This window comes from Chelonia mydas, chromosome 24, assembly GCF_015237465.2.
Source record: "Chelonia mydas isolate rCheMyd1 chromosome 24, rCheMyd1.pri.v2, whole genome shotgun sequence".
Lineage (NCBI taxonomy): Eukaryota > Metazoa > Chordata > Testudines > Cheloniidae > Chelonia > Chelonia mydas.
This window is the reverse complement of record NC_051264.2, coordinates 11,433,519-11,502,695: the sequence shown is the minus strand read 5'-3', so window position 1 is coordinate 11,502,695 and position 69,177 is coordinate 11,433,519. Positions and strand designations below refer to the sequence as shown.

The window sequence follows — 69,177 nt, the reverse complement described above, 5'->3', positions numbered from 1 at the left end:
TATTTTCTGTCTTATTATCTATCCCCTTCTTAATGATTCCCAATAGTCTGTTCACTTTTTGATTGCCGCTACACATTGAGTGGATGTTACTTTGCATTTATTAACACTGAATTTCATCAACCGAGAAGACTGCTGCTTGCCAGGAGCTAGGATTCACGATGTGACGGAGAGACTGCCAAGACTCATCAAGCCCTAGGATCGCTACACCTTCCTGCTTCTCCACGTGGGCACCAATGATACTGCCAAGAATGACCTTGAGCGGATCACTGCGGACTACGTGGCTTTGGGAAGAAGGATAAAGGAGTTTGAGGCGCAAGTGGTCTTCTCGTCCATCCTCCCCGTGGAAGGAAAAGGCCTGGGTAGAAACCGTCGAATTGTGGAAGTCAACGACTGGCTAAGCAGGTGGTGTCGGAGAGAAGGCTTTGGATTCTTCGACCATGGGATGGTGTTCCAAGAAGGAGTGCTAGGCAGAGACGGGCTCCATCTTACGAAGAGAGGGAAGAGCATCTTCGCAAGCAGGCTGGCTAACCTAGTGAGGAGGGCTTTAAACTAGGTTCACCGGGGGAAGAAGACCAAAGCCCTGAGGTAAGTGGGGAAGTGGGATACTGGGAGGAAGCACGAGCAGGAGCGCGTGAGAGGGCAGGGCTCCTGCCTCATACTGAGAAACAGGGATGATCAGCGAGTTATCTCAAGTGCCTATACACAAATGCAAGAAGCCTGGGAAACAAGCAGGGAGAATTGGAAGTCCTGGCACAGTCAAGGAATTATGATGTGACTGGAATAACAGAGACTTTGTGGGATAACTCACATGACTGGAGTACTGTCATGGATGGATATAAACTGTTCAGGAAGGACAGGCAGGGCAGAAGGTGGGGGAGTTGCATTCTATGTAAGAGAGCAGTATGACTGCTCAGAGCTCAAGTATGAAACTGCAGAAAAACCTGAGTGTCTCTGGATTAAGTTTAGAAGTGTGAGCAACAAGGGTGATGTCGTGGTGGGTGTGTGCTATAGACCACCAGACCAGGGGGATGACATGGACGAGGCTTTCTTCCGGCAACGAACGGAAGTTACTAGATCTCAGGCCCTGGTTCTCATGGGAGACTTCCATCACCCTGATATCTGCTGGGAGAGCAATACAGCGGTGCACAGACAATCCAGGAAGTTTTTGGGAAGTGTAGGGGACAATTTCCTGGTGCAAGTGCTGGAGGAACCAACTAGGGGCAGAGCTCTTCTTGACCTGCTGCTCACAAACCAGGAAGAATTAGTAGGGGAAGCAAAAGTGGATGGGAACCTGGGAGGCAGTAACCATGAGACGGTCGAGTTCAGGATCCTGACACAAGCAAGAAAAGAGAGCAGCAGAATACGGACCCTGGACTTCAGAAAAGCAGACTTTGACTCCCTCAGGGAACTGATCGGCAGAATCCCCTGGGAGAATAACATGAGGGGGAAAAGAGTCCAGGAGAGCAGGCTGTATTTTAAAGAATCCTTATTGAGATTACAGGGACAAACCATCCCGATGTGTAGAAAGAACAGTAAATATGGCAGGCGACCAGCTTGGTTTAACAGTGAAATCCTTGCTGATCTTAAACACAAAAAAGAAGCTTACAAGAAGTGGGAGGTTGGACAAATGACCAGGGAAGAGTATAAAAATATTGCTCGGGCATGCAGGAGTGAAATCAGGAAAGCCAAATCACACCTGGAGTTGCAGCTAGCAAGAGATGTTAAGAGTAACATGAAGGGTTTCTTCAGGTATGTTAGCAACAAGAAGAAAGTCAAGGAAAGTGTGGGCCCCTTACTGAATGAGGGAGGCAACCTAGTGACAGAGGATGTGGATAAAGCTAATGTACTCAATGCTTTTTTTGACTCTGTCTTCACGAACAAGGTCAGCTCCCAGACTGCTGCGCTGGGCAGCACAGCATGGGGAGGAGGTGACCAGCCCTCTGTGGAGAAAGAAGTGGTTCGGGACTATTTAGAAAAGCTGGACGAGCACAAGTCCATGGGGCTGGATGCGCTGCATCCGAGAGTGCTAAAGGAGTTGGCGGATGTGATTGCAGAGCCATTGGCCATTATCTTTGAAAATTCATGGCAATCGGGGGAGGTCCCGGACAACTGGAAAAAGGCTAATGTAGTGCCCACCTTTAAAAAAGGGAAGAAGGAGGATCCTGGGAACTACAGGCCAGTCAGCCTCACCTCAGTCCATGGAAAAATCATGGAGAATGTCCTCAAGGAATCAATTCTGAAGCACTTAGAGGAGAGGAAAGTGATCAGGAACAGTCAGCATGGATTCACCAAGGGCAAGTCATGCCTGACTAATCTAATTGCCTTCTATGATGAGATAACTGGCTCTGTGGATGAGGGGAAAGCGGTGGACGTGTTGTTCCTTGACTTTAGCAAAGCTTTTGACACGGTCTCCCACTGTATTCTTGCCAGCAAGTTAAAGAAGGATGAATGGACTGTAAGGAGGATGGAAAGTTGGCTAGATTGTCAGGCTCAACGGGTAGTGATCAATGGCTCCATGTCTAGTTGGCAGCCAGTATCAAGTGGAGTGCCCCAAGGGTCGGTCCTGGGGCCGGTTTTGTTCAATATCTTCATAAATATTCTGGAGGATGGTGTGGATTGCACCCTCAGCAAGTTTGCAGATGACACTAAACGGGGAGGAGAGGTAGATACGCTGGAGGGTAGAGATAGGATACAGAAGGCCCTAGACAAATTGGAGGATTGGGCCAAAAGAAATCTGATGAGGTTCAACAAGGACAAGTGCAGAGTCCTGCAATTAGGACGGAAGAATCCCATGCACCGCTACAGACTAGGGACCGAATGGCTCGGCAGCGGTTCTGCAGAAAAGGACCTAGGGGTTACAGTGGACGAGAAGCTGGATATGAGTCAACAGTGTGCCCTTGTTGCCAAGAAGGCCAATGGCATTTTGGGATGTATAAGTAGGGGCATTGCCAGCAGATCGAGGGACGTGATCGTTCCCCTCTATTCGACATTGGTGAGGCCTCATCTGGAGTACTGTGTCCCGTTTTGGGCCCCACACTACAAGAAGGATGTGGAAAAATTGGAAAGAGTCCAGCGGAGGGCAACAAAAATGATTAGGGGACTGGAACACATGACTTATGAGGAGCGGCTGAGGGAACTGGGATTGTTTAGTGTGCGGAAGAGAAGAATGAGGCGGGGATTTGATAGCTGCTTTCAACTACCTGAAAGGGGGTTCCAAAGAGGATGGTTCTAGACTGTTCTCAGTGGCAGCTGATGACAGAACGAGGAGTAATGGTCTCAAGTTGCCGTGGGGGAGGTTTAAGTTGGATATTAGGAAAAACTTTTTCACTAGGAGGGTGGTGCAACACTGGAATGCGTTACCTAGGGAAGTGGTGGAATCTCCTTCCTTAGAAGTTTTTAAGGTCAGGCTTGACAAAGCCCTGGCTGGGATGATTTAATTGGGGATTGGTCCTGCTTTGAGCAGGAGGTTGGACTAGATGACCTCCTGAGGTCCCTTCCAACCCTGATATTCTATGATTCTATGATCTGTCATTTTGTTGCCCAGTCACGGAGTTTTGTGAAATTCCTTTGTAACACTTCACAGTCTGCTTTGGACCTAATGATCTCGAGTAGTTTTGTAACATCTGCAAATTTTGCCCCTCACTGTTTATCCCTTTTTCCAGATCAGGGGTTCTCAGGACAAATTTTTTGGTGGCCTGAGAATGCAGCCACCAACTTTTGCTGGTGGCCGCTCTCATATTTTTTTCCTAAAATACTTGATTAGCTTTAGGAAAAACAAATAAATATGCACAGAAACATGTCTAAATTATTGTAATTTATTCATTGCTAGGTAGTAAATCTGTTGTGAAAAGTGATATTAACAAACGTATAAAGTTTCACTTTTCACAGCAGACTTACTCAGCCCTAGCAAGCCTGGGGACAAATTAAACCCTAAATGGGGGGCACTCAGCCCCAGAGACAGGAGGTACTCACAGCCCCAGGGAGGAGGTACTCACAGTCGGGGGGGGGCACTCCCATCCCTGGGGACAGTGGGGCACTCACAGCCCTAGGGACAGGGGCCATGGCAGGGTATCCCAGCCCCAGGTGCCTGGAGATCCGCAGGAGGCGATCCTGGCCCCAGGAGGAAGGCAGTTGATAAGGGTTCTGTGCTTTCCTGGTGCGCAGGACCAGGTGGGGTGTGAGTCTCAAGGGTCATCTGAGGCATACGGCCCTCCCAAGGCTGCAGTGGGGGAGCCTGCTCCTGCGGGCCTTACAAAGTACTCAGCAGAAATGGGCAGCACCTGTCTCTGGTCAGAAACCCCAAGCCCTCAACTGCCCAGGCTTGCTACCCCCCCCCCCCCCACCGCTGCTGCTCGGTACATCACAGGCTCAGACTGAAATTCTCAGGTAAGGGATGTGATCTTTGGGGATGGGAGAAAGCCAGCTGCCCCCTGCCTCCCATCTCTCCCCACAGCCCTGCATCTCCTGAGGTAAGCAGGGCAAAACCCACTCCAATGCACCAAAGGCAACCAGGGATGGCACCTGCTGCTGCAGCCCTTGGGAGGGCAATGGCCCTCTGCTGTACTCCCCACCCTGACAGAGGCAAGGGGAGGACTGACCTCTCTGCAGCATGCTGACTTGGGTATATCCAATGTGCCAGGCTTTGCGGTGTTCTGCACTGTCCCACTGGGGAGATTTGGTGCATGGAACTCACATCCCCTGAGCAGCTGCTTCTGAAAATTGAATCTACCCTCTGCTGCTTAGACAGGCTAGCAGTGCCAGGAAGGATGTTGCTCCCAAAGTCACCAGGCCACATTCATAGAATATCAGGGTTGGAAGGGACCTCAGGAGGTCATCTAGTCCAACCCCCTGCTCCAAGCATTGACACATTCTACCCGGGCCTGGCCTCACCTGGCCATTGCGTCCAACCGGCTGCAACTGTTCCAGAACCCCTAAAAGGCCCGGTCCTGCCAAGTGCATGGCATGTCACGTTCAACCTGACACTTCGCTGCTATCTCCCATCTCCGCTCCAGGCAGGAAAACGGGTCAAGGCTCTGCGGAGCACAGCACCTAGATCTACACTGGGAATAGCTGCTAGGAAGCTGACGTTGCTGGAGTGGTAAAGTGGCAACCCTGGCACCCTACCCTCAAGAGCAAAGATTCATGGATTCCGAGGTCACAGGGGATCAGTGTGATCATCTTCTAGTCCGACCCCTGTACAACACAGGCCAGGAAACTGCCCCAAATAATTCCTAAAGCAGAGCTGTTAGAAAAACATCCAATGCTGATTTAAAAATTGTCAGTGACAGAGAATCTACTACAACGCTCCCTAAATTGTTCCAATGGTTAAATACCCTCACAGTTAACAATTTACACCATATTTCAAGTCTGAATTTGTCTAGCTCCACTTTCAGCCACTGGATCAGGTTAGACTTTTCTCTGCTACTTGAAGAGCCCATTCGTAAATATTTGTTCCCCACGTAGGCACTTACAGACTGTAACCACGTCACTCTTTAACCTTCTTTTTGTTAAACTAAATAGATTGAGCTCCTTGTGTCTATCACTATCAGGCCTGTTTTCTAATCCTTTGATCATTCTCATGACTCTTCTCTGAACCCTCTCCAACTGATCAACATCTTCTTGAATTGTGAACACCAGAGCTGGACACAGGATTCCAGCAGTGGTCACACTAGTGCCAGTACAGAGGTAGAATAGTCTCTCTATTCCTACTTGAAATTCCCCTGTGTAGGCATCCCATGGTTGTATTAGCACTTTTAGCCACAGCGCTGGGTTCTCATGTTCTGCTGATTATCCACCTGTAGTGGTGCACAGGACCAGCTCTAGGCACCGGCAAAGCAAGCACGTGCCTGGGGCGGCACAATTCCGGGGGTGGCATTCCAGCCATCCTTTTTTTTTTTTTTTTTTGCTTGGGCAGTTGCGCTCTTGGAGCGGCAAAAAACCTAGAGCTGGCTCTGGTGGTGCAGGTGTCCCACTCCAGTAGGGGATGGGGCAGAACCGGTCAGGGAGGCTGTGGAAACCTGCAGCTAATTGGGAAAAGGCTTGTTAGGAGCCACACAGGAGGTAGCTGCTGGGGCAGCCCAGATCTAAGGTGCTGCCCAGCAGAGCAGAGAGTCTCTTCCTGACAAGCGGTGGGAGGGGGGGAGGACTGGCTCCTAGGGATAGCACCTGAGCTAGAAAAGTGCTTGGCATGTTCAGGGGAGCCCAGGGTGAGCTGTGGCCCATTACCTGATAGGCTGCAGGCTCCTGCCAGAAAGGGCCAAGAAGGTGCAAGGGCCAAGGGGAAGTAGCCCAGGGACGATAGGCAGACAAGGGGAGAGAAGGAGGGCAGAGAGGCTGCTGCTAGAGGGTCCCTGGGTCTGGACCCAGAGTAGCGGGTGGGCCTTGGTCCCCCCCTTGCACTGCACCTGGCCGCAGAGGGGCATGGCCAATACAGACTGCAACTTGCCAGTGAAGTGAAGGGCTAGACTTTGGGTTGTGGTTGGCCCCTGCGGTGGGTGCAAGCCAAAGGACTGCCGTGACCCCCGGAAGGGGGGTAAGAAAGAAGTAGTGGGCAGTGGCAGAGGGCAGTGTCCTGAAGAGGACACCAGCACGTGGGGGAGCAATGTGGGTCTGAAACAGCGGAGTAGAGCAGACAATGGGCAAGACACCACCCGCTGAGGGTGCTCTGGAACGGGACTGAGCTAATTCCTGGGGCAACCACCAGGAGGTGCAGCAGTGGTGAGTTTGTACCTGGTCACACCACCACAACCCCCAAATCTTTTTCAGAGTCACTGCTTCCCAGGGTAGAGTCCCCCATCTGTAAGCATGGTCTACATTCTGTGTTCTAGATGCATACATTTACATGTAACCATATTAAAATGCATATTGTTTCCATGTGCCTAGTTTACCAATTGATCCAGATCGCTCTGTGTCAGTCACCTGTTCTCTTCATTATTTATCACTCCCACAATTTTTGTGCCATCTGAAAACTTTATCAGTGATGATTTTAGATTTTCCTCCAGGTCATTGATTAAAAATGTTAAATAGTCTGGGGCCAAGACTCAATCCCTGCAGGACCCCACTGGAAACACACCCATTCAATGATGATTCCCTATTTACAGTTACATTTTGAGGCCTATCACTTACCAGCTTTTAATCCATTTCATGTGTATCATGTTAATTTTGTATCTGTGACCAGTTTGGTCAGAGAGACCCCCTTGGAACTGTCACCTGATGTGCTGAAGTTACCTCTGAGCCTGTTTTCCTGCCAGCTTGGGACTCCAGAACCCTGCCTTGTCGAGTCAGACATGCTAGCCTGCTGGAACATAGACCCAGGTCTGGTCCATGCCCCCAAAGCTGCAGACTTTAACCAAAAACTGCTCAGCAGGTCACCTATCTCCAGCACCCAGACACCCAGTTCCCCATGGGATCCAAACCCCAAATAAATTCCTTATACTCTGTTGTGATGATGTGATGCAGCAGGGAGAGGGGAGTGTTGACCTGGGAATGTGCCCTGGGGATGGGAGACCTGAGAGCCTGTAACCTGAGCCAAGAGGGGGAGGGGGAGGTGACACCTCTGCCCAGGAATATGATCAGAGGCTGCAGGAGGGAGCCTGCTGGGGGGGGTTAGGATGGCTTGCAGGTAAATAAACACAACCAACTGTCCTATTTAAGGGTAGCCATCAAAATTCTAAGCCACCATTAATGGCCCACACTTTGCATAATTACAATAGGACCTCGGAGTTATACTTCATATTTCTAGCTTCAGATACAAGAATGATACATTCATACAAATAGGAGGAATATATTCAGTAGGTTATAACCTTTGTTATAATATCTTATTGCATAAAGCATATTCCAGTTGCATCATATTCACACTCATAAGCATATTTCCATAAAACATATGGAGTGCAAGGTTACAATATCATTGAAGTTTTTTAATCGAAATGTTGAGTGGTACCAAGCCAAACACCTTACAGAACATCAGCACTTTGCCTTTCTCAACCAAACTTGTAATTTCATCCGAAAAAGTTATCCAGTTATATCCTCAGAATCTATTTTCCATAAATCCATGTTGCATGGCATTAATTATAGTACTCTCCTTTCATTCTTTATTAATCGAGTCCTGTATCAGCTGCTCCATTATCTTGTCCCGCTCCCAGGCAGCACATACCACTGGGGGGGCGGCTGCTTCACCCAGCCTGAGTTCAACTATCAGGGCAGTGAGTTGCCAGAGCGCAAAGCAGCCCCATAGGGATGGCTCCTGAGAGAAAAAGAGACAGACACAACCCCTAGGCACCCATTGTCTCCACTGCACCCCGAGCCCTTTCCATGTATGCAATCAACCAGGACAGCTCCAGGGAAACATGCATCACCCTGAATCCCAGGCATGGCCCAGTCCAGAGAAGATAGGCATCTCCTGGCATCAGTTCATACCATAGTGATTTCTCAGATATGGACCTCTGGAGAAGATCTATCACCAGACACCTTCATTCTCTCTCTCTCTCTCTCGCTCTCTCTCTCTCCAACCATCTGTCCCCTACACACCCATCTATCTATCCCTATACACCTCCTCTATCTGTATACCTATCTATCCCCACACCCTCGTTCTATTGGGTTGGTACTGGAGACCATCACCATGTGATCCGAGTGTCAGAGAATATCCACACAGTGGGCGTCTCTAGACGGGGCTGCAGTCATTCACCCTTATCTGTACATCATTGCTGCATCTGGCCTTAGAGTGAGTCCTGGGGGTTGGAAACTCAGGATGGGGAACACAAATAAATTTCACAAATTGGCACTACCTTCTGGGATGCTACCTGATGTACTGGGGTTTCACTGAGCCCCTCCTGCTCCACCCGCCTGGATTCCCTCTCCCTGGTTTGCTGAATTAGGCTCTCCGGCCTCTTGCAACACACACACACACACACCCCGGTAGGGCCACACCCAGCTGCAGACACAGATTGAAGTCAGCTCTGTGTGAGAGGATTTACCCAGCACTCACTTGCACACTCTCTTTGGGGAATAAACCCAAAATAATACTGTCTAATAATATTGTCTTGCGCTATATAGAAAGATCTGCACCGCGCAAGCTCATAAAAATTTGTCCTCTCCCTCAATGTGAAGAGAGATATGCACAACTTCTTGCCTCTCCCATTTAGAAATTGCACAAACTGGGTTTAAAAATAAACAAAACAAATTTATTAACTATAAAAGGCAGATTTTAAGAGATTATAAGGGATAGCAAACAGAACATAGCAATTACTGAGCAAATAAAACAAAACACGCACACTAAGCTTAAGATCTTAAAGAAACTGGTTTCAAGAAGAAATTTCTCACCCTAAATGTTATTTTAGGCAAGTTGCAGAGTTTCTGTAGTTTAGAGTTCCAGGTATTTCTTCTTAAAGACTGGACTCCTGTGTCAGTCTGGCTTCACCCCTGCCTTTCCTCTCAGGCTAGTTCCTTTATCCCTTCAGGTACTTTCAGCAGTCTTTCTTCTTGGGTAGGCAATGGAGGAGAAAGTCCTGTTTTCCTTATGCCCCAGTCTTTAATAAGATTTACATAAGGCGGGAATCTTTTGTTTCCCAGTCTTGATGTCCCCCTCCTTTTAGTGGAAAATTTTTAGAAGTCCAAGATAGTGTTTATCATAAAATATCAGTTGGAAGGGACCTCAGGAGGTCATCTAGTCCAACCCCCTGGACCAATCAAAGCAGGACCAATCCCCAACTAAATCATCCCAGCCAGGGCTTTGTCAAGCCTGACCTTGGTGACAGGACCACCTGACCTAGAGTGTCACAGCTAGGTCCCAGGACACCTCTCAGGAAGGAGAGAGATTAGTATTTTTAAAGTCTTATTGTTTCTTCCTAATGGCCCACCAAAACTGATGGCTTGTTGTCTGGCAGGTGTCTCCCAAATACATACACACACAGCTGTGATTATTACATAGTCAATATTCCTAACTTTAGATACATGCATACAAATTGGATAATCACATTCAGTAAATCACAACCTTTCCAATTGTATCTTACAGGAGCCATCTTGCATAAAGTATATCTTAATTATGCCGTATTCATATCATAACTATATTTCTGTAAAGAGTATGTAGCATAACTTAAGAACTATGACTGGCACAGGCCATGGAGGAGTGTGCCCACCCAGCATGACGGGATGAGTGTGTGCAGGCTTGTAGTTATATTGATCTCAGGATATGGAAGAGACAAGATGGGTGAGATAATATATGTTCCTGGACCAACTTCTAGTGATGGAAGAGACCGACACAAGTTTCCAAGCTACACAGACTTCAGGTCTGGACTGTGTGGCATCTGTGCAACAATGCAAGGTGCTAGGAGGCCTAGGGGGCATCAGCTTGGAGCAGGGGAGGAGAATTGGAGAACCAGAGTGAGCTGTCCTGGTGACAGGCAGGATGAGGGGAGACAGACTGGTCACTCCTAAGCTTCTGTGATCTCTGTGCCTAGGCCCCAAGCAGCCCTTGGCTTACCTTGGGGGCAGCTGGGTTAGAACATCCCAGGACCCAGGATGGCAAAGCCCAGCTGGCTCCCGCGGTCCCTCTTCCTAGCTAAGGCAAAGGCGAACTCGCTCCTAATCATCCGTGTCTGGTTCAGTCTAGTTTCCAACTCCCAAAGCAGTGAAGCAGGTGGATGGTCCTCCTGGCCAGTGAGTGATCTCTGTGCCGGGGGGCTGTTCAGGAGAGACCGCCCTGCACGGGGCTGGACGATCCGCTGGTAACTCCCCAGCAGACAACACAGCACTCTGCGGCTGGGCTAGGGGAGGCGGTGGGGTTTGACTGGGAACGCAACCCTGGGGTACCTAAGACCCCGCTGCCGGGCGCTAGCAGGAATGCCTTCAGCCGCACACGCTCACAGACAAGCTCCCTGCTACCGCTGGGGAAGTTGAGGCACGGAGAGAGGACGCACTTTGCCCCGAAGCCAGGAGCCCTGATTGTTCCCAGCACCGGGTCAACGGCTTCCCACGCTCAGCCAGGGGTTCCCAGCTGGCCGCGCTGCCATCACCCGGCTCAGACAGGAGCCAAGCGAACTTCACACGCCAGCTCCTGCGCTGCCCGGGGGGCGATGACCGAGACCCCGGCCCGGCCCGCCCCGCTGGCCCGTCGGGTCCCATGCGCGGCGCGCACCGCCCCCGCTGCTGTCTGCGCCCCCGGCCCCGCGCAGGGTAGACGTAGCCACCAGGCGGAGCCCGGGACCGTCGCACCCCGCCGGCTCCCGGAGCGGCAGGGCGGGCCCGGCGATTGGAGACGCGCAGGCAGCCCGGAGCTCTCGCAGGGCATTGGCTGTCCCCGTGGCAACGGGCGGCTTGGGGGGGAGCGGAGGCGCCGCCCCCTATTGTGTTGCTGGCGGGATCGGGGCCACGGGGGCTCTGGCTCGCTCCCTCCTGCCCGCCAGGCGCGTCCCAGCGAAGCGGCCGGCCCGGGCTGGGGATGAGCGCCGGGGCCCCGGGAGCTTGCGCGGCGCCGGCTCGCTGCCCGCCGGATGCGGGTGCCCGGGGAGGCCCTGCCGGTCCCGGAGCGTGTCCGGGCGCAGGCCGGGGGGGCTGGCGACGGGACCATGGCGCCGAGGCTGCGCTAGCGCTGCCCGCGGAGGAGCCTTGAGTGCCCATGGCGAGCGCGCGCGCAGGTATCCGGGGGCGCCGGCCTGGGGGAGGCGGTTGTGCTGGGGCCGGACTCCTGGGTTCTGGGGGCCGGGGGGTTCTCTAGGTACCTTAGCAGGGATGAGGGGCTCCTGGGTTCTGCTCCCACTGCACCCTCTGTGCCTCCGCTTCGCCGTCTGTAGTGACCCAGCCTGGATCCCGTGGGAAGGGTGAGCACAGGGAGGTGCGAGGGAAGAGGCTGCGGTGGGGGGCGAGCCTGGCCAATGGGGGCTGCCCGCCCCGGACGCCACCGTGTTTGTTTTTGAATGTTTTGCACCGGCGATGGCAGTGGGGCGGGGCGGGGGTGGCTGGGCGTGGGCAGGGGCTGGCCTTTGCCGTTGGCTGCAGGCACATTCGATCCCCACAGGAAAGTTGGTTTGTTTTCCGCATAAAAGCAGAGAAAGAAATCTCCTCTCGGGGCCCCGCATGGCAATCGGATCCGGGACCTAGAACAAAGGCAGCGGCCAGGTAGGAGCTCTGCTCAGCGCTGCTCCCCTTGCATGTGCCCAGGAGCACTGGGCCCTGGCAATGCCAGGGACAGGGAGTGGGGCTGGCAGAAAAATGGCCTGGTGGGAAAGGACAGGGAGAGCCTCCCCTGTCGGGTTCTGCCAGGCCGCATGCCCAGATCTCAGCACGAGAGCACTAGGGAAGGGAGGCAGGTCCAATGCTACACCAGGGCACTGAGCTGGAGAGGGTTCCTGCCGGGCATGTGCTTCTTATTAACGGAGTCATCAGCTGGGAAGAGCCCCAGCAAAGCAGAATGCAAAGGCTCCCAACCGCCAGAGGACTGGAGGAGCAGGGCTGTGCCCCCACCCCCATATCCAGGGGTCCCTGGGCTGTCGATAGGTAAGGTACCCAAAGGGGCTGGCTGGCTGAGGGCTCCATGCCTGTCCCCGAGGGGGCTCTTGCTGTACCTAGAAGGGCACAAACTCTGGGGGAACTAGGTGAGAGAGAAGTGATGAAAAGAGAAGAGCAAATGAAAGATGAAAGAAGGCACGGGAGGGGAGAGCTGTGATGGGAAGAAGAGAGGGGGCTGAAACAGCTGCAGGCAAGGATCTCCCTTTGATTGCCCCACTCTGCAAGACCTCCTTCTGCTCCTCCACAGACAGCTGGCTGATTGAGAGATGGGCTGAGGGACTCTCCTGAAGTAAGGCTAGCAACTCCCTGCATGCCATGTTGCTATTAACAGAGCAGGAAGAGAAAGGGGTGCAAATGGGAGGCAGATGCTTTCTGAGCGCTTGGCTATGCTGTGTCTAGCTGGGGCAGGGACATGCTGGCACTGCTCTGCTCGGACCAGCTAGGGAGCTGCTCCCTAAGGGCTTTGTACTGGTTTATTTCCTAGGTGTTTCTTCGAGCTCCCGATAGTCCACAGGAGACCAAAGGGCAGCTGGGAGGTGAGACAAGCTGGATCTTGCCTGGACTGCAGCGCCTGGTCTGTGCTAGCCAAGGGCTCTTGGTTTGAGGAGTGGCACTTTCCCATCAGGCCACCAGAGCACAGAACCTAGGAACAGTGCCAAGGAGTCTCCTGCGCTCCTGGCCCTAACGGGCCTCACCTAGGGGGACACCAGACCCTTCTGTCCCATCGCACAGCCATTCGGTCCTCCCACCCTCCTCCCCCACCCTGGGTCTGGTCTCTAATTGGGCAGTGCGGCGAGCCGGAGGACTTGGGACAGGGGGTGCAACGTAGCTGTAAAGGGAGCTGTGCTATGAATTGGTGTTTATGGATTGCCTACCTCAGCCTGTTCACCAACAACTTTGCTGAAGGTAAGTGGGTGAACATAGCACGCTGTATTGTGCAGCCCCACAGCTGTATGCACCAGGGGCCTGACCCGGAGCCACTGAACCCAATGGAGCCTTTCTGTGGGTTTGAATTGGATTTGATCAGGCCCCAGAGCTTGGGGTGTGCAGCGGGGAGGGTGCAGGAGCCACTGAGGTCATGATTAGAGCAGCAAAGAAGGCTAGTGCCCCTCTGGGGGACCATGTTTATGAAGAGCAGAGACAGTGATGCTGCTGAACTGCCAAAGAGGAGGGGGTGGGAGGGAATCCCAGACGTTCACCCCTTGCCAGGGAGGTGGTGCCCTGCCCAGATGCCCAGGCAGCAGGTTACATTCAGGGAGCTCTACTGGGGATGCTCAATCTCACTGACCATGACGACTGGATGCCTGAGGGCCCCTGGCACTGCCCCTGCCCTGGAGTTTCAGCAAGCAGCCTGCAGGGCTATTCGAGAGAGTTATTTCCTGCTGCAAAGGGTCTGGGGTGGGGGATGCAGTACCCCCCCACACACTTACTCCATTCCTTTCCCTTCGGCCCTGCATTCTGCAGTGATGTGGATGTGGGTATCCACGGACCATGTTTGTGGATCAGTTGTGGTTACAAACTTTGTATCCATGCAGAGCTCTAAGAAGGGGGGTGAAGACGGTGCTCTTCCTCTGTGAAGGGCGCTGGGATGTGGGGATGGAACACACTGTGTTGTTGTGGCACACACAGCAAAGCCAGGGCCCCAGGCAAAGCCGGGCAGGACGCAACCTTAGCTCTCACCTTCTTCTGCCTTTTTGGAGTGTGAGTTGCACCCCACGGGGCTCCCTCGTCATCAGCAGAGTAGTGCGAGGCACTCTCCAGGGGTCACTTATGGCCCCAGGAGCCGTTCCCTCTCAGGGTTTTGAATCCTGCTCCGAGAGCGCCATGCCCAGGGTGCTGGGTATAATGGGCCCTGCCTCGCTGCAGGGTATTGGGCGGGGCAGGGTACATGGGCTCTCCTTGCATAACCTGGATACCTATGGGAGCATCCCAACTTCGGGCTTGGCTGGCTGATGCGGTGCTGTGTCTGAGCTCCAGAACATAGCAGGGGCTCCACTGGAGATGGTGGGCTGCAGCTCATGGGATGTCCTCCCCATGAGTGTGAAATCTCCCTGTGCTGGCCCTACAGGTAACAGCCAGGTGAAGTCTCAGGCTGTGGTTGGGCGTGTCGGAGAGAGCGTGATCCTGGGCTGTGACCTCCTGAACGCAGAGGAGGCGCGCCCCCATCTCTATGTGATCGAGTGGGTCCGCTTCGGCTTCCTCCTCCCCATCTTTATCAAATTTGGGCTCTATTCCCCACGCATCGATCCGGAGTACGTAGGTGAGTGCATGCTGGAACAGCAGTGAAAAGGTGAACCTGTTGGGAGGACCTGGGGGCTGGGATGTAGCAGAGGGGATGCTGGTGTGTATCTGAGTAGGAGAAGTCTGGGGGGAGGAGGAAGGCTGGGACGTAGCAGAGGGGATGCTGGTGTATATGGAGGTAGGGTAAGTCGGGGGTAGGGCTGGGACATAGCAGAGGGGACGCTGGTATATATGGAGGTAGGGTAAGTCGGGGATAGGGCTGGGAGGTAGCAGAGGGGACGCTGGTGTATATGGAGGTAGGGGAAGTAGGGGGTGAGGCTGGGACGTAGCGGAGGGGATGCTGGTGTCTATTGGGGATGGAGAAGTCCTGCGGGGCTGGGAGGTAGCAGAGGGGACACTGGTGTATATGGGGTAGGAGAAGTCGGGGGTGGGGCTGGGAGGTAGCGGAGGGGACGCTGGTGTATATTGAGGTAGGGGAAGTTGGGGGTAGGGCTGGGACTTAGCAGAGGGGACGCTGGTGTATATCGAGGTAGACGTGGCAGGGTGGAATGTAGCAGAGGACATGCTGGCATGTCTCGGGGCTGGAGGCTCTCTAGGTGGGACACACCGATGGGGGAGCAGTAGGGCAGTGGCTGGTTCTGTGGCATGTGATCCAGTGTCTGAGGTGCAGTCCGTGGGCTGGCCTTACACAGCTGCATGGTGTTTGCCTTCCCTGAGGCGAGCCCATCCCACCCTGGGGCCCAGAGGAGTTTCCTGGCAGGAGCCCTGGGTTCCCTCCCGTGACTGCAGTATCTGGTGACTGGCCAGGCCCCAGGAGGGTGAGGCCATGGCATTCCCTGTGCTGGACTAGCTCTGGGTCTTCCTGTGTGTACAGCGCACTAGTGCTCTACCTGCCGCAGCTCCTCCCCGCCCCCCCGGCTGGGCCCCAGCCGAGGGCTGCTGCTGTCAGGCTGCATTAGTCACGCCCCATGGGCTGTGTAGTGCAGCAGGCAGGGCTCTCACCCTGCCCATGCCAGCTGGAGGAAGGGTTGGCCATGGGGCAAGGCAGGGAGGTGAAGGGATCCGTCCCTGCAGCTTGGACTGACTGGTCTGACCCTCTCCGCTGGTAGGGATGGGAGTGTGGAGGAAGTGGGGGGAGGGGTGCTGTGAGGGGCTGCAGGGGGGTTCCCTCCCCCACCCTCTTATGCCTAAGGCTCTGTGCTGAGGGGGGTGGGGGAGGCAAATCTGGCCTCAGCCACACGCAGCCCAGCTGAGTGTGGGGGAGGGGATGGGGCTGTGGACACATCAATGGGCACCTGCTGAGGCAGGAAACTCCCATAGTGTGACCCTCCCCTTATTGATGTGCTCGTGGCCTCCACTTGCAGGGAGACTCTCCTCCCTCCAGCCTGGGAACAGGCCTGTCTGGGGCTTTGTGAGACAGGTGCACTGCCAGGCTCTGAGCCCGCATCCATGCATGGCGTCACATGTCTGCACTTGAATGGGAGTGTTTCAGTGGCTCGGTGGTACATCTTTGCCTTGCATCAGAGTGTACTAGTCTCTGCTGGTCTGTGTCTTGCTGCCCAACGTGCAGGTGTCCTGCTCGGCGCAGGGCAAAGGGAAACTGGGGGGAAGCGGCACGCCACACGAGGTGCTGGACTCCCTGCAGCACAGAACCTTGCGGGGGCATCATGGGGTTGGGGCTGCTGAGAGAAGGCAGGCAGCAGATGAAGGTCCCGGCCTGAACAAGTCACTGGCCCCTTTGTGCTGTGCGCAGGAGCTGGGTGCCTTGGGCCTGGGCCACACAAAGGCTCTTTCTTGCCAGGGTCAGAGGTTAGATTGACGCTGCTCGTGGGATCTTTGTTACATTCTAATCCCATAATCCCAACTGGGGCTTGCTGCTGCCAGGGGAAATTCATGCCTGGGAGCCAACCACCACCTGGGCCTCCTGGCAGTTCCTGGGGCTCTGGGATGAGCTGGGATCCCGTGGGAAGAACTGCAGGGAGCCCTTGGCACAACCTTGAGCGTGGGCTTTTGTGTGACAATCACAGCCTCCTCCTTTCCCCAGTTGCACTGCCCTTGCATCACAGCCCCCAGACCCTGTGTTACCACTCACCCCCCATACTTCTCTTCACAGCCTCCTGGCTCCTGTTACAATCCCCGAGCTGCCCCATCCACAGTGCCATGTGTCACACCCACCTTCCAAGTCACAGCTCCCCCGCCCCCATCTACACCAACGTGCATCACAGCCCCCGGCTCCTGTTACTATCCCCACACCCCACCTGCACTTCTCTTCACAGCTCCTCCATCCCCCCACTCCTGTGTTACAGGCCCCCCGCTGCCCCATCCACACTGCCCCTGTGTCACAGACCCCTGCCCCATCCTCACTGCCCTGTGTTACAGACCCCCACTCCTGTGTTACAGCCCCCCCACTGCCCCATCCACACTGCCCCGTGTCACGGCCCCCCCGCCCCATCCACACTGCCCCTGTGTCACAGACCCCCGCCCCATCCTCACTGCCCTGTGTTACAGACCCCCACTCCTGTGTTACAGCCCCCCCACTGCCCCATTCACACTGCCCCGTGTCACAGCCCCCCCGCCCCATCCACACTGCCCCTGTGTCACAGACCCCCGCCCTATCCTCACTGCCCTGCGTTACAGACCCCCACTCCTGTGTTACAGCCCCCCCACTGCCCCATCCACACTGCCCCGTGTCACAGCCCGGTGTCACAGCCCCCCCATCCGATCCACACTGCCTTGTGTCACAGCCCCCCCACCCCATCCACACTGCCCTGTGTCACACCCCCCCACTTCTGTGTGACAGCCCCCACCACCGCCCCATCCACACTGCCCCTTTGTCACAGCCTGCTGTCACAGCCCTCCCGCCAAATCCACACTGCACCTGTGTCACAGCCCGGTGTCACAGCCCCGCAACCCCATCCTCACTGCCCTGTGTCACAGACCCCCCACTCCTCTGTTACAGCCCCCCCTTCCCCCACTGCCCCATCCAGCCTACCCCTGTGTCACAGCCCGATGCGCACTGTCTGTGTCATAGTCCCCTGACCCGTGTCCCACCCCTCCACCTCATCCATGCTGCCTCGTGTCACAGTGCTGCCCATCACCTACCCGGTATGTCCAATATTCCCTGCTCCCCACCCCACCCTTGTTGCCCTGAGTACCAGACAGCTCCCCCTACAGGAGAGGACTAAGTCCTACAACACCGTGGAACTGGGCACTGTCCTGCCTGTTCAGGCCCCAGCCAATCGCAGCTCCAAGAGTCGTTCAGTATTTGGGGACAAACAGAACTAAAATCTCCTTGGGAGACACAGAAGGACACACACATGCACACCACTCCCTCTCTCAAGCCAGCCCTGGGTTAGGATCTCTGTGTCTGAAGGGTCCTCTAGCCCCTCTGTCCCCGCCACACACACTGGGACTGAGCCAGCCTTTCGCCACACTTTTGTGGCTTGATCGCTGCTGGAGTCCTGGGGCTGTGTGCGCTGCCTGCTCAACCCTGCCTGGTGGGTCACTTGAAGGTTGAGCTTGGGGAGGGGATTTCGGCAAAGCTGCTAATTGGCAGTACTGGGTGGAGTGGGATTTGGAGCGAAGCTGCTGGAGAGGGGGCAGTGGCGTGGGAGGGGGATGTTCTCCTACTCAGAGGGTATTTAAAGTGGAACAGTGGCAGATTTTCGGGGCTCTTTGCAAACGCAGAGGCGTGAGCAACAGGATCTTCTCTTAGTGAAAGGGAATGCTGAAAGCTTTGGCTTGGGGCGGAGTGGGAGGGCCGGCTATGGGGCTGGGGACTGGCGGCCCTGCAGGCCAGGGCAGAGGCTGGGGGCACTAACACAAACCACATCCCAATAAAGGTCTGTTACAGCCAGACTCCGGGGGACAGGGTGGGATAGATCTGGGGCACCCAAACTTTGCCCAGGCAAGGCTGCATTGGCAAGCTATAGCAGGAGTATCCCTCCAGCGTGAGCAGGCCTGGCTGCAAAAATATTGATGGACTTTGTTTAAAAAGCAAAAATTTTAAAAAAAGTAAATCCCTCCTGTGCCCAAGCTGGCCAATGAGAGCTGGCATCTTGGACACCAAAATGCAGACCAAGAAAAGCCTGTGGCCAGCAGGGTGGCCCTGCACCCATGGAAATCGCAGCTTTCAACATGGGTTGTGTTGGGGAGGATTTAGGAGAAAAATGATCATTATATTTCAGCCAGCTGGCGTGGGAGAGACACTGTCGTGGAGGTGGGAGGAGTTGATATACACTATTTATCTGAAAAACTTGGCCCAGCTCTGCTGCTCAGCTGACAATTATGGAGTGCTGCCCCCAAGCTCTTGGGCGAGTCCCACTGGGCTCCCCCGCCCACTCTCAGATCACCAGCAGGAAAGACTCTGCCTTCAGAATGGAGCTAATTCCACCTGTCTGTCTCCTAATGCCTTTAAGCCCATCCCCACTGCCAGGATGAAGCACAAGCCAGACTGGAATCCAGTTCCTCTCCTGTGGCTGTGCTGACTTGCAGGACTAACGAGGGAGCTGATGGGACTCTGATGCCTGGACAAAGGGAGTGATTTGTTGAGTAGCAAGATACTACCTTGAAATAGCCAATCTTCAGAGTAGGAGTGTGTGCACGTTAATATTTAGGGGCTTGCTCCCAGCATGCACTGCTCTGTCCTTGGTTTGGGCAGTTGAGCTGCCCTCTGGGCTGCGGGTGGGCTGTAGAGTCCCTGGGTCAGGCTCTTTCCTGGCAGCGGGGACCACACATGGTTCAGCTTGCTCGTTCTGCACGGCTGGCCATGGGAGGGGAACCTATGCCCAAGCTGTTCACAGTCCTGCTTCCTCACCACAACCCCTGGCTCACAGCTGCTGGCCGGGTTACTGCTGGGCAGTTGCACACCTCCACAGTCTGGGGGGTCTCTGCCTCTTGGTGCTCACTTATGACTGGGGGATGGTCTTGCATTGCCTTTTCCCCTGCACTCTGACCTAGTCTCTGTGGAGACCAACTATTTCCTCCCCACACCTCTCCAGGGCCTCTGGCTCCAAGTCTGTCCTGAGGTCTGGAAGGCATTCTTGGCTGGCCTGGCTCTGGGATCCAGAGGCACCACCAGCCCTGTTGGTTCCCTGGTCAGAGAGCTGCCCCCGCTGCCCCACTCAGCCTGTGGCTCAGAGCTGGCTCCTTTCTCTCTGCAGCCATGGCTGCTGTTCCTGGTATGTGAGCTGCTGAGGGTAGGGGTCTCGCCAGGGCCGTTGAATGCAGGGTTCAGTGCTGCTCGCAGGCATCTCTGCAGCAGTGAGGGGCTCCCCCGGTGCTACCTACTGGCCAGGCCTGAAAGCACAGCAGCTTGTGGGGCCCCTCAGGGACAGCCCAGCCAAGGCTCCCAGCATGCTACATAGAATCATAGATTATCAGGGTTGGAAGGGACCTCAGGAGGTCATCTAGTCCAGCCCCCGCTCAAAGCAGGACCAGTCCCCAATTTTTGCCCCAGATCCCTAAATGGCCCCCTCAAGGATTGAACTCACAACCTTGGGTTTAGCAGGCCAATGCTCAAACCACTGAGCTATCTCTCCCCCCAAGATAGAGAGAGATGCTACAGGCATGTTTGTCACTGGTTAAGAGCCTGGTTTGGCTTAGCTCCCTGGAATCATAATGCAATGCCAACCAGTCAATGCTTCATCCTCCCAGGGCACCATCCTGGGCCTTTAGGTCTCTTGGAGGAGGATTTAAAAGCCTTGGGTTCTGTCTGCTTTGTGCAGGCAGTTCAAGATCCCAGGCAATTCCTCTTGATGCTAAACTTTTGCTGTGTTGGCCGGTTGCCACCTCCCCAGAGGTGGGTGCACTTCAGTACTTCTGTGTGCATCAGCCCTAATGCAGGTGCAGTGCCATGCATGGAAGCATTCTCCAGCGGCGGAGACCATGTCAGGGGGATGATGTATTTCGGGGTGGACTGGGATACTGACAGTGTGTCTCTACTCCCAATAGTGACTGCGATAACGGCACATTTCCTCCTCGCCCCAGCCAGCTCTGCGGAATGCAGCAATTCCCAGCAGCCCGGCATGCTCCAGGAGCCACTCCTGTGGGGGCAGCGGCAATGCAACTGGGGAGAAGTTCAAGTTGGCCACACCGGGGCAAAAGGGCCACCCAGGGGAGGGCAGCAAGAGGTTTGCCGAGCCCCTCTCCTGGTACTGATGGGGGAAAGAGAAGAACCTGGTTTGACTCATGGACTGCATGGAGGGAGCCTGGGGCTGGCACATGGAAAAGCAGATAGATACTGACCAGAGGGACCCAATTAAGGACAGAGGGGGTGCAGCTGTGACAGTCACTGGCCCCAAGGCAGAGTTGCACTGGGAGTGTGTGGGGGGTGGGTGGGCTGCCAGAGGCTGCTAGGCCTAGAGCTGTGCTTGGGGGAGAGGCTGGGAAGGCACTGGGCTCAGGGCAGAGCCGGGCTGGGGGGAGGGGCTGGGAGGTTGCGGAGCCCAGGGCAGAGCCGTGCTGGGGGGAGAGGGCAGGGCTGGGTCCAAGGTAGAGCCAGGAAGGGGCAGGGCTGGGCCCAGGGCAGAGCCGTGCTGGGAAGAGGAGGACTGGGAGGGTGCTGGCTGCGCTGAGGGGAGACGGCAGAGCTGGGGGCTGGGCCCAGGGTAGAGCCAGGAGGGGGCAGGGCTGGGCCCAAGGCAGAGCTGTGCTGTGGGGAGGGGCTGCGAGGAGGCTGAGCCCAGGGCAGAGTCCTGGGGCTGCTCAGTGACACCCTTGTTCCCATGGCAACTGGCTGCTTATTTTCAATCTTCTGTGGGGGATGAGGGTGAGTTAGGAGTGGGGTGGGGGTGGGGGCGGGCCCTGCCAGTGGGAAGAGCCTGCGGTTTCCCCAGGGAGGTCAGGCTGGGATTTCACATCGGATTTCAGTCCCGTTGCCGCAGTTCCCATGTGGCGCTTTTCAAACAGCTCCAGCCGTTGGTGGGAGCAGCTGGACAGGGGCCAGGAAGCATCTCACGCACACCCCCTCCTGTGGCATGCCCCCCGGGCCCATGATCAGGGGAAGGCAATTCCTCAGGATGCAGCTGCTGCTGGTGAGGCAGGTGCATCTGCTGGGCCTGGGGCAGGTCATGACTCTTGCTGTCTCCTGGAAGGTTGCTTCCTCCACGCTCCCATGTGCTGCTAGGCGGGCTCCCTGTGAAATCAAGGTGGGGGCTTGGGGGCCGGGAGTCACTTTCCCTGCCCAGAGGCCCAAAGACGCAGGATCTTAGTGCCACTAGACAAAGCAAGCCCTTCCTAATCTAGGCCCTAAAGCCTGAGCCATGGCCCTCTGTCCCTGCCTGGCAGCTGCGTGCAACCACACGCAGACAGGACTGGCTAAGGCAGGGCATGGAGTTCCTCTCTTCCTAGGGGCCTATGGGGCTGGCGGCAGATGTCCTGATCTTGCCAGCCTTGGTCTGCCTGACTTAGGGATGGCTCCATGGGGGCTGCTTTGGGGTGGCATTTGGAGGCCCCTGGGAATGGATTCAATCCAGACGAAGTGGTGCCTGCACACCATGGATACAGGTGAGTAGAGCAAGGTCCAGGGGAGTTGCTTCCGGCCTGCTGCAAGGAACTGAGTGTGGGGCACGGAGGGGGCAGCCGCCGAGCCCCATGTAAATCCCCGCTTGGGACAAGGATGTGGCACCAGTGCTGCTGCCTGGGGAGGTGTGAACAGTTCTTCCACTGTCCCGCCCTCCTTTTCCTCCTCCTTTCCCCATCTCCCCCATGTCCGTCAGTGCAGCCCCTGCCTTCCTCTCCCAGCCCTGACCTGCCACTCCTGCTTCCAGACACAGGAGCCGCTAATGGGGGGAGCTGCAGCCTTTGAAAGGTGGTTGCTAAGCAATGGGAGGCTGGGGTTGCTAAAGTCAATGATGTTTTGTTGCCAATCCTCTTGGTGAGTGAGGGGGAAGGAATGGGCAGAGCCAGTGCAGGGGATTATGGAGGGGTTGGGGGAAGGGATCAGGGAGGGGTCCCCACCACAATCTTTTTGCAGGGTTTAGTTCCTTCCAATGGGGCCTTTGTTTAGGAGCCTGGCTGCTGCTCCAGGGTGGGGGAGGGCAATTCCCCGGAGCTCCCCGCCTCACTGACTCTGCTACCCACCCCCACCTGGCCCTGCCCATGTGTGATACCCAGCACCCCTCCTCCTTGCCTGGAGGCCTGGGGCCTCTCAGCAGGCAGGCACAGAAAGGGCAGAGTGGGTTGGGGGAGAAGGATTCCAGGCAGCCCTGGGCCTAAATTTGAGCAGTCCCAGGGGCTGCTCTAATTGACCCAGGCTGCAGACCAGAATTGCTGGAGCATGTTCCCCTTTGCCAGGCAGTTGCAAGGGGTTAGCAAAGGGGATGCTGGGCCTGTACTGCACCTGCACTGGGCACCGTTATAGCAGGGCTGGGATCTGGCCCCTTATCTACACTGGCAATTTGCCTCAGCTCCCCCTGGTGCAGCCCCTCTGGCAATCAGTCGCAGCTGGGGGAGCACTAGGCGTACCAGCATTACCGACTCACCTGGGCCCGCTCTAAGCAGGGTTAGGCCACGTGGCAGTTAATGCGCTACTGGCTGGTCTACGCTGGTGCCCTTCACTATGGATGCAGCAAGTCCGGTCATGTAGTTGAGAGTAAACCTGGGTAAACTGAGTTTACCCACTTCCTGTTTGGGGCTGTGGAGTTTAGGTTAGGTTGGTTTAGCCATTTCATTGTTTATGTCTACAACCCTGCAGAGGGGCTGGTGCAGGGACAGGGAATCCCAGCAAAATGCTGGTGTGTACCCAGCCTGAAAGGGGATTGTGAGCGTAAGGCTCGGGGCAGAGGGCTGGTGAGCACATACATATGCGTGAATGTGCACGGACGTCTGGGGGGTGGGGGAAGGCGGGGGAGTATGTAGCAACCTGCCACCAGACCAGGAATGGACACTACTGACAAATGGGCACAAACACAGCAGAACACCCTCCTGGTGCACATCTAAGCCCTGTGACTGGGGTCTCTGTGACATGTGGGCTGCAGCTACACTAGAATGGGTTTGCCAGTGGAGCTTAAAATCATAGGGTTAGAAGGGACTGCAAAGGTCATCTAGTCTAACCCCGTGCCAAGATGCAGGATTTGTTGCGTCTAAACCATCGCAGACAGATGGCTCCAGCCTCCAGTGAGGAAGCTTCCACAACCTCCCTAGGCGTCTGTTCCATTGTCCTACTGTACTTACCATTAGGAAGGTTTTCATGAGATTTAATCTAAATCTCTGTGCTCTAGATCGAATCCATTGCCTCTTGTCCTTCCCTCTGTGACAAAAGAGAACAACTTTTCTCTATCTTTTTTATGGCAGCCTTTCAAGTTTTTGAAGACTGCTATCATGTCCCCCCTTAATCTCCTCTTTTCCGAACTAAACATACCCAGTTCCTTCAGCCTTTACTCATGTTTTGCATTCCATCCCTTTGATCATCTTTGTCGCTTGCCTCTGGATCCCTTTCCAGTTTCTCTACATCCTTTCTATACATTGGTGACCAAAATTGGACACAGTACTCCAGCTGAGACCTAACTAGCGCTCAGTAGAGCAGTTCTATCACTTCCCATGGCTTGCATGCTTTGCTTCTATTAATGCAACCTAAAATTGCATTTGATTTTTTTGCAACAGTTTTGCATTGCTGACTCATGTTGAGGCTGTGATCCACCACCACCACTCCCAGATTCTTCTTAGCAGTGCTGCTGCCAAGCCAGGTATCCCCCATTCCGTATTTGTGCATTTGGTTTTTCTTCCCTATGTGTAGCACCTTACATTTATCTTTGTTTAATTTCATTTTGTTGTCTGTGGCCCAGTTCTCCAATTTATCAAGATCCCTCTGCATTTTAGCTCTATCCTCCAAAGTGTTGGCAACCCCCACTAGCTTTGATCTGCAGATTTGATCAGTACGCACTCTAGTCTTACATCCAGGTCATTGGTAAAGATATTAAACAATACTGGATCTAGAGCAGATCCCTGTGGAACCCCACTTGAGACCTCACTTCACTCCAACATCATTCCATTAATAGTTAATCTTTGTTTGCGATTGTTTAACTCAGCAGTTCTCAAACTGTGGGTCAGGACCCCAAAGTGGGTCACGACCCCCTTTGAATGGGGTCGCCAGGGCTGGCTTGGACTTGCTGGAGTTTGGACTTGCTGGAGCCCAGGGCCAAAGCCCAAGCCTAAGGGCTTCAGCCCCGGGTTGCAGGGCTTAGGTTGCAGGCCCCCTGCCTGGGGCTGAAGGCCTTGAGCTTTGGCCCCCTTTCCTGGAGTGGTGGGCCTCAGGCTTTGGCCCCCCACCTGGGGCAGTGGGGCTCGGGTGGGTTCAGGCTTCAGTCCCCCCTCTGGGGGTTGTGAAGTAACTTTTAGTGTCAGAAGGAGGTCGCGATGCAATGAAGTTTGAGAACCTCTGGTTTAACCAATTATGTATCCACTTAATGGTAGTTCTGCCAAGCCCGCGTTTCTCCAGCTTACTTATCTATCAGAATGTCATGCGGGACTGTGTTGAAAGCCTTGCTGAAGTCCAGGTATATTTTGTCCACCAAACAGTTACCCTGTCAAGAAGGAAATCAAGCCAGTTTGGCATGATTTGTTCTTGGTAAATCCATGCTGGCTGCTAGTGATCACCCCATCATCCTCCAGGTATTTGCAAATTGAATGTTTTTACATTACTCTAGTAGCTTCCCAGGTATTGAGGTCAGCCTGACTGGTCTATAGTTCCCTGGCTCCTCCTTTTCCCACTTTTTAAAGATGGGGACTACGTTAGCCCTTCTCCAGTCTTCCAGGACCTCTCCTGTCATCCATGAATTTGTGAACATTGTTGCCATTGGCTCCAAGATTTCTTCAGCTAATTCCTTCAGTACCCAGGTGAATAGCATCCATCCCCGCTGATTTTAATTCATTCAAATCAGTCAGATCTCTGATATGTTCTTTACTTATCCCAATCTGCATCCCTTGCCCTTTTTTGTCTATGGCAACTTCGCTAGTCCTAGTTCCCCAAACCAAATGAACTACCCCATTAAAGGACTTTTTTGACAGTATAGCTCTGTTTACACAGGGGCTTTTGCCAGCACAGCTGTGTTGGTCAGAGATGTAGGATGGTTTTCCCTCCACATTCCTAACAGATACGACTGTGCCAGCAAAACTTTGTAAAGTGGACCTGGCCTTTGATAGCTTTTTAGGCCAAGGGAGTCTTGTGGAATGGGATTGTGCTGAGCTGGTGGGGAGTGTTTCTCAGTGAACTGTGCGGTAAGCCCATGTTGCAGAGTGTTCCTCTCGACCTGCAGAGGCCTACTACAGATCCCACCTCCATGCAGGAGAGGGATTGGGTGATGAGCTGTAGCCCTGGGAGCTTTGTGGGGCTCTGGGGTGTGTAACCCATGCAGCCCGAGTCAGCACCATCATTAAAAGGGATGAGCCTCAGAGACTGCGAGGTGGGGAGCCAGTGTGGGTGTGAAATGAGGGACAGTTGAGTAGTGACCTATGTTGAGACAAAGTGTGTGTGCTCACTCACGTTTATATGGGTGTGTGCAGGTAGAGGTAGGTATCTGTGGGTAGGGATCCTAGTGTGCACATACAGGAATGTGGTCATAGGCGAGGATATGTTTGGTGTACATGCTTATGGGTGGGTGGCAATGCATGTGTGTTTGTGGGTTGCATGCAAGTGTGTATGCACACTTGTGCAGGTGTGGGTGTATGCATACAAGTCCTAAGCAGTTGTCTCTCTTTCCCTGAGACAGTCTTTTTTTTTTTACACTTTGTGAACCCTTGCGTAGCTTGTTGTGCCCATGACGTATTGTACTGTATGTGTGTGCATGTCAGTGTGTGAGCATAAAGACATGGGTCTGTATAGGTGAACAAGGTGTGCGTGGTGTGTGTTAGTATGTGTGTATTAGGGTGTGTGTGTGTGTATGTCTATATCTCTGCGTGTGTGTGTTGGGTCAATGGATAAGATATTGGTGTGTGTAGTATATGTATCGGGTACGTGTGTATCAGGGATGTAGCAGTGTGTATTTGGGGGCGTGTAGCATTGTGTATTGGGGTAGCTGTGTGTATTACGTGTGTGTCTAGCAGTGTGTGCATGTAGTAGTATGTATTGGGGTAACTGTATGAGAGGAGTGTAGCAGTGTGTAGCTGAGTTGTAGCAGTGTGTATTTGTGTGGGGAGGATCTAGCAGGGTGTAGTGGGGGTACCTGTGTGAATTGGTGATGTGTAGCAGTGTCTAGCGGCGGTTGTTCAGCAGTATGTATTGGAGTAACTATGTATGGGAGGGTGTAGCAGTGTCCATATGTGTGTGTCGGTGGGTGTAGCAGTGTGTATTTGTATGGGGGTATGTAGCAGGGGTAGCTATGTGTATCAGGAGGATGTGTAGCAGTATCTAGCAGGGAGTGTTTAGCCACATGTATTGGGGTAACTGTATGGGAGGGTGTAGCAGTGTCCATATGTGTTTGTTGGGGAGTGTAGCAGTGTGTATTTGTGTGGGTGGTGAGTAACAGGGTAGCTATGTGTATCACAGGGGGGTGCGGTGTAGCCCTACATAGCAGGGTGTGTGTACACGTAGTGCATCACAGCCCCTGCACTGAGCCAATTGCCTGCTGTGCTCCTGAGCCGATTATGGCTCTGATAATAGCCCTGGGGATTAGGGGGCTGCATTTGCTGCTTCTTTAGGGTACTTATCCTCCTGCTCATGAAAGAGGCTGCGCACTGGGCCCCCAGTTGGGTGCTCTGCAGCCCCAGACAGAGGGACTGGGGGCAGCCCCTGCATCTGACTTGCTGCCCCCCGACCCTGCGCATGCAAGTGCCGTCCCAGCCTGCGGTGTGTATTCCAGAGCAGGGACTGGGACGCAATGCTTGAGGCCCGCAACCCCCACGGGGGGGGGGCGGGGGGAGAGATGGGGTCAGGCTGGGAACCAGCAGCTCAGGTGACTGGCAGGAGTAGGGACTGCTGGGGGAGGAGAGCTCCTGGGGGAGGCAGAAGTTACTGTAGCAGAGGAGGGGAGGTTCAGACTTTCAGGGGTTCAGTGAGGGCTCCAGGGATATGGGGGGAGGGGCAGGGGAGAGTGGATTGGCCAGAGCTGAGGCAGGGTGAGGGGCAAGGGCTTTCTGGGGATGCTGGAGAGGGGGAGGGGTGGCCTCAGGCTCCCAGGGAGGTGGGGTTAGCAAGGACTCTGGGGGAGGGGGCAGGCTGAGGATGGGAGGGGGGTTTGGGGGGTGGCACTGGTGGTTGTGGGCGAAGGGGGCTGGAGGGGGCTCCCTAAGGAGGCAGCAGCTGCTGGGGAGGGGGCCCTCAGCGCACAGCAATCTGCAGGACTTGCGGCCAGGGGCTCCCATGCCATAGTAGGTAGAGGAGACTGGTACTAGAGGATGATTCTGGGCGGTCTCATTAGTTCCTCTGTCCCAAGCTCCCTTTCTGCATCTCCCCTCCCCCACTGCCTTGCCCCTCCTGCCCCGCTGGGCCAGCAGCAATGTGTCTAATGCTGAGTCTGTGTATCTGACCTCGTCCTCAGCCAGGCATTTGTTTGCCGGGCAGTTCCCAGCCCCCCACCCCAGCCTGGAGCAGGAGCAGGGCTGTGAGGCAGGGGGTTGAGCTGTAGGGCCTCAGCCTGGACCAAGAGCCAGCTAACCCCTTTGGGTGGGTTGGGGAGGAAGCTGGGGTACTGCACTGGGAGAGGCCAGGATGTGCTGAATGGGGACTGGATAGAGCTCACTGATCTGGAGCCTAGAGGGCTGCGAGATACTGAGCTGGCACTGCCAGTGTTGCACAGAAAGGGTTGGCGCAGGCTGGGCATGTGCCCTCCAGCACACGGCTGGCCCAGGCAACTGCCCTCAAGTAGGGCGCAAGTCCAGGCCAGGCAGCTTCCCCTGTTGGTGCCTGGCGCTGCCCCCAAGCAGCTCGGTGGCTGAGTGACAAGCTGGCTCTGTGTTGGCAGGTCGTGTGCGGATCCAGGAAGGCGCCTCGCTGCAGGTCGACCTCCTGCGCGCCGAGGACCAAGGCTGGTATGAGTGTCGCGTCCTCTTCCTAGACAGGCACAGCAACGACGACGAGTTCCAGAATGGCACCTGGACCCACCTCACTGTCAACTGTATGTGCCAGGCCAGGCGATGGTGTGCTCTGGTGGGGAGGCCGGGCAGTGCCACAGGGAGACGGGGAGAGATAGAGGCAGTACCAGCCATGACCAGCCTCCCCCATGCAGGGACACTAGGGATCTTGGTGCCAGCTGTGACCAGCTTCCCCCATGCAGGGAGGCTCTGAGTCCTGGTGGCAGCCATGACCAGTCTCCGCCATGCAGGGACACTCTGGGTTCTGGTGCCAGCCGTGATCAGCCCCCTGCCCCTCATGCCAGAGCTGTCTGGGTCCTGGTGCCAGTGAAACCGAATTCCCCCCCCCCCCTTCCTGGGGCATTTTGGGTCCTGATGCCAAGCATGATCACCCCCATCCCTGTGCCAGGGCACTCTGGGTCCTGGTGCCAGTCATGTCCAGCCCTTGCCTGCATTGGAGGTCTCTGGGTTCTGGTTCCAGGCATGACCAGTCCCTCCCCTGTGACAGGGCACTCTAGGTCCCCGTGCCAGGCGTGTCCAGCCTTTCCCCATGCAGGGGTACCCTGGGGAGTGACCAGAGCTCCCTCCCCATCCTGGGCACAAGATTTGCCTGGCACCAGCAGCTATTACAGCCTTCTTAGGCACCTGCACTGGCACTGGTCTCCCCAGCTCTGTGTGAAGGAGGCATTGCCTCCCCTACGTAGGGCCTAGGTTTCCTAGAGGCAGTGCTGTGGGTGCCTGCCTGCACCAGGGCAGGGGCAGTGCTGGGCAGGGCCTGCTGGGGCCATCGTGGCCCCATGCCATGTCTCGGGCTGGGCCTGATGGCGCTCCAGGGTGATTGCGGGTGTTGGATCCCAGTTCCTCAAGTTGCAGTGGGGGAGGTTTAGGTTGGATATTAGGAAAAACTTTTTCACTAGGAGGGTGGTGAAACACTGGAATGCGTTACCTAGGGAGGTGGTAGAATCTCCTTCCTTAGAAGTTTTTAAGGTCAGGCTTGACAAAGCCCTGGCTGGGATGATTTAATTGGGGATTGGTTCTGCTTTGAGCAGGGGGTTGGACTAGATGACCTCCTGAGGTCCCTTCCAACCCTGATATTCTATGATTCTAGTATTGGAATGGGGGGGGGTTGGGGGTTCCCAAACCCTGTGGCAGACTCGAAGCAGCTGTGGGCAGGGTGTAGCGAGGGCTGAGTGTGCTGGGGACACACTATGCTCTGGGTCTGATCTCTGCTCCCTGTCCCGTCTCCCCCCCCCCCCCGCTGCACTCTGGGCCTGATTCTCCTCACCCGGGTACACACTGCGCTCTGGGTCTGATCTCTGCTCCCCACCCCCTCGCTGCACTCTGGGTCTGATTCTCCTCACCTGGGTACACGCTTGCGCTCAGGGCCTGATCCTCCTCCACCGCATTCTCCAGGTATGCTCTGGGCCCAGTTTCCCGCCTCCTTCCCCCCAATACACTATGGGCCCAATTCCACCCCACAGTGGGTACACCCAACACTCTGGGCCCAGTTTTTCCCCCACCCCTCCCCTGGGTATGCTCTAGGCCTGATCCCCTTCCCCGGATAAGCCCTGGGCCCAATCCTCCCTGGGCTCCTCATTTAGCCCTGAACAGAACGAGCACACGGTCAGGGTAAACACGGCTGAGTAGAGTGAGACCATCACACCTGCTCCAGCCCTGGGACAGCAGCAGTGAGGCAGGTCCCTGTTCAGTCCCCGCCCCTCTTGCCTTTGCTAGCCTCTGTGAAACCCTGGCAGCTGCTTTCCTCGAAAGCTCCACTTTTCCCCTCTGTGCCAAGCACATTAGCAGAGCAGCCGGCAAGCTTATTGCTCCATGAGCTGAGGAGCAGGGGGGCAAGCGCCTGGCTGGACCCTCCCCCAACTTGGGGCTGGTTACCTGCTGGGGCCCAGGCAATGCGTCTGCAGGAAGCAGCCCAGGGGTCCCGCTGTGCTTGGCTGGGCGCGCCCAGCCCACCCCAGAGTTTGCACTGCCCACGTGGTATCTCCAGCCTCCTTACATGAAAACACAGAAACTCCTGGCCAGGGCTCCAAGGCCAAAGCGCTCTGACAAGGTTCCAGACTGGGGGGGCCTCAGTTCTTGGGAGCCCAACTTGAGACTCTTCCGGGAGCTCTCTGCACATGCCTGAGGCAGCCCCCGTTAGGGGCTCCTGGTAGACATGTGGGTGTAATTCTCCTGTGCCCACTGGCAGTGCTAGCTCTGGGCATGTTGGCCAGGCTGCACTGCCATCACAGCCCTTGGCTTCAGCATTCCACACTGGATCTGAGCACATGGGCCCCATGGATGGGTTGCAGGGTCCCATTCCAGGTCTGTACAGCCCAAGTTGCTCAGCATAAATACGGGGGGGAGCCAGAGCGAGCCCCTAGCCCGGCGGGGATCATCCTGCCTTGGCCTAAGGATGCTGTTCCTGGAGCAGACACAGCCCCTGCAGGGCCCCGACCTCCACTCCCCCTTCCCAATCCACCTTCCCAGAGAAGCCTGCAAAGGGACCCAAACCCGCCCTCCTAAGTAAACACTTGTAAAAGGCCCAGCCTAACTATTAAACCTCCCAAAGAGCTGGGCCCGACCCTTGGACCCCAGGCAGCACACAATGAGCCTTTGTGCGGAGCCTCTTCTCCATTTATAGCATCAGGGGGTGGGGACTGGGAGGCCTGGATCCCAGGGCAGGTCCATCCCTGCCCTGGGCCTGCAGGAGCCACCCTGACGCTGTACTTCATGGCTTGTGGGCTTTCCCATCCTATCCAGCTGGGGAGGCAGAGGAGTTACCCGAATGCCTCTTTTCTGGCTCAGCCCAGCAGCCTGGCCTGGGGGCTGCAGGCACCCTGCCATCATCACAGGCCCAAGGGAGTGAGCCCTGCTCTGTACGAGGCGTTTGCACAGTCTGTGCCTCCCCTCTCCTTTGCCACAGAAACCCAGTGGCTGCCCCAGGGTCCCAGCAATCCCGGACCCATCAGGACCAGCACAGCTGTGTGCCTGGATGCTGGCTGGGCCCTGGGTGTAGTATGGACAGTGCCCTCTGCACTCTACAGCTGAGTGCAATGGACACAGGCCCTGCCCCGAGGAGTCTGCCATCTCCCTGCAGACAGGCCCTGCCCCACAGCTGGTGCCACCAGCGACAGCTGTGCACCGAGTGCATCAGTGTTCTGCACTCCCATGGGAGGAGTGTTCGGCACCCACTGCGCGTAGCAGGGTCATGTGTCTGCACCAGCTGCTCACTTCCCTGAGGGGCTGCCTGACCCCAGCTCCCCTCGCGGGGGTGGGATGAGTGCAGTGTTCCTGGAATTCAGGATTCCAGAGACTTAGAGGCTGACTCATTCACTTCTTCAAGCTTGTGTGCCCCCCCCCCCACACACACACACATACACATACACATATCAGGGTCACTTAGGCTGCTAAAGGTTAAAAGGGGCTGCTCCTCTTCTGGCCCTTTGTTTGCGGATCTGGCCCTTCATTTCCTTTGCTTTTATTTAAAAAAAAAAAAAATAGTTTAAAGTATCTGGGAACAAACAGTCTAATTCCGCATCACACAACAGACTTTGTTCACCCCAAAACAAATCTGTCGATATTTCCCATTTGCTGACATTTCTCGGCGTTGACAGTTTCAGTTTTGGGCTGAATCAAACTTCTTCCAGTTTGTTTATTTTTTTCAGCACTGCCAGTGAAGCCCCCAGTCCATCCTTGGCCCCACTCTGCTCCTCACTTCCCCACATGCTCCCTGCACAACACTGCACTGAGTCTGGCAGGGTTACTGGGGGGAGGGAGTGGAAGGAATTTGCCCAACGCCACAGACAGGATTGGACTCCAGATGTCCCGCCCCCTGTCTATACCCTCACAACACCCTTTCCCTGAGCCAGGAATGGAATCCAGGAGTCCTGGCTCCTAGCCCTTGGCTCTGACCCTCAGATCACACTCCCTGCCCTGTGCTGCCAGCCCACCAGGACTAAGCAGAGTGGGTGCCTGGGGCTCTCTGCAGCAGAACCAGCTGGTGTGGCTGCATGAGGGAGCCCAGCCTGCCCTGGGGCCAGCAGCACAGTTCTGAAGCACTGTTTCCGTGTCCTCTCCGCAGCTGCCCCCACCTTCCTAGGGACCCCGCCAGCTCTTGTCGAGGTGCCAGACAGAGAACCCCTGAGTCTCACCTGCTCAGCCATCGGCAACCCCCAGCCGGTCATTGTCTGGAAGAGAAACGACCTGGCCATTGAGAGTGGAGAGAAGGTGCAGGTAAGGGAGGGGCAGCCCCAGAGAGGGAGGAGATCATGTAGCTTTCCCAGGCTGTCTCCTGCATCTCCCCAAGTGCTGCTCACTCGGGGCTTCCTCCCCCAGCAAGTGCTAAGAGGGGGTTGGGGCTCATGCAGACATTGTGCGGGGAGGAGAATCCCCCTGTCACCACTGCAGAGTTCTCCCAGCCCCGGGGGGCGAAGCTTTGTGTGGGGAGGTAAGTGCACCAAGGGCCTGTTTTGTTGGAGACCCAGGCCCGACCTGAGCCCCTGAGGCATGGGCCCCTCTCTGCTTCCCCCAGAGCTGCCCAGCTCAGCATAGAAACCAGGGTGGGGCCAGTCCCCACAGGCCACCTGCCCCAGGCACTGGCCACGATCCCCTCTCCCCCAAGAGCTGTCTGGGAGTGATGCTGATCCACATGCATCCCAGCTTGTCCTGGCCGCTTCCTGTCACAGATCCTCAGGACTGGTGGAACAGCCTGTTGGTGGAAACCCTTTGATGGGCCAGGCTCCCAAAGGTCTCACTGTTCCTTCAGGGTCACCTTCTGAGACTGACCCCTGGGCTCCAGCACTCCTGCTTCATGCTGTGAGGTCTGCTCAGCGAGTCCAGCTGAGCCGGACCCATGGGAGAGACCTAACGCACCTCTCCCAGCATTCCCAGTGACACTCAAACAGCCAGATTTATCCAAAACAGGCAGATTTATCAGTCAGCTGGAACACAGCAGCGGTAGCCCGGAGGTCAGCACAGAGACAGGAAGACATTCTGGTCAGCCCAGAGCCCAGCCACGCTGTAGTGAAGCCCATGTTCAGGCTGTGTTTGTATCTGCCTGGCCTCCTCAGTCAGTTCCAGGTGCGAGAGCTCCCAGCTTCCTCCAGGAGCCAGCACTTATCTCCCCACCTCACACCTTCCAGTCATTTGTTCTTCCGCTGACCTCTTTGCTCAGCTTCCCTGTGGAGAGGTGGGGAAATTCCTTGACCTTGAGTTATTGAAGCTTGCATTGTCTCGCTGGTCTCCTTGTTGATCTGGGTCAGTTTCAGCCATTTCCTTAAGGACTCTTCATTCCACCCAGCCTGCCCTAAGAGAAAACGTTGTCCTTCTTCTCCCCACCCCCCTGCCCCCCACTGGGTAGCCATGCCAAATATAGGGGAAACTGAGGCACACACAGCGTTCATACAAATAATTCTCATTTTGTCACACTTCCATTCTGCCTCCCTAACCCACACTGTAGATTCAGTTGAATATAGGAATCTTCTTCATTTCTTGTCCCGAGCTGCTGTGTCATCTTGCTGTTAAACAGCCACCATGTTGTGTCCCAGAGGTGGCTGTGTTTTTGTGCTGGGCAACATGACTCTCGAATATCACTGGGGAAGGGGAGGTGAAATACTGGCCCCATCTCGCAGCACCGTGCTGGGGTTGGCACTGTGAGCCTAGGGAAGGCAAGAGATTCAGCTCCTTGGGATGCTGAAATGGCCTGTACAGCTCATAAATCCGAGCCCTGGTCTGCTGCTAGGCTGGGAGTGCCTGAGGACGTCCTTCCCTGCACTCCTGCCTGTACTGCTTTGTGCCTTCACAGGTGAGCAATGGGACGCTGAGGATCACCAGCGTGGAGCGGGCCAGTGCTGGCATCTACACGTGCCACGCCTCCAGTAAGGAGGGCTCTGTCACCCACACCACCCGGCTGCTTGTGCAAGGTAAGGGGAGAGGGCTATCTCTGGGGTTCTGATTGATCTGGGGCGATCTCCGTAGTCAGTGAGGTCCTGTCATCTGGACACCTCTTACCTTCCACTGAAGAGACCAGCCTGTCAGACCAAGAGCTGGGTGCGTGTGCGTGTGGGTACACACCCGGCACACACAGTGAGATGTGGGAGTCTGTTAACAGATGTGGGAGTCTGGGCCTCTCTCATGACCCAAAGGAGGATCTTGCAGGGGTAGTCCTCTCCCTCCCTGTCAGGCCGCGTTAGCCCCCCACATCCCCTGCAGCCAGACCTTGCTCACTCCCCTTTCCAAGTCTCTGCAGAGGAATTGAAGCCTCTCTGTGAATCTGTTCTCCATGTCCCATGGTCCAGTCAGCGCTTCCCCTCCTTGTCAGAGTGAGCTATCGCCCCCTTCTGCCCAGATCCTCACTCTGTGCCCTGTGTGCGCCAGGGCCGCCGGTGATCGTGGTGCCGCCACAGAACATCACGGTCAACATCACCCAGGATGCCTTCCTGGCATGCCAAGCCGAGGCCTACCCTGGCAACCTCACCTACAGCTGGTTCCAGGGCAGCAGCAACGTCTATCACCTCAGGTACACAGCGCCGGGGGCCGAAGGGGTGGCACAGGGGCAGCAGACAGGGGCAGAATGGCCTCTTGTGGGGATGGACAGGAGCTTCGTCAGGGAACTGGAGACTCCACATCCACACACACATCCATACCTGTGCACTCACTGACACGCACCTGCGCACTCACACACTGCCGCACACTCATACACTGCACACACCCATTGCATTCACACTGCTGCATGCACACACACTATGCACTCACTGACACACACCCGTGCACTCATACACTGCCACGTGTGCATACACATGTGCACTCACATGCTACCACATTCACACACATGTGCACTCACACACTGCCGCACGCACAGACACCCATACACTCACTGACACACACCCGGGCACTCTCACACTGCCACAGAAGCACATACCTCATAGATGTTAAGGTCAGAAGGGACCAACATGATCATCTAGACTGCACATTGCAGGCCACCAGTGCTTAATCTGTAATGAAAGAGTTCCTGGGACTCAAGGAATTTTTTTACATTCATAACTGATGCAGCAAGCCTAGCGGTGCCGGGGCTATGAACTGCCCAGCCTAGCGGGGCCGGGGCTCAGCCGTGGCACAAATTAAGCACTGCAGGCCACAGAACCTCGTCCACCCACTCCTGCAATAGACCCATAACCTCTGGCTGAGTTACTGACGTCCTCAAATCATGGTTTAAAGGCTTCAAGTTATAAAGAATCCACCATTTACACTAGTTTAAACCTGCAAGTGACCTGTGTCCCAAGATGCAGAGGAAAGTGAAAAACCCCCAGGGTTTCTGCTAATCTAACCTGGGGGGAAATTCCTTTCTGACCCCAAATATGGTGATCGGTTAGACCCTGAGCATATGGGCAAGACCCTCCAGCCAGACACCTGGGAAACAATTCTCCATAGTAACTCAGAACCCTTCCCATTTACAATCCCATCTCCGGCCATTGGAGATATTTGCTGCAGTCGCAGATTGGCTACATGCCAGTCCCATCACACCATCCCCTCCAGAAACTTCTCAAGCTCAGGCTTGAAGCCAGGTAGGTTTTTTGTCCCCACTGCTCCCCTTGGGAGGCTGTTCCAGAACTTCACTCCTCTGACTGTTCGAAACCTTTCTCTAATTTCAAGCCTAAACTTGTTGATGCCGCACACACACATCCATACACTTACTGACCCACACCTGTGCACTCATACGCTGCTCCCTCCCACACACACACCCATGCACTCAGTGACCCACACCTGAACTCCCCTCAGATACGCACACTTTGGCACGTGCACACACACACGATACACACACTCATGCACTGATTCATAGAGAAGTGTATACACCACGAGATATACACCTGTACACACACACACACATACACAACACAATGGCAGAGGTACTGCTGCACATGCACACAGGGAATGTTGTGGAGACATGCATGCAAGCACACACCTGAAGAGACGTGCACACACAGATGTATAGTTGCTGACACACAACAACGGCATCGGATACACACCAAGAGATGCAGGCATGCACACAGGCCTACAGCAAGGGAGGTGCTCAGAGTCCCTAAGCACACAGATACGTGCAAGAATGTGTGTGCACACGGATACCAGCCCACGCAAAGCTGTGTGGCAAGGCTGATGCACAGAGGCAGTATGGTGCTGGTGACAGGAGCGGTGACCCCAGCTGGGTCCCTGTGATGTGCCAGTGCTGGTGGGAGTGTGGGGACTCCCTGTTAGGCCTGGTGGTGCTGAAAAGGGGACTCAGATCCTCTGGTGGCCTGACAGCTCAGACATGGGTGGTGATGCATGGCCTGTGATGCTGACAGTGCTGGCAGCACATGGAGCCCGGGGCTGGAGCAGAGTAGAGGGAGGAGATCGGGGCAGGGACCCCCCGCAGCACCATCCAGATCATACACACCTGGCCAAGGGCTTACGCGGTGAGTGCTGAGGGGGTGATTTGATTGGTTGGTGGCGGGAGGGTGAAGTGGTGCGGCTGGAGTCATAGGAGTCAGCGGGACAGTCAACAGCGATGAGAGTGTGGACAGGGCTGTGATGATGGCAGCTGTAACAAAGTGATGGCAGCCATGGCAGAGCTGTGGGACTGTGGGGAGAGTGGTTGGGTCCCAGTGGCGTGGCCATGGCTGGACTGTGGGGATTTGGCTGGACAGTGGTGATAGGAGCCGGGTCACAGTGTCAGGGCTGTGGAGGAAATGACTGGGTGCTAGTGGCAGAACCGTGGGGGCAGCGGCCTGGGCCCTGGGAGCTGGTCTTGGGGGTGCTGCTGAGCTGTTGTGATGTGTTGGGATCAAGTTGCTGTGGATGTGCCCTGAGCCCTGCAGTGGAGACTGCCAGCAGTTTGGGTGCTGGCTCGTTGAGGCAGCTCCTGCTGGGCTGCTGACTCTGCCCCCTCCTTTCCTTCCAGCCACCTGCAGTCTCGTGTTCGTGTCCTGGTGGACGGGAGCCTTTTGCTCCAGAAAACGACCCCAGACGACTCTGGCAGATACACCTGTGTTCCCAGCAATGGGCTGTGGAAACCACCCTCTGCCTCGGCCTTCCTCACAGTGCTGTGTAAGGCCCCACTGCCCCTGCCCTCCCTGTACTGTGTAAGGGCCACCCCGTCCCACACTGCCCTCTCTCAGGGACCCTACCGTACCCACACATCCTGGCTCCTGAGCTGAGCCCTGGTGGTCCCACTTGTTTGATGGGAGTAGGGAATCGCCTCTGGCCTGTGGGCTCCCCCTTTGTGGCCTGAAACCTGGAAGAGAAGGGCCCATCCCCTGCCATGGTCCTTGGCTGATCTCCCCATCCGCCTGCCCTGATTTGGGGTGTACCTGCCTCCCACCTGGCCCAGGTCTCTGAGCTGAGGAGCCCATGTGACCATGGCCCAGACGCACCCAGGGGAGCAGTGCTGAATTGCCAGGATCTGGGCTCCCTCCATGGGTAGATCCCAGGGTGTCCCTAGCTTTCCAAGGGCTTTGCCTTGGAGAAGCCCATCGGATAGAGAAGGCACAGTCCCTGGTGCTGCTGCCACCTGGGCTCATCTCTGCCTTGTGGGCCGGCAGCATATTGTGCATATGGCCGCCACACCCCATTCCGCAGCCCCTTCACTGCGGGTCAGGGAGCTCACCCAGGCCTTGACCACGTCCTGCCTGTTGGTGCCTTGCAGATCCAGCCCAGGTGACGACCATGCCACCGGAGACCCTCTTGCCCATGGGGATGCAGGGCATGATCCAGTGCCCCGCCAAGGCCAATCCGCCTCTTCTCTCCATCAGCTGGACCAAGGATGGGCATCCCCTGGAGCTTGATAAGGTACTGACTACGCCAGGCTTGCCTGGAAACTCAGCCTCTGCCACACTCCTGCTGACAGGGGGCCGCATTCTGACCTATCTCTCCCTCTGCAGTTCCCTGGCTGGTCCATGGCACCCGACGGCTCCATTGTCATCGCCACGGGGAATGACGACGCCTTGGGGCTTTACACCTGCACCCCCTACAACAGCTATGGTACAGCTGGTGCCTCAGCACCCACCCGCGTCTTGCTCAAGGTGAGAGAGGGGGGCAGTCTGCCCTCCACACTGGCTGAGCAGGGGCATGGCTGGGGAGCCCTTTCCTGGTGCCCTCATGCAGCCATGCAACCAGGTGTATTAATTTTGGTGTAACAAGTGGGCCCAGAGAGTCAAGGTGTGAACGTGGCCCAGTCATTGTATAGCACTAAACAGTCAAACGTGGTCGGGGCTTTTGAGTGCAAAGAGTTTTTAGGTGGTATTAAAGATAGTGATAACTGTCCTTGTTGGGGGAAGGAAAAGAAGTTAGTTGAGATGGGCTGGAGCTGTTGCTGCTGCTCTTAAAGTCTGATTCTTCTTCCTGTAAGACAAAACAAGGCAAGCGCACAAGAGGGGCGAGAAAAGACGAGCAAAGATAGAAAATGCAGCTTTTGTCTCTGGTGCTGACTCTCACTTGCAACCTCACTGCTGGAGAAACGCAGGCCCAGCCCATGGTCTGATCAGCTACTCCAAGCCCTGGCAAACTTGTACCAAGCCATTGCTTTTAGCTGCCTCTCTGGTCATGGGCTTAGAGCAGCGTTGCAAAAAATGCCATTGTCTTGGTTGGCTGAACCAGACTCTTGTTAGAAGGTGAAAGAGAGAGTGTGGGCTTATCTATATGAACACTTAAGTTTTTCTAAGTTGTTGTCCCTATGGGTGCTCCATGTGAGGATACGCATGCCCATAAATTCTCGATCAGAATTCTTGCTGCTCAGTGGCTAGGTGGCGAGGAAAGGACATGCTCGGAACAGGTTCAGCGTGTCCTCCTCGAAAGTAGATGGCCCTCCACTTGCCGCTCCTATGTGGCAAAGTGGTCTCGGTTTCCACGATGGCCACCCCGATCCAGCTTATCCTTGATTACCTCCTCCACCTGAGGGCCCAGGGACTGGCACCCTCATCAGTCAGGGTACACTTGGCGGCCATATCGGCCTTTCATCCCCCGGTGCAAGGGCACACGGTGTTTTCCCATGCTATGACCGGCCAGTTCCTTAAGGGTTTGGACCGTCTCTACCCATATTCCAAGCCCCTGGCTCCACAGTGGGACCTAAACCTGGTGCTGGCTCGTCTCATGACGTTTGAACCACTGGCCATGTGTTCCTGGTCTCACCTCTCGTGGAAGGTTGCCTTCCTGGTAGTATTCACGTTGGCCAGGTGGGTCTCGGAGCTCAGGGCCCAAACCGCCGTATACGGCTTTTCATAAGGACAAGGTCCAGCTCCGCCCACACCCCGCGTTCCTCCCGAAGGTGGTCTCCGCCTACCACATGGGTCAGGACATTTTTCTGTCAGTCCTCTGCCCCAAGCCTCACGCGACTAGTGAGGAATGCCATCTCCACACGCTCAACAAGAGGCGAGCTCTGGCTTTCTACTTCGAGCAAACTAAGCCGTTCAGAAAGTCGCAACTGTTCGTCGCCTCGGCTGAGCGCGTGAAGGGTCAGCCATTTCCACTCAGCGGCTTTCTAAGTGGATCACTTTGTGCATCTGTTCCTGTTATGAGCTGGCAGGGGTTCCCCTGCCGCCCATTGTGAGGGCACAGTTGACTTGGGCGCAGGCCTCGTCAGCTGCCTTTGTGGCCCACGTCCCCATCCAGGACATTTGTAGGGCCACCACGTGGTCTTCGGTTCACACGTTCACCTCGCACTATGCGATCGTCTCCCAGGCCAGGGATGATGTCGGGTTCAGCAGGGCGGTATTCCATCCCGAGAACTTGTGAACTCCTACCCACCTCCAACAGATATAGCTTGGAATCACCTATTGTGGAATACACATGAGCAATCACTTGAAGAAAAAAGAGAGTTACCTTTTGCGTAACTGCTGTTCTTCGAGATGTTGCTCATGTCTATTCCACATCCCACCCTCCTTCCCCTCTGTCGGAGTTGTCTGGCAAGAAGGAACTGAGGGTGTGGGGAGCGCAGCCCTTCTTATACCGCACCAGGCAGGTGCCGCTCCAGGGGTGGCGGGGGGCGGGGGGTGCTCCCCCCTATGGGTACTGCTAGGGGAAAAACTTCCACCACCAGTGCACGTGGCGAGCACGCACACCTATTGTAGAATAGACATGAGCAACACATCTCGAAGAACACGAGTTACAGAAAAGGTAACTGTCTTTTCTTTGCCTGGGTTCTTCAACAGAAAGACCTCTTTGCCACAACTTCCAACTCAAAACGCCGCTACCTATTCTCAGCGGCGGGGTGGGAGGGGAGACACACGGTCGTGACTCCCTGGGGGATGCACTCCTTGCCTCTTAGCCCTGGGGTCTATTATATGCCTTCCATCCAACTCCACTGATCCACAAAGCCCTGCTTAAATTGAAACAAGAAAGCAGCGATCATTTTCATGGCTCTGGTGTGGCTGAGACGGGTGGTTCCTGACCATGATCCAGCTGGCAAAATATCTGCCTCTGCAATGTCCTCTAATGACAGAACTCCTGACACAGGAGTTGGGCTCCATAACCCACCCTAACCTATCTTGCCTGACTTCGCAATGGTTCTCGGGCCTAGAACAGGAATGTTCTAGTATAGACAAGTCCTGAGAGATAGGAAAGTGAAGAAGTAAGGTGGGGAAGGAAAAGGGAGGGGGCGACAGCCAGAGGACTTGAAGCTGCTGTGGTCAGGATTCAGGTGGAGGGGGTGATGCCCTTGCTCTGGCCTGCTCTGGTCAGGACACTTTGGACAGTGAAGGCCCAGTGGAGTCACAGCAACTCCCAGAAGACGGCGGGGGTGGCAGCCACTATGGGGAACCTCGCTCCTGTTGGTCCCAGCCAGTTGCTAATTTCATTTGAAGGACCTCAAGAGGGGGTTGGGTGGAATAGCTCATCCCCTCCTAATCCCCAACACACCCATTCTGGTGCATTGATTTCTGTCCCACACTCCTCTTGTTTACCAGATGTGAACATAACACAGTCCTGGAGTTCCATGTGGAGGCCTTTTTTACTTGTACTAATCCAGCCTGTCTGTCTCCCTCTTGTACCTTTTCCCATCAACACCCATGGTTACAGGTGACTGGAACATTCTTTAACCTTCGATTAAGCTCACAATTGGGGTAGGCCTGCCAGGCCTGTTGTTACAATACCCACCCCATCTGTGCACCCCACAGAGCAAGCTGGGTAGCCGTGCTCAGGCTGGTCTCTTCCCTGCCCTGAGTGCCACTGTGCAGAGCCCTCTGTCTGCTCTGCTCCCTGGACCTGTCAGATCTCTTGCCCATGAGTCCAGGCCAGCACCACCTCCCGCTTGAGCTGCTGAGCCCTGACCCCTTTGTCTGTCTGTCTTGCTCCCCCTGCCCCCAGAGTGGGGTGCTGAGCTACCCCAGTGTGTCTGTTCCAGGACCCTCCCGTGTTCACCATGCGCCCCAAGGAGGAGTATTTCCAGGAGGTGGGCCGTGAGCTGGTGATACCATGCACCGCCCAAGGAGACCCCGCACCCACGGTCACATGGGCAAAGGTAGGGGGCTGCATCTCTGGGTTCAGACGGTGGGATGGACTGCGGAGCCTGGGTTCTCCATGGCTCAGGGACTGTGGCTCCTTGACATCACACCCTCACTTCCCCCAGCCTGTGGTTTGGTGCCGGCTCTGCTGCTGGCCACCCATATGGCAGATTCCCCTTGGCAGTGGGGTGCAACCTAGAGCTTCAAGGCTCCACAAGCAGGACCCACTGTGGCCCAGGACTCGGCTCAGTGCTGCAGGGGGAGCCAGCCCCACGCGGCCCAGCTGCCCCATGCAGCTCCTGCCTTACAGACACCCCCTGAGAGGCGGAGCCCTGGGGATGGGGGTCATCCACTGAGTTATTCATTCCTCAGGCTCTCCCTGTGAAGAGACTTCCTGTGCCCCAACCCTTCCAGAGCTCGCGGCGGGGTGGGGGTCTCCTTCCGGACAGCCCCCTCCCTCTGAGAAAGCGATGACCCAGGACTCTGGGGCTTTGTTCCTGTTCTGCCCCTGTCTCTCAGTGAGACCTTGGCCCAGTCACTACCCCTCCCTGTGCCTCACCTTTCCCACCTGCCACTGGGGCAGCAGGTTCAAGGCTTTTTGAGATGAATGCGGCCCTGGCACCAGTGTGGTGGGAAGCAAGCTCAGCTTGGTCGCTGGCTGGATTACTGCATAGAGACTCTCCTCAGCCCCCATCTATGCTCATGGCCCCCCTTTTCTCCCCAAGCTGCTCTCCCCCAGCCCGGCGCCACCCTATCTCCCCACCAGTCTGTGCACGCCTGCCGGCCTGGCCCCCCCCCACATCCCCCCCCCTTCTGCACGTGCAGGGCCCAGCCCCCCTCAAATTTGCGCTCACAGCCCTGTCCACTTCAGGTTCTCCCCTGGTTGGTGGACAATGGCACTGGTGGGCTCAGGGACCCGTGGGTGGCAGAGGGCTGGGCTGCCGGTGTCAGTGTGGCTGCGCTTTTGCTCTGCAGCTGGGAAGCACAGGGAGGAACGGTGCCCAAGTGGATGGGAACAGCAGCCTTGTCTTCCGGCCACTGGTTAAGGAGCAGCACGGGGCCTGGGAGTGCACAGTCAGCAACCAGGTGGCCCGGATCAGCACCACCACCTCCGTCTACGTGCTGGGTGAGTTGGGCCATGCCAGCACCACTACCAGCTGCCCAGGGTGGGCAGGAGGCCTGACCCAGGACCTTTGGGCTCTGAGGAGGGAGCTGTGTGTGTGTATGTATGGGGGGGATGCATTGGCAGTGTGTCTATGGGGCTCGAGATGGAGGTGGACGACTCTGTGTGTGGGGGGTGTGTGGAGAGGTGGGCAGCTGTGTGTGTATGGGGCTCAGTGTGGGGGTGGGTGGCTGTGTGTGCCGGGGGAATGGGGCTTGGGGTGGGGCTGGGCAGCTGTGGGGGGTGTGTGTATGGGGCTCGGGGTGGAGGTGGACTGCTGTGTGTCGGGGAGAAATGGGTGTGGGCCTGGGCGGCTGTGTGTCTGTGTATGGGGCTCAGGGTGGAAGTGGGTGGTTGCGTGCGGGGGGCTCAGGGTGGGAGTGGGTGTGTGTGGGGGGGTGTGGGTATAACACAGGGTGGGGGTGGGTGGCTTTGTGCCTGCCGGGGCAGGGGGGGTGCACTGACTGTGCATGGGAATGCCTGGTGGAGTGTACATGAGACGAACACCCAATCTCCATGTCCCAGACCCCGTATCGTGCTGGAATCCATGTTGGATTCGGCCTGTGCCCAGCTCCATTCGGCACTGCCAGGGACTCTGCAGTGTAAGGCCAGTGTGCCCTGGTGAGCAGCATCCCAGCCGCTCCCGCCAGCACAGCCACTGCCCATTGTGAGCCCACAGATGCAGGTGCCTCCCCTGTGGGCGTCCTGTGGATGGCGCCTGCCCATTTCATCTGAGGGGCGGGGCATTCGTGCTGGCCAGGTGGCACTCTGCCCCTGGCAGCTCCCAGCCAGAGCCTGAGCCCTGGGAGGGGCAGGGCAGAGATGGCCCCTGACTCACCCCCCACCCCGGCTGTCTCCACCAGGCACCAGCCCTCACGCTGTCACCAAGGTCTTGGTGCTGCCGCTGCTGCTGGCAGCCAACGTCTCCTGGGAGCCAGGGTTCGACGGGGGATACTTCCAGAGGTTCAGCGTCTGGTACACGCCACTGTGAGTCCCATGCCAGGCAGGGCTCTCAACTGCCTGGGGTGCCCCCTGTCTACCTGCTCTGGAAGTGGGCTGGCGCGGCCATGGGGGCACGGGGCCCATGGCCCAGGCTAGCCCTGGGTGTGAGCGTGGGGATCCCTGCCCCATGCAGGACAGACACAACACAGGGAGTTCCCAGCTCTCAGCACAGGTGGAGGCTGTGTCCCTGCGCCCTCATGAGGGGCAAATTTGGGGCTCTCAGGCACAGGCCCTCACTGAGAGGGGCTTGGGGGGGTTGGGCCCTAGCACTGGCTCCAGCTTGTCTGCTCTGTCTCCTCAGGGTGAAGCACCTGAACCGGCCCCATCATGACTGGGTGTCGCTGACTGTGCCTGTGGGGGCCTCGCACCTCCTGGTGGAGAACCTGCAGCCAGCCACTGGCTACCAGTTCAGTGTCCTGTCCCAGAACAAGCTGGGCAGCGGCCCCTTCAGTGAGATCGTCACCTCCTTCCCCCTGGGTGAGAGAGCCTCTTCCCCTCCCCCCCAAGTATCACTCCTGCACCAGCACCCCTGGGAACTGAGCTCCCCTCTTCCCCCACCAGCCCCCACCGCCTGCACCCCTGAGAACTGGGCCCCCCATGCCAGCCATGGGAATGGCCCCACCAGCACTCTAGAGAACCGCCCCACCACCAGTCCCAGGAATGGCTCCCCCACTGCCAGCACCCCGGGAATGCCCCCCGCCCCACTGCCCACACCTCTGAGAACCAGGCTCCCCTCTCTCCACCTGCCAGCCCCAGGAATGGCCCCACCACCGCCAGCAACCCTGAGAATCAGCATCACCACCACCAGCCCGGGATTGGCTCCCCCACTGCCAGCACCCTGCCTCCTGGAAATATTCTTCTCTCCCTTACCCCAGCCTCCGGGAACAGCTCCCTTACACCTGGGAACAGCTCCTCCACCTAGAAGAGGGACCTCACCTGTAGGGGCACCCTGACCTTTGCCACCCCCCAGAAGGGGCATTCCCACTGGCTGCCCTTTGGGCGGGATCCCTACCCCCTGAACTCCTGGGAAAGGAACCCCCACCCCTCAAGTGATGCTGGAAAATCCCAGGGCTCTAGGGCTGCCCCTTCCCGTGTCCCCTTCCCATGTCCTGCCCCCCAGGGAGGTTCCGATCACTAAGGGAAGAAGGAACATGCTTCCCAGCCACCCACTCAAGCTCACATCCCCTGAGTGGCTGCCCTGGGGTTCCCCCTGCCATTTCCCCCAAACAGCTGCCTGGGGCTACCTCTCTCCCTGAATGGCGGCTCTGAGACTCACCCCCACCTTGAGTGGCTGCCTGGGGTACCCCCAGCACCCCTCCTGAATAGCGTCCCTGGGGCTCCTCCGCAGCCCCTTCCCCCAAATGGCTGCCTGGGGCTCCCCCCCACCCCCACCCTGAATGGCTGTCCTAGGGCTCCCCCACTCCCCAAATGGCTGCCTGGTTCCTTTCCTCAGTGTCTCCTTTCTTTTCAGGTTTCCTGACGACCAAGGTGCCTCCTGAGCTGCCTACCACCGCCACACACGTCTTTCTGTCCCCCCCGCAGTCCCTGATGGCCAATGAGACATCGCGCGGGGTCCTGCTGCAGTGGGAGCCCCCGTTGCAGTTCTCCGTGGCCCTGACAGGCTACGCACTGGAGTTACGGCAGGACCAGGGTGGCTGGGAGTTACTGGATGGCTCCATCCCCAGCACGAAGACCCAGGTCCTGGTGCCAGGACTCATCAAGGTTGGCTGGGTGAGGGGGGTTGAAATGCCAACCTCTGGTTCTTGCAATGGATGTTTCTGCACCGGGTCTCTGCCTGCCACTGCTGAGATTGGCAGCCTGAGCCCCTGGCACTGAGCTGTGAGGGATGCAGCCCCGGGCTTGAGGAGCAGCCCCTCCCTGGCTGGGTGGCACTAGATGACTGCACGCCCGGTGTGCTTTGTGGCCTCTTCATTAGTGCTGTGCTGATGTACCTGCCCCTGGCTGGCTCTGTGGAGTTCGGAGACCCCTGCCAAGTGGGACCCCCGGGTAGGAAGGGGAGACCTGCACAAGCAGGGGGCTGGCAGCCCATGGGCTGAACAGTGGTTCCAGGCTGGTGCCTGGTGCTCCCTGCAGGGTGGGAAGCCCTGGGCCCTGGCTTGCAGGGTTCACTACGGAGCCAGTGCCCTGGTGCTGCAGGCTACTGAGCTCTCAGGACAGCAGCAGGGCCTAAAAGGGCTAGCGGGGCCCAAACAGCCTGGTCGAGCCTGGGCCAAGGTGCATCATGGGAGTGTCCTCTTGCCCAGCAGGCCACTGAGGGTGGAAATGGGTTTCTGCTCGGCTCTGGCACTGGCCCCCTGGTGGTGAGTACTGCTTGGACGAGGCTGGCTGGAGGGGCCTCTGCTTGTCCCCAGGTGTCTCTGCAGAGTTGCTTTGAGAGGTGCTTTGAGACAGAGTGGGTCTGGTGCTATGGAAGCGCTCAGCTCGCTGCACACACGGCTGTGCAACTGCAGGTCCTGTGGCAGGAGCTGCCTCTGGTCAGCGCCCGACATCATGGGGGAGAGCTGGCCGGCACAGGCGGTAACGCTAATGCAGCCTCTCTGCTCTCCCAGGACGCCTACTACGAGTTCCGCCTGGTGGCCTTTGCCGGGAGCTATATTAGTGATCCCAGCAACACCGTGAACGTCTCCACAGCAGGTAAAGCTCTGTGCTCCCCGGACAGCCAGCCACGCCCTGGCGGGGCCCTGGGTATCCTTGGGGTGCAGGGGAGGGGACCTGTACTGCCACAACTCCTGAGCTGCCCCCTCAGGCATGGGCCTACCTCCATGCACCCAAGCCAGGCCAGCCTGGGTGTGACCGGGGCAGGAATTGAACTGGCCATTGTGCCCAAGCAGAGGGCCCCTCCCTGCTAGGTAAGTGTCTATGGGCTGGTTTCCCCCTAAGGGAGAAAGACGGTATTCCCTCGCCCTGCTGGCTGTCTGAGGCCTCTCCCCGTCACCTTGCCCAGGTATGGAGGTGTATCCATCCCGCACTCAGCTGCCTGAGCTCCTTCCGCAGCCTGTGCTGGCCGGTGTCATCGGGGGCATCTGCTTCCTCAGCGTGGCTGTGATCTTCAGCACCATGGTAGCCTGCATCATGAACCGCCGGCGTGCCGCCCGCCTCCAGAAACGCAGGCAAGGTAGGGACCCAACCCTGGCATGGAAGGGCAGTTGCAGAGGCCAGGAGCACAGCAAGGGGCTGGAGGATGGGGTGAGGTCTCAGTGGAGTCAGGGGTCATTCCCTACATAGGGGTAAGGGATTGTAGCCCAGGTGGGGGGCACAGGAGGCAAGGGACATGAGGTTGTAACTCAGGTTGGGTGACAGCCCCCTCTAGGTTGGTTGGGTGGGAAGAGCCCAGAGGAGTGGGGAGCTGAGGTCAGGCTGGCATGGGACCCGCAGAACCCCAGGACTGTTGCAGCCAGAGGGGTGAGTTCAAAGTGGTTCCGTTAACCGGGTGCCCTGTTGGTGGGGCTGCTCTGACTTTGGTTTGACCCAGGCTAGTTAAGGTTAGCTACAGCCATTAGGAACCAATGCAGGCTAAACAGCAACTATCCACTGGGGTGAGCCACAGTCCCCGGGGGCTGCCCCAAGGTCACTGAACTCCTGGGGTTATACTGGTGCCACTTTCCCCAGTCGACAAGGCCTGGAATGATGGAGTCCCCTTGATCCCAGCCTCTCTACCTGTCCCTTCATCTGCTGCTCCCTCCTGGAGGAGCAAAACCTGCCCAGAGCAAGTCCCCTGCTGGGAATGGGGCTGTGGGGAAGGTGAGCTGAGATGCGCAACACCATTAGGTCAAGGGACTGGCTGGGTCAGCGGGGTGGGAAATGGGACACGGGGCCTTTCCTTTCTAGGGGGCACCGGTTCTGATCCAGCCCCAGGGCAATAGGGGCTGTAACCCATCCCCTGATGGCTGTCTGGTGGCCCCTGGGCGCTGGTGGGTTTCATGCCAGTTGTCACAAGCAGGTTATCACCCCCCCAACCCGTGGGGGCCCTCAGGGCATGTCTGGGGGCCAGGGGCAGGCACAGGCCACTGCAATCTCCTCATTTCACATTGAGTTGCTCGCCATGTGATCCCCTTGTGTTCTCATGACCTTCCAGATCCACCACTCGTCTTCTCCCCCAACAAGAAGCTTCCACCTCCGCAGTAAGTCGCGCCATTCCACAACATCTTCCTGTCTCACCACGCTCCCTGTGCCATGCTGTTCTCCCTGCTTTCCTCATTTGCTCCCCGCTGGCTCAGGGTGGGGCTTCAAGCGGGAGGGAGGGGGGCTGGGTCCTGGCCGCTGGGGTGGGGCTGAGGGGAACGGGCCATCCCTCTACTGGCCATGCTCTGGTGTGGGGCTAGCTCCCCAGCAGTGCACTTTGACCCTTCCCTCTCGGGGCCGGGGGGTTGTCCTCAGTTCTTGGAGTGAATGTGCAGGCCAGGTTGGATGGGGGGAACAAGTAGGCAGGGGCTGCCCCGTGGCAGGAGGCAGGGGGATTCCCCCCGCCCAGTAATCCCTCTCTTTCTCTGCAGAAATTCTCTCAGCTCTGGTAGCCCGGACAGCACCATGAAGCTGAAGCTGCAGGCCTCCCCATACCAGAGCTTGCGCCGGACCCTGCTGTGTGGGGAGAAGGCTGGCACCAGTCTGGGCCTCACCATTGCTGGCGGCCCTAGGACCAGCTCCAAATACACGGTGTACGAAAGCCATATCGGGGATGCGATGCCCCTGGAGCGCATCTGCCGGGGCCCGGACGGGCGCTTTGTGGTGAAGACAGACAGGCTGCCCCGGGAAGCCTTCCCCTGTGCCCTCGAGACGGAGCTGTTCCCCGAGCTCCTGCAGCGGGATCCCTCCCCCACCCCTCCTGAGCCCAGCCTGCCAGCACCCTACCTGCAGCTGTATGCTCCCCCGGAGGCAGAGGAGCCCATCTGGCAGAGGGGAGTGCCGCTGCGGCCCAAGGCCACAGGCCAGGCCCGTAGAGAAGCCAGATCCTCTGGCTACCGCCAGGGACGCTACTTCAGCTACAGCAGCAGCCCCATGGAAGAAGCCAAGCCCTTGTGCGTCATCAACCTCAGCCCAGTGGCCTCCCCGATGCCCCTGCCCCTCAGCACAGTGGAGGAGCCGCGAGATGGCACATGTTGCGAGGGGTGCTGCCAGAGCACTGTCAGCACGCTGCGCAACTCCCCAGGCCCTGTGGGCTCCCCTGTGCTCAGCAGGCTGCTGAGCACCCCAGCTCTGGCCAGCCCCAAGCCACTGGACTCTGGGTCCCCGAGCAGCCAGCAGAGAGCCAGCTCCTCGGCCCAGAGTGGGATCCTCCAGTACCTGAGCCTGCCTTTCTTCAAGGAGATGAGCGTGGATGGGGATTGGCCGCCCCAGGAGGAACCCTGCAAGCCCCAGGCCCTGGGCAGCATGGAGCCCACCCTGCTGGGGGAGGAGGGTCCCATGCAGAGCACGGAGGGGGTGGCCTGCCTGGACTACATGGACGCGCATGGCACTGCAGAGTCTCCTTTGGAGCAGGCACCCAGCAAGGCTCTCCTCAAACCACCAGAGCCACAGGTGGTCCTTGCCAAGGCTGCCCTGCCTGGGAGCACGGTGTGGCCAGGCTTCCTGGGCTCCGACCCGCTCCCAGCCAAGGAGCAGGCCCCCTGGGGCCGGGGGCCATCGCCCACGGACAGCAGCAGGACCGAGCTGATGTACACAGCCGTCTCCTCAGAGTCCAACTGGGCCCTGAGCCTGCCAGGGCAGCCGCTGCCTGCAGGGCTGCTGGAAGCTCAGGTGTCTGAGAAGCACCAGGCCTCAGGGCCACCTGCCGAGAAGCTGCTGCGGGGCAGCCTGACCAGCCAGAGCAGCGGCCGGGGCAGCGTGTCCTTCCTGAGACCCCCCTCGTTGGCGCTGTCACTGGGTGGCACCTACCTCAGCTCCCCCCTAGGAGAAACAGCAGGCTGGCAAAGCGAAAGCGAGTCCCGGGGCTCCATGGCAGAGGAGGGCAGGCCAAGGAAGGAGCTGGCCATTGCCACTGTCAGCAAGAGGTGAGCCACATGGGTTGGGTTGGGGGAGAGGGGTGGAAGAAACCCCAGGACTCCTGGGTTCTATTCCCAGCTCTGCTGACTCATGCGGTGATGGGGATAATAACCCCAGGGCCTGTTTTGCAGCCTGGATGCTGAGAGCCCAGGACAGTGGCTATGGGGAGCTATCCGAGGGAACCCCAAATCTGGCATTAACAGCCTGGAAACCAGCTGCACCCAGACACCTTACCCACCCAGGCCCCGCACACCCTCAGCTCTGCCCTGCCCTGGCTCCCGGGGAGAGCGAGGGATGAAAAGCCCTTCTCTGTGTAATGGAATCCAGGACTGTAAAGTGTCCCAGCATGGCCAAATGCAGGGGCTGGGGATGGACCTAAGCTGCTATGAGCAGAGTTCCCACTGGCCTCTCCCACTGGTGATTCTTTCCTTCTCAGTGTTCACATGAGCCGATGCCCAGCTCCTAGGCTGTTTGTCCGCTGTGGCATGGGAGGGTGAGGGAGGTCCATGCTGCCATGGGCTTTGTTCTGGAGCAGGGCGTGGGAGCCTGCCCAGACCCCCACAGAGAGCCGCAGAGACTGCTGGTGGCTGGTCCATGGGGTGAAGAGGGAGCACAAAGGCTGTGAAATTCCTGGAGACCTGGCATGGGGCAGCCTGCCCTAGACACTGCCCAGTCCATGGTTTTGAGAGAGACTGGATTTATGGCTCTTTACAATTATTTGTTTCCCACTAAGAACTCCCCTGTTCACAGGTGCTTTCCCCCACCGCCCTCCTTTCCTCCCTAGGCTGGAGGGATGGTAATGATGCACTTCACCTTGAATGGTTCCTTGATGGGTGTTAACCACTTATGCTAAACTCTCTAGTCCCCCTTGTATTTTGCTGTGACGCTGGGGGTACCTTTCCCGGCCCTGTGTAGCTCGAAAGCTCGTCTTTCTCACCAACAGAAGTTGGTCCAATAAAAGATATTTACCTCACCCCCCAAATCTCTTGAACATCCCAGAACAACCAGCTAGAGAGGCCTGGGGGGCAGCATAAGCCCTGGGAGGGTAAGGGCCATCAGCCTGCAGCATGGCCAGACAGACTGATGCTGGTTCTTAAAGTAGTTTCATGTTTGAGCTCCAAAATCTCTTCATCGCTATGGAAATATCTGAACCCCCTGGCTACCAAGAGCCCTCAGGCTGGCCACAAGGTGCTCTGCAGGCAGCCTGGACCGATAGCTCTGAGAGCAGGGGACTGTTCGAGTGCCTCAAGGTGGTGTTGACCCTTAACCCTAACAATGGCACGTCACTGCTGATTGCTTTAGCAGCAGCCCCCAGTTAGGGTGCATTCCTGAGACTACTGAATGCAGTGTCAGATACCCAGCTGGGAGCAGCTTGTCAGTGTCTGAGATCGCTGGGAGGAGACAAAGGCATGCAAATGTCCCTCCCTTGAAATCTCCAGGCCTCTTTTGCCCTGATCCAAGCAGGTGAGGAAAGGAGGGGCTGTTCCCCTCCCCCCACCAGAGCCCCCAGAGCTTCTGAAACCACCTCCCAAGCCCTCCAGGTGCCCCCCCATCAGCGGCTTTGCAGTTCCGGGGCAGGGCATGGCCCATACTATGGGAGATGTGCTGAGCCAGGGGAGGGAGCTCTGGGGGTCCTGGCTGCATGTCAGAACGTGCTTGTGGAGCTGGCGCCGTCCTAGCAGCCTGCTGCCTTGGGGGCCTCACTGGGTGTGTCGGGGGAAGCCCCTCAGTAGATGGAGCAGAGCTTATGTCCACGCCCTGCACGCCACCCCACAGCACAGGTCCCCTGGCAGACCATAGCTTGGCCTGCTCCCACACAGCCAGCTCCCACCAGTGCTGGAGGCCAGTGAGATCATGGGGTGTGCAGGCCTCTGCTGCCCCTGGCCTGGATTGTCACCAGAGCATCCATCGCCCCCCAGTGGCCACTGTGTCAGCTGCTGCTGTGTGCCTAGCTTGGTCTGAGCTCCTATCTTTGCTGCCATTGCAGGGGAGCAAGTCAGGCCAGGCCAGCGGTGGCACCGGGCTCAGGGGTGTGTAATGGGATCACACCCGAGTGCCCCTCGTTTTCAGGGCTCCTCAAACCCAACTCAGGCCAAAGGAAATTAAAATATTTCCCCACCCGGGCTCCACTTTACTCTGTCCTCAGCTGTGTCCTGGCTCTCCAGGTCCCAGCCCCATTCAGTGTCTCTCTCCCTTAGCTGGGGGGTTCCCAGAGCTGGGCACAATTCAGTGTCTGTAGGAGCCGGACTGGCTCCCTGCAGCCACTGCTTCAAGCCAGCTACAGCTCCTCAGGCTCCTAGCTCCTGAGCATCCCCCTCGCTGCAGCCAGCTGCTGCTCTCTGCTCACCCAGGTGCGCCTCCTTTGGGAAGGGGTGCTGGCTAGCCACAAGCCTCTAGCCCTGCAGGGGTGAGCCACTCGGCACGCTCTGCATGAGAAAGGGGGGCTGGATTGGTCCCTTGTGGCCAGATGGGGCCAAGCAGCAGCCCTGGTGTCCCTTCTCCCAGTGATCAACTTGCTCACTACCCGGGGAGGGGAGAACCCTGAACCCGGCTTGGCTCACTCCCCCAGGGTGCTATGGGGGGGGCACTCCGCGCCCGGCTCGGCTCACTCCCCCGGGGATGGGGGGGGGCACTCCGCGCCTGGCTCGGCTCACTCTCCCAGGGGGGTGGGGGGGCACTCCATGCCCGGCTCGGCTCGCTCTCCCAGGGCGCTGTGGGGGGGTGGGGGAGGCACTCTGCACCCGGCTTGGCTCGCTCCCCCAGGGCACTGTGGGGGCGGGGCACTCCGCGCCCGGCTCGGCTCGCTCCCCCAGGGCGCTATGGGGGGGGGCACTCTGCGCCCGGCTCGGCTTGCTCCCCCAGGGCACTGTGAGGGGGTGGGGGGGGCACTCCACGCCCGGCTCGGCTCACTCCCCCAGGGGGGTGGGGGGGGCACTCCACGCCCGGCTCGGCTCACTCCCCCAGGGGGGTGGGGGGGCACTCCACGCCCGGCTCGGCTCACTCCCCCAGAGGGGTGGGGGGGGCACTCCCCATCCGGCTCGGCTCGTTCCCCCAGGGCGCCGTGAGGGGGTGGGGGGGGCACTCAGCGCCCAGCTCGGCTCGCTCCCCCAGGGCGCTGTGAGGGGGTGGGGGAGGGGCACTCCGCGCCCGGCTCGGCTCGCTCCCGCAGGGCGCCGTGAGGGGGTGGGGGGGGCACTCAGCGCCCAGCTCGGCTCGCTCCCCCAGGGCGCTGTGAGGGGGTGGGGGAGGGGCACTCCGCGCCCGGCTCGGCTCGCTCCCGCAGGGCGCTGTGAGGGGGTGGGGGGGGCACTCAGCGCCCAGCTCGGCTCGCTCCCCCAGGGCGCTGTGAGGGGGTGGGGGAGGGGCACTCCGCGTCCGGCTCGGCTCGCTCCCCCAGGGCGCTGTGAGGGGGTGGGGGGGGCACTCCCTGTCTGGCTCGGCTCACTCCCCCAGGTGTTCAGTGCTGCCAGTTGTCAAGTGTTATGGGCTCAGGGTGGGTTTTGGGGCTCAGTGGCAGATCTAGCTGTGGGGCAGTGTGAGTGACCCTTGTGTGGCCCACGGAGCAGCATGTGCGCCCCATAGGGAAGGGAGGCTAAAGGTGACCCCAGCAGCCCAGGCAGAGTCATCGCCCCAGCCCGGGGCTCTGCTGTGTAGCCTTGTGCCGTTGCTGACGCCAGCGCACAGGAAGGCCTCTCTCTCCTATGCCGGGGGGGACGCTCGCTCGCTGGCCTGGGGACCTGAGCAGCAGGGAGAGTCCAGCCCAGTGAGCTGGGAGGGAGTGAGGAAGATGGTAGGCTACATCACAGAGCCCAGGTCAAGCACAGCAGCAGGCTGTGCTTCTTGGGCCTGTCCGTGAGGTGTTACCCTGGGCCCAAGCCATGCCCTAGGTCTGGGATGGATGGGGCATTGGGACCTCGCTCCCATCCTGCACCGCGTGGCCCCACACTGCTGGACCCAGGGGCGGTCAGGCCCTGGGACCTGCTGGGTGCAATGCCAGGCCTAGGGCCCTGGAGTTGGAAGGTCGCTTGGCACCCACTGTGGGAAGCGTCAAACTGCCCTGGGACAGAATCATAGAATATTAGGGTTGGAAGAGGTCATCTAGTCCAACCCCCTGCTCAAAGAGGACCAATCCCCAACTAAATCATCCCAGCCTGGGCTTTGTCAAGCTGGGCCTTAAAAACCTCTTAAGGATGGAGATCCCACCACCTCCCTAGGTAACCCATTCCAGTGCTTCACTACCCTCCTAGTGAAATAGCGTTTCCTAATATCCAACCTAGACCTCCCCCACTGCAACTTGAGACCATTGTTCCTTGTTCTGCCATCTGCCACCTCTGAGAACAGCGGAGCTCCATCCTCTTTGGAACCCCCCTTCAGGTAGTTGAAGGCTGCTATCAAATCCCCCCTCATTCTTCTCTTCTGCAGACTAAACAAGCCCAGTTCCCTCCTCTCCTCATAAGTCATGTGCCCCAGCCCCCTAATCATTTTTGTTGCCCTTCACTGGACTCTCTCCAATTTGTCCACATCCTTCCTGAGGCACTCCCTCACCCCAGCAGCCAGCCCCTTGTTGGCATCCTCTCTGCTCTCCCCTCACCCTTTGCTGGGCATGGCACTGGGGCAGTGGTTCGGCCAGCCCCCTGGGGCAGTGTTTCCCCTGCTCCCGTCTCCCCGACACTGAGCATGGCACTGGGGCAGCCAGCCCCCTGTCAGCCTCTCACTGCTCCCCTCCCCATGGCATTGGGGCAGCCAGCCCGACCCCCAGCACTGGACATTGTCCCACATTAGAGCCCCAGCTCCTAACGCTTGCTTTTGCCCTCTGCCCGGCAGGAGGAACACATCTGTGGATGAGAATTATGAGTGGGACTCGGAGTTTGCGCTGGAGTCAGACATCCTGGATGCGCTGCAGCTGTACCGCAGCGGGAACCCCAAGAGACCCGTCTCCACCATCGCTGTGCAGGAGCTGGAGCGGCAGAGTGAGTGAGCAGGGTGCTCCTGCCTGCAGGCTGGCCACCCAAGTCCCAGAGTCCTGCCCCCCGAGCCCTCCCTGCTGTTCCAGGTGCCTGTGGGGCCTCCCTAACTCTCTTCCCTGGACTCCTGTACAGGGGCATGAGGATGTGAGTATAAACAGCTGCCACATCCTACTCCGGAGGTGGCTGCATCTCCATAGGGGAGGTGAGCAGAGCCTGTATTGTGATTTGAGATTCCGGGGCCTCCGGTGTATCCCAGGGATTAGCACAAGCCCTCCCCTCCAGAATGAGGCATGCAGAGAAACAGAAAGTTACAGCATGGTCCATCTTGGCCAGCACAGAGACCTCTGACCCCTCTTTAGTCCCAGCCCAGGAGTATCTGCTGCTTCCAGCAGCCCACACTTAACAACCCCAGGAGGCCTTTGTTCTCCAGCTGGTCACACTTGCAGAGGGTGGGCCATCCATGGTCGTTAGTTGCTAGGTGCCAAATGTCCGGGCAATGGGAGAGGCCATTGTCTTCTGGGACTTCCCATGGGCTTGGGGCCCGAGGCCCCACACAGCCAGGCATCAGTCACACCTGGATCTCTGCCAACTAAGTAAAGGCCTATCAGTTGAACAACCTTTTCCCACCTTTGACTTAACCATGCGCCACCTAGGGGAATCTGAGGCACATACAAAATATTACAAAACATTCCTACTCTGCCCCAGGGCTGGCTTCAGACCAAGCTTCCCATGTCCCTGCTGTAGGCCTAGCAGTGGGTTAGCTGGGCACAGTATTGTATTCCTACCCCACCACACAGGAGGCCACCAGGCCCAGTCTAGCTCCTCACCTATCCCCCTCTGGAGTCAGAGCCCCTCAACCCCGCGGGCTGCTGTTTGGTGCTTCTCAATCCCAGCCGGGGGGCCAGGCTCACCAGCTGTTACCCCAGCCATGAGCGGGCACCAAGACAGGGCTGTGAGCAGTAACTCTACCTCCAGGAGGGACCCAACCCATGGATGAGCCATGCTGATCCGGTCCCAGCTGGGAGCCCCTGTGGGCGGGCCCGTGTGAGCTGCGCTGAGCCGGTCCCAGCTGGGAGCCCCTGTGGGCGGGCCCGTGTGAGCTGTGCTGAGCTGGTCCCAGCTAGGAGTCATTCTTTGCTTCCCTTCCCCCAGCCCTGGAGCAGCCTCTTGGGGACCATGGTGAGGGAGGGCAGGACTGGGGTGGCGGGTACTTCCTGCCCTCCCCTCCCTTGACGCCGTCCCTGTTGCTGGCTTGCAGGTGCCAAAGCTCCCAGTGACAGCAGTGGCTCCCCGGGGAACTCCAAGTCAGTGGATGCCCTGGAGGCGTCGGGCTCAGAACAGGCCCGTGCCAGCCCGGAGGCTCGCTGCGTGGCCCTGAGGGAGGAGTTCCTGGCATACCGGCGCCGCAGGGAGGTTGCCCAGCAGCGCAGGCAGAGGATGAGCAGCCGTGGCTACGATGAGCGCTTCGAGCAGGCCACACTGCTGTGAGAGGACGCACCCCGCTCTCTCACACGGCCTGGCGTGACTGGGCTGCAAAGAGTCTGCCGGGTGGCAGGGCATCCCTGCAGCGCCCCGGCTGGGCAGATGCCATGCCCCACCATGGGATCATCAGCAGATGTGGGGTCAGGACTCAGGAGGCCCCTGCAGTGGCTGGTCTGCCAGGCTGTCCTAGGGCCTGTGATGCGGGGAGCCCATGCCTGACGCTCAGACTGCCAGGTGCAGTCTGGCCGGCCCTTCGTACAGCACGTGGTTGAACAGCTCTGGGGACCGAGCTGAGCCCAGGCCCAGCCCCAAGCCAACAGATAGCATTTGCCACAGGCTGCTTGTCCCTTGCTCCTGCCCCAGGAGCTGGCACGGGCTGGGCCAGGGAGTGGGCCAAGGGCTCCTTGTGAGGGATGGGCCAAGGGGTCCTATCAGGGGATGGGTGGAGGGCAGAGGCATTTGTAACGGAATAAAGAGAGACTTGCACAGACTTTAGCCCCCATGGGAGTGACAGACCATGCCAGAAGGGGAGACAGGCGCCAATGCCAGGCGAGGGAGCCTCCACCCTATCTGCCAACCCCCTCCCACCCAGCTCTGTAGAGCTCCCTCCCACGTCTCCCCCTGTCACCTCCCAGCCCCACGGAGTGTCCTCTCCCATCTCTCGCTGTCGCCCCACGGAGTGCCCTCCCGCCATCAGTCCCCGGCCCCACGCAGCGCCTGCCCCCATCTCCCACCGTCACTTCCCGGCCCTGTGGAGTGCCATCACCCCCACCTGGGGCCACGCAGACTTTCACCTCCAGCGCCCTGCTGCTTCCAGCTGCCTTGGCTCAGGAGGGCTGAGGCCTGGGCCTACCTCCAGCTCGTCTCTATTTGGCAGGTGCCCCCCTCCCCTCTGGCCCTAGTTGCTGCAGGCCCTGTGGGCAGAGGGGGGGCAGGCTGACCAGGCTGTGGCCTCCACGCAGCCACAGGGGGTTGGCAACATGAAATCTAGCAAGGCTGCTGCTGTAGTGGCCAGCAGGGCCTGTTGGGGTAATCCCTGGCCAGCGCCCAAGTGAGGGGCAGGGCTGTGGTGCAGCCCCTGCGGCGGGGCACGGGCTAGAGCAGGCCCTGGAGCAGCACCTGGCACGGGCAGGGTTAGCGGAGGCCATGCCCGGCTGCTGGGGCCGGATGGGCTGCACTTCCTCTTTCCCCAGATTTGGCCAGGCTCAGGCAGGTCATTTGACAGGGAAAGTGGTTGGGCCGCAGAGCTGCAGGGCCATGGACCACCCAGCCCTGCCCCATGAACCCCTCCCTCCCCCATGTCGGCTGCCTCCCTCAGCCCTGCCCCATGGACCCCTCCCCCACGCCGGGTGCCTCCCTTTGCCTTCCCCTCCCCAGACCCTTCCCCACAGACTCCCCTGTACCATAGACCCCTCCCAACTCCCCCACCCCATGTGCCAGCCCCACCGCAGCACCAGAGACCACCCACCTCTACCCTGCACCATGTGCATCCCCCTGCCCTGCTCTCTCCACACACACCATGGACCCCTCCCCGTCCCATCTCCGCCCCTGCCCCATGGTGCTCCCCCAGCCCACCTCCCCCCACCACTCAACCCCTCTTCCCTTGCCACCACCCCCATACACCTCTGCACCATGAACTCCACATGGCATCCCTCTGTGTCCCCTCCCGCCCACTACCAACCCCTCCCCAGCATCCCTGCCCCGAAGACCCACTCCTGCCCACCCACCCCACAATCCTCCCCCAATACCCCTCTGCCCCACCCCCATACCACAGACTCTTCCCTGCAGTTCCCCCTGCCCAGCCCCCACTTCCTTTGCTCCCACTGCCCTGGGATCCCTCCCCCCACAACCGAGCCAGGACAGGAGCAGCATGAGGGTCCCTGGGGGAAGAGGTGGTTTGGGGTGAATGAACTCAGGCAACCTTGTCTGTCCCCCAGAATGCCACCTCCTGTGGGCACTGCCCCCCCCCAGGCAGAGTCCCCATTACATTACCCCACACATAGGGAGCAGGGATTGGCCCAGAGAGCTGGGGGCACCTGCTGGCTGCTTGGGAGCCTGGTCATGCGGCAGGAGCAAGTGGGGCCAGCTCAGGCCCCAGTGCCGCTGTTGCTGGGTTTGTAGCTGCCCCAGAGCTTGCTGCCTGCAAAGACCTCGTGGGCATATGCCTCCCCCCATCCCCAGGGGTGACAAGGTTGCTTGGCCCTGCTCTGTGCTGCTGCCCAGGATACCCTGGGCAAGGACTCTACCAGGGGCCAAAGGGCACCCATCACCATGAGATCAGGGCACTGCTCTCTGGCACTGAGGGTGGGAGCTTCTGTGCCAGCCCAGCCCACAGGCCCCAGGACACCGTGGGCTGGGACCAGGGGCTTGCCCTGGCTGCTGGGACTGGGGACAATCAGTGCCCAGGAGGTGGCACTGGACTGAGACCCAGGGGAGCAACGAGCCTCCTTCATGGGTGAGAGTTGGACTCTACCACCCCCAGCTCCCCAGGCTGCTCCCTGGCAGCAGAGACTGGACACATCCTCTGGGACAGGACTAGAGTCTCGAGCTGGCGGGGAGAGGGGGCTGTCCCTGCTCCCTCCACTCCCCCCACAGAGGGGCCTGCTGGCAAGGGCATCAGACAAACTGCTGGACTTCAGCATCTCCCACGGAGGGGCACAGGGCCTGGAGCATGAGCTGTCTGGGCATGAGTCCCTGGCCCGCCCTAGCACCATGTGCCCTGGGATGCGGGCACCCCCCACATCATTGCCAGCCTGGCTGGGCTGCGGGGGCCGGGCTGGGGGAGCATATAACCAGCCCCAGTGCGCACCACAGCATGAGCGTCCCCAACCCCCTGCAGCTGCCTCAGCAGCTGGGGCCTATTCACAACAGCCGCTCCATGGGGCTGTCTGCCCCAATGCCAGGGTACCAGGGGGGCTTGATGGGGCTGCCTGCCCTCAATGTCAGAGCACTGGGGGGGGCCTCCATGAGGCTGTCCTAGCTGTTCTCGATGCCAGGGCACCGGGGGGGTGGCGCCTCCATGGGGCTGCCTTCCCTCAATACCAGGGCATCGGGGGGACTCCATGGGGCTGCCTACCTTCAATGCTAGGGGACAGGGGATGGTCCTTCCCTCAGTGCCAGGGCACCAGTTGGCATCTGGGCAGAGCTCGGAGGAGATGGTCATAAAAGTCCCCTCTGGCCTTGAATCTAAGGTGATTCCCCCTATCACCATGTATGGCCCTTGTGGGGGCAGTGATAGGAAGGGGGCTGAGTGGGATGGGGTCAGAGAAGAGATGGGTTGAAGAGGAAGAGAAGGGGAGGGCTGTGGGGGGCAGGAGACTGGTGAGCAGGAAGAGGGGGGGGCTGGTGTGATTGGCCAGAGGGAAAGGAGTTGGACCCCTCCCTGCCTTGGAAGGGGAGGGAAGCAGTCCAGGCAGTGGAGATAACACCTGTGGTTTTACATGGGCATTTAAGGTTGAATCCTGGCCACGAAATCCTCCCTGCAAACCGGACAGCAGCTGCCCCCAAAGGCTTGAGTTGTGCTCGAAGCTGGGGTTAGCCGCAAGCATTTGGCTCTTGGGAACTGGCAGCATCTGCTTGGAAACACTCCGAGCACCAGCAACTGCAACAGGAAGCCATGAACCCAGTGACTGGGCGCCTGGGCCAGCCCTCCCTGGTCTCAGCCACGGGGCGGGGGCGACAGCAGGGCCTTGGCATGGCTGGGCTGAGCGACAATTGGATTGTGCCAAAGTAATTCTTTTCATTTTAAAAAGTTTTTTACAACCTCCACTATCGTATTCACCTTTTCCACCTCCCCTCCTTCAGCCCTGCAAATGCACATCAGCCCCGCAAATGCACATCAGCCCCCTCTTAACTCAGCCCTGGGCTCCCTTTTACACACCCTCCATCCAGACCCTCAGCACCCCGGAGTAGCACTTGGGTCGGCTGCCCACCCTTCGTGCCTGTGACTCTCAAGGCTCAGACCCAAAGCTGGATTCTGGCTGACCCCTAACCTGCCTAGCCAGCTGCTCTCTGCCTCCACAGCAGCAAAGAGTCCTTCAACTTCCCATGCCACAGACAGTCCCCAGCTGGGCTCTTGCTGGGATGCTCAGGGCCCCAAGCCACCGTCACAGAGGAGCCAACTCAGCCCCATGCAGTGGGTTCGTAGCATCTAGGGGTCCCACCCCGCTGTACTGGAGGGATGCGTCACCCTGACTCACTTCCTCCTGGGATGGAGCCTGCAGTGATGGCCACAGCCACATTGCTGCCATAGAAATGCCTCCCCCACTCGTGTGGGATCAAACAGCAGGAGAGGGTGGGAGCATGGCAGGGAGGGTGGAGTGGGGCAGCAGTAGGAGTGGAGCAGGAGGTTCCTTCCTTTCCAGCAGAGCGCGAATAGTTGACCCATTGACCCAACCCCCAGACTCAGCCCCCAAGGGAACACATCACACTCTGCCTTAGTGATGGGCCACAGGAGAGACCCTCGGGGTTAGCGTCACAAACTAACACGCTCAGCATCACAGTGGCTAACACTGGGTGCCCTGCCACTGAGGGGAATCTTCACCCTGTTACCTGCACAAAATTCTCAGTTACTCACACACTCCAGGACATCCCACCTCTACCTAGTTCCTAGGGCTCAAGATGTAACCCAGTTAATTTAGGCACCCCCCACCCTTACCCCGTTCCTAGGGCTCCAGGCAAAAGGCACCTAACTTTACCCCTCTGTGGGCTCCAGGCTGTACTCCTCTGGGTAAACACCCTTTCCATGCCTGACTAACCTAATTACCTTCTATGACGAGATAACTGGCTCTGTGGATGAGGGCAAAGCAGTGGACGTGTTACTCCTTGACTTTAGCAAAGCTTTTGACACTGTCTCCCACAGTATTCTTGCCAGCAAGTTAAAGAAGTATGGGCTGGATGAATGGACTATATGGTGGATAGAAAGCTGGCTAGATCGTCGGGATTAACAGGTAGTGATCAATGGTTCCATGTCTAGTTGGCAGCTGGTATCAAGGGGAGTGAAACCAACTTGGGGTTTCCCTGCTCCCTTTCCCTTGGCGATAGGCTTCTTCTCTTCCTGATAGGGGCACCCTCTCTTGAAGTGTCATAGAATCATAGAATATCAGGGTTGGAAGGGGCCTCAGGAGGTCATCTAGTCCAACCCCCTGCTCAAAGCAGGACCAATCCCCAAATAAATCATCCCCACTGCCTACAGGCATAACACTGCCCTGTTGGGCTTCTAGTCTGATCCTGGGACCTGGCTTCTTGCCCCAGGCTCTCTGGCCCCTGATCACCTCCTGGAGGGTCTTGAGCAAATAATGCTGCTCTTCTGCTAGTTGCCTCAGGCATTCCTGGAAAACCAGTGGCAACAGTGGGTCTGCCTCACCAGGGCCTGAATCGCCCCTTGGTTGCTCTTCAATCCCCTTCAGTGGAAGTGGCAACGCCAAAGTCCATCCTGGGAAGGTACACCTGCCTTCCGCCAAAAAAGCCTCTGAACATGGCAGCTCCATTGTTCCTTTAATAGTCTTCCAAACTCCCCTTCTGGCAGCTGCCCCTGATAAACAGTCTGGGTCTCTCACTCTTCCCTCGGGGCAACCAAATGCCCGCATTCTCCAGGGTGCAACTCACCACTCCAGTGCCTCCTGCCGGCTGTCACACAGATTAGCTCTTCTTGCCAGTGCACCCTCTTCTGGTGGTGCCTTGCCACCGTCACTTCTGCTCTGGGACACACGTCACTCCCAGGTCTGCAGCATCCTCTTCTGTGACACAGCCCTCCAGGCATGTTATACCTGGGTTCCCCGCTTCTGGGTGGGATAGTATCACAGTCCAGCCACTTCCTCAGTGGTGAGTGGGGGAGGGGACCTAGGCCCACCCACTAATCTGGGTCCCGACTCCCGGCGCAGGGATCCTGTAGATGGCCACTGCTTTCAGCGCCCCCTCTGACTTCTCCTTGGGAGACTTCCCCACAGCCCCTGCACCCTCTACCCTTGCCTCAGGGCCTCAGCCTGTAGATATCTGCAGCCCACCAGGAGCTGCCTTTAGCTCTCCAGGTCTTTGCCTGTAGCACTGCTCTGTCCCAGATGCTTGCTGCCTTCAGCCTGCAAGGCCTTATTGGAAATCCTGGGAGGTGCGCCTGCCCACGTCTAAAGGCCCCTCCCCCAGACTTGTGGGAGGGACCACTGGACCTGGGAACCAAATGAAAATGGGGGACAACTAAGGAATAACAGGGTCAGGAGTGAAGGTCACAAGTTCAAAACTAGGGATCCAGAGCGGGACACTGAGCAGAGAACCCCGGACAGCACCCACTGCTCCTCACAGCTGTTTGGGGAGCCAGTGGATGCTGCCCAGAGGAACTCTGCCCGGATGCGTGAGACCAGGGAGGAGCAGAAATAGGCCCCATAGTCGCAGAGCACCCCCTCATCTAACATCCTCCTCCTGATGTTGTAGATGGCCACCTTGGCCAGGGCTAGGAGTAGGTTGACAAGGAGGTCTTGCGACTTCATAGGGCCACAGACAGGGTGTGCAAATGTAAACAGGTGTGGGAAAAAGTGCAGCCAGAACCTCAGCAGAAGGTTCTGGAGGAGCTGGAATAGGGGCTGCAACCTGGTGTATTCTAGATAAGCATACGTCAGGTTCTCCCTTACACCGCAAAAGGGGCAGGCAGCGGGAATGGGGGTGAACCATGCCAGGTACACACCCGTGCTCACAGCTCCATGAAGGAGCTGCCAGCTGATATTCCCAGCAGGCCGTGGGACCAGGGTGGAATTGAGGCTGCCCACCGGGGTTCCTCACCCTCCACAGGTGGTAAGTAGTCCCTCTATTTGGTATCAGGGCGGGACACGAGGGTGAGGAAGTGAGCATCTATAGTTGTTTCCTAGGCACGGTTCGGAAGTGAACCGGCTGCAGGGCGTGCAGCTAGCTCGGATTGTGGATGGGAGGGGAGCAGGAGGGCTCGCAGGACAATGGCCCGATGAAAAGGTCCGGAGGGCCCGGGTTGAGGGGTGGGCGGGGAGCTCCCTCTTGCAGTAGCCGCTTGAGGAAAACCTGAGAGGTGGGCAACAAGGCTGCCCCCACCTCCTGGAGTATGCGCAGGGGGGTCAGGAGGATGGAGAGCACCATGCTCTGACCGAGCGCTTGAGGGTCCACCGAGTCCACCTGTCGTAGTCCAGGTGGTCTCCGATTCTGGTGGTTTCTGCCAGGATCAACCTCCGGTGCACTGAGGGGGACTCCACCACCTGCACACGTAGGTTGGAGTTGTGCAGCAGGGGCTCCGCGAGGAGGTCTGCCCCCTCGGTGGCCTCAATGGACCTGGTCGCCGAGAATAGCTTCTAGGTCTGGAGGAGGTCCTGGTAGAAGACCGGCAGCCTGGAGAGGTCTCATGGAAGACCTCTTGGATGGAGATAAGGGAGCTGCCAGTTGTATCGCAGGTGGCAGAGGAAGGCATGCGCCAACATGCTCCACGTCGGACTACCTGCACCATAAAGGAGTCTCTGCAGGGCCTGGAGGCTGAAGACAGGGACCTGGCTGAGGAGGCAGACCAGGCCCTGTCCTCCCTCCTCCACAGGAAGACTCAAGACCCCTGCAGAGACCCAGTGCAGTCCTGGCCAGAAGAACTCCAGAGCTACCCTCTGGAGCCGGGCCAGGATCTCCGGGGCTGGGCCCGGGTGTTGAGCCAGTGCCAGAGCATGGACAGGACTAGTTGGTTCAGTACCAGTGCCCTCCCTCACAGAGAGAGGCCTTGTTGGAAATCCTGGGAGGTGGGTGGGCACAAGCCCACCCAATTCTAAAGGCTCCTCCCGCAGCCTAGCTGAAGGGACCACTGGACCCAGGAACCAAATGAAGACGGGGGACACTAAGACATAACAGGCTCAGGAGTGAAGGCCACAGGTTCAAAACTAGGGATCCAGAGAGGGACACTGTGCAGAGAACCCCGGACAGCACCCACTACTTCTCAAACTGTCAAGGGAGCCAGTGGACGCCGCCCAGAGGAACTCTGCCCGGATGCGTGAGACCAGGGAGGATCAGAAATAGGCCCCACAGTTGCAGAGCACCACCTCGTCCAGCTTCCTCCTCCTGGTATTGTAGATGGTGACTTTGGCCAGAGCCAAGAGGAGGTTGACGAGGCGGTCTCAGGATGGACCATGTCCACCAGCACGGGCCCCAGCCGTAGCGAGATGGCCTTTGCTACGATCTTGTAGTCCATGATGAGGAGCGAGATGGGATGCCAGTTCTGAAGGTCGTAGAGGTCCCCCTTCTTTGGCAGCAGGCAAGCATGGCTCACCTGCACGACAGAGGGAAGATCCCGGTCTTCAAGGACTCAGCCCAAACGGTGATGAGGTCCGGGCCAAGGACGTCCCAGAACACATGGTAGAAATCCACGGTCAGCCCGTCCATGCCCAGGGATTTGTTGGTGGGCATGAGATGGAGGGCTTTCGAAAGCTCAGCCAGAGTGAGAGGCAGCTCCTACCAGTCCCGGTTGTCCGCACTGACAGTCGGGAGTTTGGTCCAGAGCACCCTGCAGGCTTCGGCATTGGTCAGGTCCAGGGAGAAGACGCTGGCATAGAACGACCCAGCCCTTCCGCACATCTCCTCCAGACCTGTGAGGAGGGCGCCATCCTCTGCCAAAAGGCAGGTGACGTGTTTTTTCACCCCCCTCCATGGGGGGAGGGGGAGAGGCAGAACAGAGGTTGAGCGTGGGTAGAATTGTCTCTGGGTTTGGTTTTTCAATGCATAGAAATAGAGGAGAGGTTAAGCCTGTTGGGATCCTGGAAGTGGGCGGCAGAAGCCTGCTCACTGCTAAAAGACCTCCCCCAGCCTAACGGGAGGATCCACAAGGTCTGGGATCTCATTTAATTGTGGGGGACAACTAAAGATATAACAGGGACAGGAGTGAGTTCACAGGGCTAAATGAAGGAAACCTGATGGGGACACCGAGCAGAGAAACCCGGACAGTGCCCACTGCTCCTCGAAGGCATCAAGGGAGCCAGCGGACACTGCCCAGAGGAACTCCACCTGGATACATGAATGGACGGAGAATTGGAAATAGGCCCCACATTCTCAGGAAGCCCTGGCAGCCAGCCTCCTCTCCCTGGTCTTGTAGATGGCCATTTTGCCCAGTTCTAGAAGGAGGTCAACAAGGAGGTCCCGTGACTCTGTGGGGCCATGGATAGGGAGTGTATAGATAAGGAGGTGAGGGGAAAAGTGCAGCTAGAAATGTAACAGGATATCTAAGAGGAGCCGGAATTGGGGCTGCAACCTGGTGCACTCCAGATACACCATGTGCCAGGGTCTCCCTCATGCCACAAAAGGCGCAGGTGTCCAGGATGGGGTTGAACCATGCCAAGAACATGACCGTGCTCACAGCTCAATGGAGGAGCTGCCAACTGATATCCCTAGTGGGCTTCAGGACCAGGGTGGAGTATAGGCTTGCCCACTGGGGTTCCTCACCCTCCAGAGGTGGTAAGAAGTCCTGCCACGTCATGTCGGGGTGGGACACGAGAGTGAGGACGTGAAGGGTGTGGAGCACAAGCGTGTACAGATGTTTCCTTGGTGTGGTCCAGAAACGAGCTGGCTGCAAGTTGTGCAGCCGGCTCACAGTGAAGGGGTTGGATGGCCGGGTAGGTCCCTGGGGCACCATCCAGAGGGCCTGGGGTGCAGGGTGGAAGGCACCCTCTCGAAGGACCCAGTCGAGGTAGGCCCGAGTAGCAGGTGGTAAAGCGGCCCTCACCTCCTGAAGTACGCGCCAGGGAGTACGAGGGCCAGAGAGCCCCATGCGCTGAGCGAGCGTCAGGGGATCCAGCCAGTCTCCTCGGTCGTAGTCCAGGAGGTCTCTGAGTCTGCTGACTTCTGTCAGGACCAGCCTCTGTCGCACCGAGCGGGACTCCGCCACGTGCACACAGAGTTAGGGGTTGTGTAGTAGGGGCTCTGCGAGGAGATCTGCCCCCTTGGTGGCCGCCATGGACCTGGTCACCAAGACCAGTTTCCAGGTCCGGGTGAGGACCTGGTAGAAGTCTGGCAGCCCGGAGAGGTCTTGCAGAAGACCCCTCAGCTGGAGATAAAGGAGCTGCCGATCATATCAGAGCCCTCGGAAGCGGCATAGGAAGGCGTGCACCAACATGCTCCATGCCGGACTACCTGCACCAAAAAAAGAGCCTCTGCAGGACCTGGAGTGGAAGATGTGGACCTGAGTGCGCAGGCACTTCAGGCCCTGTCCTCCCTCCTCCGGGGCAGGTGGCGGACTCCTGCAGAGACCCAGTGCAGTCCTGGCCAAAGGAATCCCAGAACCAGCCTCTGGATATCAGCCAGGAAACCCGGGGCTGGGACCAGGCTGTTGAGCTGGTGCCAGAGCATGGACAGGACTAGCTGGTTGAGCACCAGTGCCCTCCCTCAAAGGGAGAGACACCAGAGTAGTCCTGTCCATCTCCAGAGCCACTCTGCCAACCTGCCCTCTAAACCGTGCCAGTTCTCTGGCGGAGATGGATGCATGGCAGAAAGGTAAACACCGAGATAGAGCAACAGACCCGCGCTCCACCGGATGACTTGAAGCGCAGGTGAGAGGGGAGCTCGCCTACCACCCATCCGTGACCACCAGGCCAGAACTCTTGACCCAGTTGACCCAGACAGAGGGGGCCACCGAGTAGATGGCCTGGCAAGCCTCCACCCACACCAAGTTGCCCGGGTCCTGGACCACGAGGAGCACATAGTCAGCGTACGCCGACAGGACCAGGTGCAGCTCCGGCTCCCAAAGCACTAGCCCCATCAATCTCTGGCAGAGGAGACAGAGGAAGGGCTCAATCGCCAGAGCATACAGCTGGTCTGACAGCAGACACCCCAGATGCATCCCGTGCCTGAAGCTGATCAGTTAGGTCAGGGTCCAGTTGAGCCTGACCAGACACTCTGCAGAGGCCTACAGCACCTGGAGAAAACCCACGAACTGGGGCCTGAAGCTGAACATCCGCAGAGCGCCCAGGAGATACCTGTGGTCCACCCTGTCGAACGCCTTCTCCTTATCCAGGGACAGAAGGGCGAATGACAGAACGTCCCTACACCCGAGCTCCAAGAGATCCCAGACCAAGTACAGATTATCAAAGATGGTCCGATCCAGGATGTAGGTCTAGGTCTGGTTGGGGTGCCAGCATGGACCCCAGCCGCAGCGAGATGGCCTTCACTATGACCTTACAGTCCGTGCTGAGGAGTGAGACGGGACGCCAATTCCGAAGGTTGCGGCGGTCCCCCTTGGCAGCAAGGTGAGCATGGCTCACCTGCACGACAGAGGGAGGACCCCGCTCTCCAAGGACTTGGCCCAAATGGTGACAAGGTCTGGGCCGAGGACGTCCCAGAACACGTGATAGAACTCCACTGTCAGCCTGTCCATGCCCAGGGATTTGTTGGTGGGCATGAGACGGAGGGCTTTTGAGAGCTCAGCCAGAGTGAGAGGCAGCTCCAGCCAGTGCCGGTCACCCGCGCTGACTGTCGGGAGTTTGGTCTAGGGCACCCTGCAGGCTTTGGCATGGGTCACATCCAGGGAGAAAATGCTGGTGTAGAAGGACCTGGCCCTTCTGTGCAACTCCCTCGGGATGAGGGATAGCTCAGTGGTTTGAGCCTTGCCCTGCTAAACCCAGGGTTGTGAGTTCAATCCTTGAGGGGGCCATTTAGGGATCTGGGGATTGGTCCTGCTTTGAGCAGGGGCTTGGACTAGATGACCCCCTGAGGTCCCTTCCAACCCTGATATTCTATGATCCATGAGAGGGGCACTGTCCTCTGCCAAAAGGCAGGTGATGTGCTCCTCCCCCCCTCCCATGGGGAGAGGCAGAACGGAGGTTGAGCGTTGGTAGAATCCTCTCTGCATTTGCTTTTTCAGCGCATGGAAATAGTGGGGAGGTTAAGGCTGAGCTCAGACCTTGATCCTGCCTTCCCAGAGTTTTGTGTCTGTGGATTGTAGCCGGACCCCTGCCTGCGGGCGGTGGAAAGCTACAATATTCTCAGGGGTGTGTCAGGAACTGACAGTTACAGCCTGACCTCCGGGGGGTTCCCATCAGACAGACACAGGGGGCTTCCCGCTACACGCAGGAGGAAGCGGCCTCCCTGAACTCAACGCCCTGCTCCCCTGAAGGTGCCGCAGGGGTGAGGGCGGCTGGGCTCGACCCAGGCTAGGGGAGCTAAAGGCAGGTTCAAAGCGGGTAGCTCTCCCCTGGGGCCCGGCAGAACCTAGGCGGCTCCAGCCCTAGAGAACGCCTGGCACCACCGCACCCCCCCCAGTGCGAGGCGGGGCCGGGCCCTCCTGGCCCTTTAAGTCCCTTCCCCCGGCACCGCCCCTCTCCCAGGACGCTGACATCAGCCCTCAAATAGCCGCGCGGGCTGGGTGCGG

General features: G+C 58.0%; 2 protein-coding genes across 8 annotated transcripts in view; both read left to right on the top strand.

Moving 5' to 3' along the window:
• The first annotated feature begins 11,295 nt into the window (after nt 1–11,295).
• IGSF9 (immunoglobulin superfamily member 9) lies at nt 11,296–58,110 on the top strand. Of its 6 annotated transcripts, XM_037883091.2 has the most exons (23): nt 11,296–11,630; nt 12,011–12,111; nt 12,986–13,407; nt 14,570–14,761; nt 28,641–28,793; nt 30,133–30,162; nt 32,831–32,982; nt 34,553–34,670; nt 35,125–35,266; nt 37,685–37,830; nt 38,429–38,571; nt 38,664–38,804; nt 42,119–42,235; nt 43,194–43,344; nt 44,244–44,367; nt 44,684–44,859; nt 45,854–46,104; nt 46,953–47,037; nt 47,348–47,518; nt 48,479–48,524; nt 48,897–50,390; nt 55,207–55,352; nt 56,608–58,110. In XM_037883091.2, exons 3-23 carry the CDS (start codon nt 13,350–13,352, stop codon nt 56,835–56,837), a joined length of 4,266 nt encoding a protein of 1,421 aa, XP_037739019.1. In that variant the 5' UTR covers nt 11,296–11,630; nt 12,011–12,111; nt 12,986–13,349; the 3' UTR covers nt 56,838–58,110. The 6 variants fall into 6 exon arrangements, with proteins under 6 accessions (XP_037739019.1, XP_037739020.1, XP_043391276.1 ...); XM_037883092.2 differs by lacking the exon at nt 12,011–12,111; XM_043535340.1 differs by lacking the exons at nt 11,296–11,630; nt 12,011–12,111 and adding an exon at nt 12,153–12,489.
• A 10,735-nt stretch (nt 58,111–68,845) lies between these two features.
• TAGLN2 (transgelin 2) overlaps nt 68,846–69,177 on the top strand; it is a 16,245-nt gene continuing 15,913 nt past the window's right edge. Inside the window, exon 1 of one of the 2 annotated variants that reach the window (XM_043535246.1) lies at nt 68,846–68,974. The gene's annotated coding sequence lies outside the window, so the exon portion shown is untranslated. Of the gene's footprint in view, nt 68,975–69,059 lie in introns of those variants that run through there. The other variant, XM_037883066.2, reaches the window with a different exon arrangement.

Coding starts and splice junctions, on each gene's coding strand:
- IGSF9 (XM_037883092.2), top strand. CDS start 13,350: ATGAATTGGTGTTTATGGATTGCCTACCTCAGCCTGTTCACCAACAAC. Junction 38,572..38,663: donor ATCCCCTGGAGCTTGATAAG/GTACTGACTACG, acceptor CTCCCTCTGCAG/TTCCCTGGCTGGTCCATGGC. Junction 46,105..46,952: donor TGGTGCCAGGACTCATCAAG/GTTGGCTGGGTG, acceptor CTGCTCTCCCAG/GACGCCTACTACGAGTTCCG.